The sequence below is a fragment of the Leopardus geoffroyi genome, chromosome E2 (assembly GCF_018350155.1).
Source record: "Leopardus geoffroyi isolate Oge1 chromosome E2, O.geoffroyi_Oge1_pat1.0, whole genome shotgun sequence".
In the NCBI taxonomy this organism is placed as follows: Eukaryota; Metazoa; Chordata; class Mammalia; order Carnivora; family Felidae; genus Leopardus; species Leopardus geoffroyi.
This window is the reverse complement of record NC_059335.1, coordinates 19,125,848-19,197,936: the sequence shown is the minus strand read 5'-3', so window position 1 is coordinate 19,197,936 and position 72,089 is coordinate 19,125,848. Positions and strand designations below refer to the sequence as shown.

The following is a 72,089-nucleotide window of genomic DNA, read 5'->3' as shown; positions in this document are numbered from 1 at the left end:
AATCTGAAGGAGGCTCCAGGCTCTGAGCTGTCAGCACAGAGCCCAATGCGGGGCACGAATCCACAAACCGTGAGATCATGACCTGAGCCAAAGTCAGACACATAACTGCCTGAATCACCCAGGCTCCCCTAAATTTCACCATTTTGAAGCAACTATTTTGTGAACAAATCATTCCTGTATTCTATTCATTTTATATTTTGAACTTTTTAATAAATATTTAACCAAATGCTTATTGAAATTAATAAAAATAATGTCTACCAAACTTTTATGTAAATTTGCAAGAGAAATTACAATAATATTAATTATAGCTAATATATATTGAATTCTTAATGTATAACAGAAACAAACAAGTGCTTTACCAGAATTATCCCATTTAATCATCCCCACATCCATAAGGTAGACATACCCCTACTCTACAGAGGAGGAAAATGACACATATACAGGTTTAATATTTTTTCCACAATCACACAGCTAGAAAATGGGAAGTGGCATTAACACCCAGGGATTCTGACTTCAGAAGCCATGTTCTTAACTCTCTGCTATACTGATTGCTAGGGAAGAGTGCTTTTGTACAAACCGGTCACCCAGGTTTGGACACAATATGAACTGAGCTATCCAGAATTTATAAAGAGTTCCTACAAATAAATAAGAAACACAATCTAATAAAAAAAAAAAGGGGGGGGCGGAATATGATCTTGCCAACGTATATCACGTATCCCGACCTGTCCCCTAAATTTCATGGGTCTGTATCCCCTTGCCTACTCATTACCTCCCCTTGAATGTCTTTGGCATAGCTGCCAAGAACTTACATAAGTTGGCTATATTAATATCCTAGGGCTGCTATAACAAAGTGCTACAAACTGGGTAGCTTAAGCCAACAGAAGTTTATTCTCTTATAGTTCTGGGGACTAGAAGTTCAAATTCAAGATGTCAGCAGGCCATACTTGCCCTGATGTCTGTAGAGAGAGCCCTCCTTTGCCTCATCTAGCTTCTGGTGGTGGCTGCTAATCTTCAGTGGTCCTTGGCTGGTGGCAGCATGACTCCAGACCCTGCTCCCATCCTCATATGGCCATCCTCCCTCTGTTTCTGTCTCTGTGTCCAAATTTCCCTCTCATATGGACACCAGTCATTGGATCAGGGCCCACCCTAATGCAGTATGCCCTCATCTTAACTTGATTATACCTTCAAAGACCTTATTTTTCAAATACGGTCACATTCACAGGTAGCAGGTAGCAACATATCTTTTGGGGAGAAACAATTCAACCCACTGCAGTGGCATTTAAGGTTCTTGAGAGTTTCTAACTCCCACCCATAGGCTCTGTGTATGTTCAAACATATAAATTTAAACACATCTGCATACACACAATGCATATGTTATACATCATTTATAAGGCATACATCTATGAATATCTATGAATATATAAACAAAATCCATACAAAAAGGCTTAGGTCATGATCTTGCGGTTTATGAGTTTGAGCCCTATGTTGGGCTCTGTGCTGACAGCTCAGAGGCTAGAGCCTGCTTCGGATTCTGTGTCTCCGTCTGTCTCTCTCTGCCCCTCCCCCACTCACGATCTCTCTCTCTCTCTCTCTCTCTCTCTCTCTCTCTCTCTCTCTCTCAAAAATAAACATTAGGGGCGCCTGGGTGGCTCAGTCGGTTAAGCGTCCGACTTCAGCTCAGGTCACAATCTCACAGTCCGTGAGTTCGAGCCCCGCGTCAGGCTCTGGGCTGATGGCTCAGAGTCTGGAGCCTGCTTCCAGTTCTGTGTCTCCCTCTCTCTCTGCCCCTCCCCCGTTCATGCTCTGTCTCTCTCTGTCTCAAAAATAAATAAACGTTAAAAAAAATTTTTTTAAATAAAAAAATAAAAAAATAAACATTAAAAATTTTTAAAATTAAAAGTAAAAAAATCAAATGGAACATCTGTAGATGAAAAATACAGTATCTGACAGGGGAAGTTTACTGGGTAGGTTCAGGAACAGACCAGATACTGCAGGAGAGATGATCAGTAAACCTAAAGACAAAGCTGCAGAAACTATCCAAACTGAAGCACAGAGAAATCAAGAAAGACAAAAAAGAAAAAGAAAAATTAACACAGGCTCTGAAATTATAACATGTTTTGACATATTTGTGGTTTAAAAGGAGAATATGGCAGAAAAAATACAGAAGTAATAGTGGAAAGTTTTCTAGATCTTCTGAAACCCGAAACCCACAGATACAGGCTCAACAGACCCTTTGTAGGAAAAACAGAACAAAAACAATGCAAAGAATCCTTATAACCAAGTTGCTGAAAACCAACAAGAGAAAATCCTAAGAGCCTTCAGAGAAAAAGAATCAAGATGATAGAGAAAGAGAGAAAAGAATTATCACCTACTTGTCTTCAGAAACACTGCTAAGCACAGAGACAATAAATCACATCTTTAAAGTGCTGTAAAAAAATTCAACCTAGAAAATATCATTAGAAATACCCCAAAAAATCTTGGAGTGCCTGGGTGGCTCAAGTCGGTTAAGTGTCTGACTCTTGGTTTCAGCTCAGGTCATGATCTCACGGTTTGTGGGTTTGAGCCCCACTCTGGACTCTGTGCTGGCAGTGCAGAGCCTGCTAGGGATTTTCTCTCTCTCTCTCTCTCTCTCTCTCTCTCACTCTGTGCCCCTCCCCCACTCATGCGCCCATGTACATTCATGCACTCTCTCAAAAAAACAAAACAAAACAAATCTTTCAAAATAAAAGACAAAACAAGAATTTTTTTCAAACAAAAGCTAAGGCAATTGGTAGCCAGGGAAATACGAAAAAGCGTTCTTCAAGCTGAAAGAAAATGATTGCAGAGGAAAACTTCAAGTTATAAGACAAAAGGGAGATAATCAGAAATGGTAAGTATTTGAATGAACATAAAAGACTTTTCTTTTCAATTTCTTTAAAAGCCATTTGACCTTTAACAGCAAAAATAACAACAATATATTGTGCAGTATATAAAATATATAAAAATAAAATGTATAAGAATAAAAATAGCCCCAAAACGGGTAGAGGGTGAGAAATAGAAGTATTCTTTAAAAATCCTGCCTTCCATGTGAAGTGGTATAGTATACTACAGTCCAGTACAGTACAATCATCAAGAAGACAAAACAATCTTCAACAAGTGTATGCCTCTAATAACAGAACTTCAAATAACAAAGAACAAAAACTGACAGACTGAAACAAGCAAACCCCTGATTACAGTTAGAAGCTTAAACCTTCCTCTCTCAGTTAGAAGCAAATCCCCAATTACAGTTAGAAGCTTAAACTGATGGAATAGACAAAATTAATAAGGATACAGAAATCTGAATACTCTCAACCAATTTTTTTTTAAATTTTTTTTTCAACGTTCATCCACCTTTGGGACAGAGAGAGACAGAGCATGAACGGGGGAGGGGCAGAGAGAGAGGGAGACACAGAATCGGAAACAGGCTCCAGGCTCTGAGCCATCAGCCCCAGAGTCCGACGCGGGGCTCGAACTCACGGACCGCGAGATCGTGACCTGGCTGAAGTCGGACGCTTAACCGACTGCGCCACCCAGGCGCCCCTCAACCAATTTTAAGTAACTGATATGTATAGAACACTACACCAAACAACTACTGAATATTCATTCTTTTCAAATGCACGTGGAAAATTAACAAGATAGATTATATGCTAGCCATAAAACAAGTCTCAATAAATGTAAAAAGACTGGAAATGTACAGAATATATTCTCTGACCACAACTTAATCAAATCATAAATTAAAAAAAAAGATATATGGAAAATTCCAAAAGATTTAGAAATTAAACACATTTTTAAGTAACCAATGAGTCAAACAAGAAATCACAAGGGAAGTTAGAAAATATTTCAAGCTGAATTATAATGAAACATAACAGACCAAAATTTGTGAGATGGAGCTAAAGCAGTGCTTAAAGGAAATTTTATCCTGTAAAATGCTTATATCAGAAAAGAAGAAAGGCTTAAAATAAATTATCTAAGCTTCTACCATAAGAAGCTAGAAATGGAAATGGAGGAACAAATTAAATCCAAAATAAATAAAAGGAAGGAAATAACAAACATAAGAGCAGAAATCAATGAAATAGCAAACAGGAAAAAAATCAATGAAACAAAAACCTATTTTTTTGAAAAGATTAATAAAAGTGATAAGCCTCCAGCTAAGCTGATCAAGAAATAAAGAGAGAAAATACAAATTACCAACATCAGGAATAAAAGGGGAGATATGGCTACAGATCCTAAAGTTATTAAAAAGATAATACAGTAATATAATGAATAAGATTATACCAAAACATTTGACAACTGTGAAAAAACAATTTCTTTAAAACACACAAAGCACCAAAAGTATCAAAGAAAGAAACAGAAAATCTGAATAGACCTTTATCTATTAAAGAAACTGAATCTGTATCTTTTTTGTGTTTATTTATTTATTTTTGAGAAAGAGAGCAAGTGGGAGAGTGGCCAGGAGAAACAGAGAAAGAAAATCCTAAGCAGGCTTTGTGCTGTCAGTGCAAAGACTGACACAGGACTCAAACTCAGAAAGTGTGAGACCCTGACCTGAGCCGAAATCAAAAGTTGGACACTTAACTGACTGAGCCACCTAGGAGCCCCTCGAATCTGTGTTTTAAAACTGTTCCTCAAAAAACCCTGAAAATCCAGATTTTTTAAAGGAAGAAATCTTACACCAACTCTTTCAGACAACAGTTAGAAGAGGCAATTTCCAAATTCATTTTATGAGGTCAGCGTTACTGTTAGACCAAAATCAGGCAAAAACATTATTGAGCAATATCTCTCATAAATGTAGATGCAGAGATCTTTAACAATTTTTGGCAAGTCAAATCCAATAATATATATATATATATATATATATATATATATATATATATATATATATATATATATAGGATAATAATCATGACCAATGGATTTTTTCAAGGAGGCAGGTTACCTTATCTCCCAAAAATTAGTCAGTGTAACTCACCACATTCACTTTTATTCATAGAATAAAAGGGGGAAACAAACATATGATCATCTCATTAGATGGAGAAAAAGCATCTGACAGAATTCAATACCCATTCATGAAAAACAACTTTAGCAAACTAGAAATGCAAAGAAATTTCCTCAGTCTAATAGAGATCATTTATAAAAACTTTACATAATGATGAAAGACTTAACATCTCCTCCCCCCAAATCAGGAATAGGTAAGGATGTCCACTTACCAATTCTATTCAACACTGTCCCAGAGGTCCTAGCCAGTGCAATAAGGCAAGGAAATTAAATGAAACACATACAAATTACAAAGGAAGTAAAGTTGCCTTTGCTTATCATCAACATAATTATGCATGTAAAATCCTAAGGAATCTACAAAAAAACTAGTAGAATACATAATTTCAGAAAGGTCTCAGAATACCAGTTTAATATTTAGTAACCAATTGTATTTCTACATATTAGCAACAAACAATCGGAAATGTTTTTCATTTAAAATACCACTTATTTCAGCATCAAAAATTTTTGCATAAAATAATTAGGGGTAAAAAATGCTAATTCAATGTGTTGAGGACTCATGACATACTAGACTAAAACAGATAAAATCCTCCTACCCCACTATAAACACCTCTTAACACTGGAGTTCCCACTAGGTCAGTCCTTGGATTTTTTTTTTCCTCCAACTATTCCAGTTCTCAACTTAGCACTTTGAATTCGATCTATATACAAGTATTCTCCAAATACATAGCTCTCGTTTCACCTCTTCTCCCCTCTCTTGTATATTCAGTGGCCTGCTCATTATGTCTACTTTGACGTATAATAAGCACCTGATATTTAACATATTCAAGACTGAATTCCTTATTCTCCGCCACCCCCACCCCCCACCTGCTCTTCCTCCAGTCTTCCTTTGGTTAACAATCAATTTTTCCTGGGACTCTAGTCAGAAACTTAGAAGTTCTCTGACTCCTCTCTTTCTTCACATCCCACTCCCATTCCTTCAAACCAAAATCGGAATCTGACTACTTCTCTCCTTCTTGCTACCACCTTGGCAAGCTACTGTCATCTCTTACCTGACTTATTATAATAGCCCATACCTCTTCTTCTTGCTTTTAGTTTTGCTTGCCTACAGTATATCATCTACAAAGCAGCTGGACTTAATCTTTTTAAAATGTTGGGATGACCATGTCACTCTTCTCCTCACAACTTATGTATCCCCAGCGTGCAGTACCTAAACGCAGAGAAAGCGCCCAATAAATTTATGTTAAGTAAATGAACAAAAAAAAGAATAAAATACAATTTAAATGCTTTAACACAAAATGAAACTCAAAACAAAGAAATGGGAACAAAACATGGAAATGTCCAGGTGCCAAAAATAGAGGAATCTCAAAGCCAGGCTTGGAAGAAGGAAATGAACTGACAGCAACTGGCAGATGCCAGGATAGGCTTTAGGGCACATGAGGATAAAGGTACACCTAAGGCAGAGGGCTGCCATTTGCCCCCTTGCATGAAACCTAAGGCCTCCAACGGCTCCCTATTCCATGATAAGTAGACTAAAAAGAGACCCTACCCCATCCTCGGCCAAGAGAAATATCATGGAAGCACGCCATTTACCCTGAACTAAGAGTGATGAGGAGAAAAAATAATTTCCAATAAATGTAATTCCTATGTCTGTGACATAGATTGATGTGGGGTCCAAATTTACATTTCCAGAGTGGTGTGGAAACTCTAAGATGACTAGTTAGCATACAAACTGCTTGAGGATCACTGAAACTCCAAAGGTCTGCCAAAGAAAACACAATATCACTCTGTAGAAACACTCTCAAGCCCAGAGCATATAAATCAATTATTTTCAAAAAGCTATCCCAATTGAAGATAAACTTAGAGTAAAAAACTATATAGTATACAAGAAAAGAAAGTCACTCACAAGGGACAACAGATAGAAGTAGATATAAAATATGTTTTAAAATACTTAGGTAATTTTTTCTTTTTAAAGAGAAATCCTGTTATTTATTTTTTTTTTAAAGAGGTAGGCTTTTGGGTGCCTGGGTGGCTCAGTCAGTTAAGTATCCAACTTGAGCTCAGCTCAGGTCATGATCTCACAGTTAGTGAGTTTGAGCCCCGCATCATTGGGCTCTGTGCTGCCAGCTCAGAGCCTGCTTGAGATTCTGTCTCTCCCTCTCTCTGCTGCTCCCTCTCTCTCTCAATCTCTAAATACATAATACATACATACATACATACATACATACATACATACATACATACATAAAATAAAAGAGGTAGGTTTTTAAAAATGAAACTTCTAGAAACAATAAATATAGTCATTAAAATGTAAAAGTTGATGAATTGATTAAATAGATTAGATGATGCTGAAAAAAGAATAAACAAACTGGAAAACTACAAAAAATTCACCCAGAATATGGTGGAAGGTGATAAAGGCACAGGGTGTGTGGGAAAGTAAATAGGATACATAAAAAAAATAAGATGCAATATATATCTAACTGGAAGGTCACATGAACAACCAATGAATCAAAGAAATCAAACGAAAAATAAAATACCTTGAGACAAATGAAAATGGCAATACAACATTCCAAAACTTATGGAATGCAGCAAAAGCAGTTCTAAGAGGGAAGTTCGTAGCACTAAATGCCTACAGCAATAAACAAGAAGAATCTCAGACAACCTAACTTTATACCTCAAGGAGCTAAAAGAAGAAAAAAACAAAGCCCAGAGCTTGCAAAGAAAAACAAAAGGAAATAAAGATTAGAACAGAAATAAATAAATGGAGACTAAAAAGACAATAGAAAAGACCAATGAAAATAAGACCTGGTTCTTTGAAAAGATAAACAAAATTGACAAACCTTTAACTAGATTCACCAAGAAAAAAAGACAGGGAACACAAATAAATAAAATCTGAAAAATAAAGAGGAGATATTACAACTGATATCACAGAAATACAAAAGATCATAAGAGGCTCCCATGAACAATTATACACCAACAAATTTGACAACCTAAAAGAAATGGATAAATTTCTGGAAACATAGAAGCTACCAAGACTGAATCATGAAGAAACAGAAAATCTGAACAGACCAATTACTAGTAAGGAGATTGAATCAGTAATCAAAAACCTCTCAACAAACAAAAGCCCAGGACTTTGCTGTTGAATTAAACCCAACGTTCAATGAAGAATTAACATCATTTGGGATGAGCACTGGGTGTTGTATGGAAACCAATTTGACAATAAATTTCATATATTAAAAAAAAAGAATTAATATCAATCCTTCTCAAAGCCTTCCAAAAAACAGAAAAGGAGGGAACACTTCTAAACTCATTTTACAAGGCCAGAATTACCCTGATAATAAAATCAGGCAAGGATGCCACAAGAAAAGATGATTACAGACCAATATCCTTGATGAATATAGATTTAAAAATTCTCAACAAAATATTAGCAAACCAATTCAACACTACTTTAAAAGGATTATACAGCACAACCAAGTGGGATTTACTTCAGGGATACAAAGCTGATTGAACATTTGCAGATTAATCAATGCAATAGACTACACTAACAAAATTAAGGACAAAAATCATACTATTATTTCAATAGATGCAGAAAAAGCATTTGACAAAGTTCAACATCCATTTATAAGCACTCAAAAAAGTGGGTACAGAGGATATGAACCTCAAAATAATAAAGGCCATAAATGACAAGACGAGAGCTAACATCACACTCAGTGGTAGAAAGCTGAAAGCTTGTCCTCTAGGATCAGGAAAAAAAAATAAAGATGTCCACTCTCATCACTTCTATTCAACATAGTATTGGAAGTCCTAGCCAGAGCAATTAGGCAAGAAAAAGAAATCAAAGGCATCCAAATTGGAAAGGAAGAGGTAAAACTGTCACTATTTGCAAATGACATGATATTAATATAATAGGGAGGCTACAAACTGAAAATTCATATAGATGGAAGAAGGCAATATTTTAAGATATAATGGTTGAAATTATGAAGTTATGAGTCCTTACTGCTGAGCAGAATAAGTAAAAACATATCCATCAAAAAATTCTAGTAAAACTGGAGAACATACCAAATATAAGAATATAATCTTAAAGTTACCATAGGGGTGCCTGGGTGGTTCAATCTGTTAAGAGTCTGACTTTGGCTCAGGTCATGATCTCACAGTTTGTGAGTTCAAGCCCCATGTCAGGCTCTGTGCTAACAGCTTGGAGCCTGGAGCCTGCTTCAAATTCTGTGTCTCCTTCTCTCTCTGCCCCTCCCCTGCTCACCACCCCCCCCCCCGACTCTCTCTCTCAACAATAAATAAACATTAAAAATTTTTTTTAATTACCATAAAGAAAAGTCAGATTCCCTGCAAATAAATTATAATCTGACTGGCAGCACATTTCTCATCAAAACTAGAGACATCCAAATCAGTGAATGGTAGTATAAAAGTATTTACAGAAAGAATTATCTCTGCTAAATTATCAGTCAAGAGTAAAAGTGAAATAGAGATACCTGGGTAGCTCAGTTGGTTAAGCATCTGACTCTTGATTTCAGCTCAGATAATGATCTCATGGTTTGTGAGTTTCAAGCCCTGTTTCGGGCTCCATGCTGACAGTGCAGAGTCTGCTTGGGGTTCTCTCTCTCTCCCTCTCTCTCTGCCCCTCCCCCCTCCGTCTCCCTTCCCCTCTTTCTCTCTCAAAATAAATAAACTTTAAAAAAAAAAGGAGTAGAAGTGAAATAAGGACATTTTCAAACAAATATTGAAAGTGTGTCACACATAGACTTTTGCTAGAAGAATTACTAATGGGTGTATTCAGGAAAGAAAAGCACTCCAAAAGCAGATGCAAGAAGAATAATTAGCAAAGAAAGTCAAAAACATACCTAAATAAGTACTGACTATAAAAACATATTTTTAAAAAATTGTATCCAACTTGGGGCAAGAAGAATTAATTAAAAGAAGGTGGAATTTAAAATTACTCAATGACATGGGGTGCTTGGGTGGCTCAGTCGGTTAAGAGGCTTCAGCTCAGGTCTATCTCATGGTTCATGGGTTCAAGCCCCATGTCAGGCTCTGTGCTGACAGAGCTCAAAGCCTGGAGCCTGCTTTGTATTCTCTGTCTTCCTCTCTCTCTGCCCCTCCCCTGCTCACACTCTGTCTCTCTCAAAAAATAAACATTAAAAAAATAATAATGAAAATAAAATTACTCAATGACAGTATGAATGATTTGAGGGGATCAGCTTAAAAGTTACCTAAAATCCTTATATTACTCTGTAGGAAAGTAGAGCTATTACTAAACATGTTAAAAAGATAAAATTAACCTCAAAAAGAAGAGAAGTAGAGGGGTGCCTGGGTGGCTCAGTCACTTAAGCGTCCAACTCTTGATTTCAGTTCAGGCCATGATCTCGCAGTTCATGAGATTGCACTCTGTGTCGGGCTCCATGCTGAGAGCAGGGAGCCTGCTTGGGATTCTCTCTCTCTCCTCTTTCTCTGCTCCCCCATGCTCTCTCTTTCTCTCTTTCTCTCAAAATAAATAAATAAACTTAAAAAATAGAGAATAGAAGTAGAATGTAAAATTCTAAATTATTGACAGGGTAGGGAGAAAAAAACTAGATGAAGAAAGAAGGACGGAAGGAAGGGAGCAGGGAGGGGAGAAACATGATTACAGAGAGAAGGCATGACATGCTAGAAATAGATCTAAATGTATCAGTGAATTAGTTTGGGATTCCCCCAGGAGCATAACTTGAAACAAAGATTCACATGCAAGCAGTTTATTTGACACATGATTCCAGGAAACACTGGTCGGGGAACAGGAAAGTGAGATAGAGAAGGGAAGGCAGTCAAAAAAGGATATGTTGTGCAGCACATTCCCTTTGTGGATAACTGCAGCTTAGTCCTGTTTGGAGCATCTGAGAACTGCCAGGTATTAATTTCCAGACACTTCTCCCTAGACTACTTGTAGCTGAAAGGTCTCCAGCAGTTTAGAGAAAATGACAGGCAAAGAGATGCTGCCATGGATAACTACAATGAGGCCAGGCATCCCAGAGCTTCTGCTGCAATCAGCATTCATAATAAATGTAAACCAATTAAAACTAACTATAAAAGACAGAGTGTTCAGGTTGGAATGTTTTAAGGAAGAAAATTCCATTTATATGCCATTTAAAAAGAGACGCCTATCTACACAGCTGAGGGGGCCCAGAAGCAATGACATCCCAGATCAGCCCCCAGATCTTGGTTTCTAATACCATTCTCCAACAGGAACCAGGATTACTTAGAAAAACGACTGCTTCTAGGGCTGGGGCAGAAAAAAAAAAAAAGTCAGGGTGGGGGGAAGCCTGCATCATTGAGAGCATGTCAAAGGGACTGAGAAAGTTCCCAATGGCCAAAGCTGGAACAATGTGAGCAAGAAAATAAAGTAGATTGGATTATAACCCAAGGTATGACACAAATATCCAGGAGTTCTTACTGACATAAAAAAGTGATTAAATAAATAAATGTGGCAGAAGAGACAAATCTCCCATGCAGAAGAAATTCAAATAATTCTCCACCCCTTAGATGTGGACTGCACATAGTGACTTCCTTGCAAAGAGGACAACTTGGAAAGGATGGGGCTGGAGTAATTCTACAGTGGAGAATCCTAACGAACACTACCTCATCCAGGTGACCAAGGTCAACCTCAATAATAATAAATCATGCCGATATCTGCCCCTGATATGATGTGATGAAAACAGCACTTCACCTCTATGCTCTTCCTCCCTAAACCCACAATCCCTGTCTAATCATGAAAAAACAAACAAACAAACAAACAAAGAGGAAATCCCCAATTGAGGGCTATTCTACAAAATACCTGACCATGACTCCTCAAAACTGTCCACATCATCAAAAACAAGGAAAGCCTGAGAAACTGTCACAACCAAAAGGAATCCAAGAAGACACGACACTAAGTGTAATATAGTATCCTGAATAGAATTCTGGGACAGAACAAGGACATCAAGTAAAAAACTAAGGGCAGGTGAATAAAGTATGGACTTTAGTTAAGAACAATGTCTTGATATTGGTTCACTAATTGTAACAAATATACCTAGCTAATATAAAGATGTTAATAATAGAGGAAACCATGCAGAGTACATGGGAACTCTCTGTACTCTCTTTGTAATATTTCTGTAAAATCTAAAGCTGTCCTAAAAAAAAAGAAAGCTTTTTTTAAAAAGAGAGAGAGAAAGAGATCTAAGAATATAAAGAGAGAATGGAAATAAAGGGGCAAGACAAGGAATGCTAACCACTCACTCACCCACATGGAGCTAGTAAAGCATAAGATAAATGGAACTGGAAGCAAAAAGCATTATTGAAGATAAAGATAGTTATTACTTAACCACAATTCAGAAAAAAAATCATAATCTTAGAAACACCTATTAAGATAACCTCAAGGGGCGCCTGGGTGGCGCAGTTGGTTGAGCGTCCGACTTCAGCCAGGTCACGATCTCGCGGTCCGTGAGTTCGAGCCCCACGTCAGGCTCTGGGCTGATGGCTCAGAGCCTGGAGCCTGTTTCCGATTCTGTGTCTCCCTCTCTCTCTGCCCCTCCCCCGTTCATGCTCTGTCTCTCTCTGTCCCAAAAATAAATAAACGTTGAAAAAAAAAAAAAGATAACCTCAAAATATATAATCTATATGCTTTTTTCCCCAAAAAGCTCTAATTCTGAAATAGTCTGCCAAAGAAAGCCCACCATGTGCTTATTTTTCCATTATTTAGCTGCTTCCTGTCCTAAAGTATACTGTGGCATACTGGAAAATACTCCAAGTTTTACTTTATGTAGCTTTCAGTGAAATCGTGAAATTGTAGTCATTCCTTTGGGCAAAAGAAAAAAGTCTTAAAAGCAACTCACAACGAGAATTATTAGGGATATTCCATGTTTAGACCTGAAGTTTTGAGTTTATAATTTAGCCAGAAGTAAAAATTCCCAACTCAGTGGTTCACTTGCTTACAAACTCCTCCCTCTCCAGACTCAAAGACACTGCCTGAACTAGATTTCCTTATTATCGAGAAGCGCACAGAATACAGTGCTTGGGCCTCTCAAAAACATCCAGGTGACTTCAAGATCAGCAAGGATCATCCCCCAGAGAGTGTCCTGACTTCAGCATCTGGAGAGGCCATCTCCAGAAGGAAGGTCAGAGATTAAGAAACACAGGAAAGGGGTGCCTGGGTGGCTCAGTCAGTTTGGCATCATCCGACTCTTGGTTTTGGCTCATGTCATGATCTCATGGTTCTTGGGATCAAGCCTCCCATCAGGCTCCACACTGACAGCACAGGGCCCGCTTGGGATTCTCTCTCCCCCTCTCTGCTCCTCCCATGCACGCACACAGACATGCATGCTCTCTCTCTCAAAATGAATAAACTTAAAAAAAAAACCACAGAAAAGATTTTTTTTTTTTTTTAAGACCACAGAAAGGGAAGAGGAACCCAGGTGGGTCAATAAGTAAAGCAAATCTATGTACAGAGTTTATCAGGAATATGTGACCTTACATTTACATGGATTTATAAAAAGAGAACAAGTTTGGTAAATTAGAAAAAATGAAATGGTACCAAAAGTAGGGAAAACTGCTAAAAACCCTGCCTCCCAGAGGGCAACAAATGCAAAAAACCTGAAGCTTGCCAACGTCAGCATTTCAAGATTTCCCCTGTGCTACCAGTCGCAAATGACAATGAAATTCCTACTTAGGTCTGCCGAAGTTTGCTAAATGCTAAAGCCTGCAGATAGTCTTGTTCTGTTATGTCTGAAGTCAAAAGAACACTGTTTTTTCTTTCACATGCTAAGCAAATATTGGCTGGATTAATCCACATTTTACAACACTCTTACATAACAATCACAAACAACATATATTCAGAAAAACGAGCACTTCCAGCCATTCTTTTTGACATCAAAGGGGTTTTCTAACTCAGAATCAATCAGAAGGACTCAGTTATTTAAGCATGTACATGTGTGTGCACATGCGTACGTCTATTTCTAAAAACACCAAATCATTGAGAGCCAGATTCATGCAATTAATTTTTTAAATACTGGTAAATAGCAGCGCCTGGGTGGCTCAGTCGGTTGAGCGTCTGACTTCAGCTCAGGTCACGATCTCGCGGTCCGTGAGTTCGAGCCCCGCGTCGGGCTCTGGGCTGATGGCTTGGAGCCTGGAGCCTGCTTCCGATTCTGTGTGTCTCTCTTTCTGCCCCTCCCCCGTTCATGCTCTGTCTCTCTCTGTCTCAAAAATAAATAAATGTTAAAAAAAAATTAAATGCTGGTAAATAGTCCGATTTTTTAATTTGTAAAAAGGGTAATTTTGAAAGTTTGAAATCCTTCAGGGTAAAAAAAAAAAAAAACTAACATTTAAGTGCTTGCTAAAAATCAAGCACTGTTCTATACACAGTGTCTTTTCTTTTTAATGTTTATTTATTGTTGAGAGACAGACAGAGCATGAGTTGGGGAGGGGCAGAGAGAGAAGGAGACACAGAATCTGAAGCAGGCTCCAGGCTCCGAGCTGTCAGCATAGAGCCCCACATGCGGCTTGAACTCACGAACTGTGACATCATGACCTGAGCTGAAGTCGGACGCTTAACCAACTGAGCCACCCAGGCACCCCTACAAAGTGTCTTATTTGACCCTTATAACATCACATAAGCTACATAAGCATCAGGAAGCCTGTTTTATATACCACAAGTCAGAGTGGTTAAAGGATTTGCTCAAAGCCACAATGGCTGGCAGATAAAGAACCAGGACTTGAATTCACATCTCCCTAACTCCAAAGCCTGTACATACCGTCCAATATATAACACATACCCAGCAAATGTTTGAAGAACACACATTTAAAAAGTCTTCATTTAAAAATTGTGTGAGCCAAGGGGTTCCTGGCTGGTTCAGTCAGTAGAGCATGTGACTTGTGATCTCAGGGTCATGAGTTTGAGCCCCACATTGGGTACAGAGGTTACATGGAAATAAAATCTTAAAAAAAGAAAAGAAAAGAAAAGAAAAGAAAAGAAAAGAAAAGAAAAGGAAAGGAAAGGAAAGGAAAGGAAAGGAAAGGAAAGGAAAGGAAAGGAAATTTTGTGAGCCAAGCCTACCAAATAACTCCTAAAAACCAAACTAGTTATGTGTGAAGAGAAAAATATTCACTAATACTAACTATACCCACATACACATTTAGCTTCAGATATTTTCATCATACTTAGACTCAGTTTTTCTAGCACATAATCCTGATTCATACTTCCAGAATAAACTTGAAAATTATGTATCAGTGACTGAGTCAACACCCATAAAACAGCTCTGGGAAAGGGAAAATGGCCATGAATAAACCAAGGGATAATTTGAAGCAAAGAGTTCTCCTAAATCCCTCTCATCCTTGTTCCCTGAGAATACAAAAGGAGCAACCTTGTTTTAAAAAGGAAAAACTGATCTGCTAAACAATAAGGGCCCCCTCCAGAAGATTCGTACTTGGAGCCACAGAAGGGCTGAATAAAGACAATTTTCCAAGGACCCCTGGGCATCTCAGTCAGTTAAGCATCTGACTTGATTTTGGCTCAGGTCATGATCTCACAGTTCATGAGATCAAGCCCTGCATTGGGCTCTGCACTGACAGTGAGGAGCCTGCTTGGGATTCTCTCTCTCCTTCTCCTTCTGCTCCTCCCCAGCTTGCACATGCCCGCTCGCTCGCTCTCTCTCTCTCTCTCTCTCAAAATAAATAAACATTTTTTAAAAAGACAATTTTCCGCACCCAGGTACACAAAGGTGGGGTCACACCCAGATAATCCCAGAGGTACGGTCACCCCAATCAGTCACCATGTCCATTTCCCTCATCCCACTCTCACCTCTTTCAATAGATTCTAGAGGCAAAATTTCTTTTCCCATTGAACAAAATGAAAAGCTAGAATGGTCTGATATTTATCTTCATTTAACACCAGAAAAAACATATTTTTAGAATAATACAAAAAGTCAACAATGACACCAAATGAGGCATTTGAACATGTCCCTAATGAACGTCATCGGTGTGCCAAAGCTCTGAAGTTGCTCTTTCGCAGCCCTGTCCCTCCAACTGGCTTCAGTGTGCCCATCCAAAGTGGTGCCATGGTGACTCTAAGAATTTCGGGTACTTAGATTACAAATAAGATAAGATAAGGGGAGCCTGGGTGGCTCAGTCGGTTGAGCGTCTGACTTTGGCTCAGGTCATGATCTCACGGTTCATGAGTTCAAGCCCCACATCAGGCTTGCTGCTATCAGCCTGTCAGTGCAGAGCCTGCTTCAGATCCTCTGTCCCTCTGTCTCTGCCCTTCCCCCACTTATACTCTGTTCTCTCAAAAAATAAATAAAAATATTTTTTTTTAAAAAAACAAATAATATAATACAAAGTATAATCCCTCTTAAATAAGGAAAGTGTTTTTTTAGGAACTCCAGATTATTAACAAAAAACAAAAACAAAAACAAAAAAAAAGACAGAACTAACTGCTGTCACAAAGCTTCTAGAAACCGTCCCCAGGACCATAAAACTGGTGACATCAAAAATAGTCAACGAAGTGGTGCCTGGGTGATTCAGTTGGTTAAACATTCGACTCTTGACTTTGGCTTAGGTCATGAGCTCATGGCTCATGAGGCTGAACACCGCATAGGGCTCTGTGCTGACAGTGCAGAGCCTGCTTGGGATTCTCCCTCTCCCTCTCTCTCTCTGCCCCTCTTCCACTTGCTCTCTCTTTCTCTCTCTCTCAAAATAAATAAATATTTTTTAAAATATTTTTGAAAATAGTCAATGAAAAAATAAGCATAAAGCAAATGTTAACGTAATAATATCCAAAGACTCTAACATAACTAGAGGCAACTCTCACACTTCGTCATAATTGAAGGCAGATGAGTCTCTGAAACTTATAAACTTGATAGACTCAAGGCCCAGGTACGAACTCATCACACTGCAGCTGGAAACCTCTACACAGTGATATTCTCCGGAGCCAGCTAACAGGTGGACATACACAGTCTCCTCTGTCACATTCACCCACCAGAAAAAGGCACAAAGGACTGCTGTTACTTTAACTGGATGAGTAAAACGAAATAATCCTCTTTGACAGAGAGAAAAGCATCAAACAGACATGAAAAGCAGATTTCAAAACTTGTGAATATTACAGAAGAAAAGTAACTCCTAAAGCAGGCAAAATATTAACTGGAATACAGAAAAAGGAAAGCCAAAAAGTAAATAAGGGATCAAGTGGTGAGAACTTTTTGCTATTTGAATCACCAATTAGAAAATATTAGAATTTTTATTTTAAAATTTAAAAAATTTTAAATGTTAAAAATGTCAATTTTAGGGGCACCTGGGTGGCTCAGACGGTTGAGCGTCTGACTTTGGCTCAGGTCATGATCTCATGGTTCGTGAGTTCGAGCCCCACTTCAGGCTCTGTGCTGACAGCTCAGAGCTGGAGCCTGCTTCAGATTCTGTGTCTCTCTCTCTCTCTCTGCTTCTCCCCTGCTCATTCTCTCTCTGTCTCTCAAAAATAAATAAACATTTGGGGTGCCTGGGTGGCTCGGTCGGTTGAGCGTCCGACTTTGGCTCAGGTCATGATCTCGCAGTCTGTGAGTTCGAGCCCCACGTCGAGCTCTATGTTGACAGGTCAGAGCCTGGAGCCTGTTTCAGATTCTATGTCTCTCTCTCTCTCTCTCTCTCTGCCCCTCCCCCACTCATGCTCTGTCTCTCTCTCTCTCTCTCTGTCAAAAATGAATAAACATTTTAAAAAAAATTTTTAATAAATATTTTTTAAATGTCAATTTTAAAATAAGATAGGTTTTCATTCAATATATTTTAAAGCACAAAAGACAATGCAAATAACTAGAACCAATAAGAAGTTCAACACTCCTACAGATATGCTGTTCAAGCCAGGTTCGTCCCCCATATTCCTTTCGCTCGTGTCAGGGTCAAGCTTCAATCAGAGAAGGGTCCAAACGAGGAAATTACCTAAGGAGTAATTCATCACCAAACACTGGAGAGCTCCCACCACATACAAGATGCTGGGCAGGGTCCTCATGGTTCTACCCCCTTTGCAGAGCCCGCTCCACAACTTGACACACCAGACTCTACACCTGGCCTTTGTATACCTTTCTAGATTCATCCCACCCTGCCCCCTGGCCACAGATACTCAGCATCTTGCTCCCTGGCATCACTTTCTTGCCAAAATAAAGGGGTGGGCGAAAGTGTTACAGGCGAACGGAAACCCTAAGAAAGCAGGGCAGTAACATGTCCTGATTTGCATTTTTAAAAAATGGCTCAGGTTTCCGTGTGCAGAAGGGATTGAGAGCGTGTGATATAAATGAGCCAAAGATGGCCTTTGCATATGGCCCCTTGGTCATTTTTCCACTGCAGGCTGACTGAGTTAGATCAGAAGCCCACTGGCACCAAGCTTAAACTTTTACACATACAGTCATTTACAAATAGTCCAAACAAACAGATTTTAGGCATTTAGGGCCTTCCTGCCTTGCACAGTCTACAACACTCACCCAGCATCTGAAGGCCATTGATAAGACAGAGCATTATGGTTACAAGACTTCAAGCAGCTACCATCCTTCAGAGACCCAGAGACTGCCCACTGTGCTACTGAGGGCCACCAGCTAAACATATAAATCTCCTTCTCCCCAGGGAATCCCCTTCTCCCCACCCAACACACACACACACACACACACACACACACACACACTGCAGCAGCTGAGAGGGATTTCCACAGCTGGGAAATAATGAAAGCATCGCCCGATAAAGCCAGTAGGTGCTACTGCCACCTTGTGGTCATGTTGTTTCCTTTGCTCGGTCCCCAAATCCCCCCAACTCCCTGAAGGAGGCCGTCCCCCAAATGACAGACGACAATAGCTTGACTAGAAAGAGGGGATGTGGGCTCAGAGAAAGGTGGGTGGGCTTGGAGCTCCAGAAGCAGATCCATTAAAAAAAATGGTAATATTTAGCACACAGATAAAGAAATTAAGAAAAGATGATAGTGTCCCTCAAAAAGCATAAGATCAGTAGGGCCTGCAGACGACAGGTACAAAGAGGGGCTTCTGTGGTAAACATGGAAGTCTGACCCAAAGGGGAGGGCTTGGCACATCGGAGAAGCTCTGCACCATTTAAAGCAATTTGCTTCCTGAGACTCCTTTCCAGTCAACCCCTGGGAAGAAATACATTGTATATCAGGGATGTGTGTGTGTGTGTGTGTGTGTGTGTGTATGCGTGCGCGTGTGCCCGTGTATATGTAGATACACATATACGGACACGTGTACAAAGATTCATTAAAATAGTATTTACCTTCACTGAGCCATGTGTTTGGATTTTCTATTTGTTCCTCTTTTTTAATGTAGATCATAAGCCTTTGAATTGATTTCATAATTCACCAATGGGCACAGCTGGCAATTTGAAAAACACTGCATTTAGTGAGGATTGTTTCTTTTTCTTCTTGATTATTGCTTTGGATTTAGGATGAAAATGAAAGGGGAGTGATTTTGCAAATTTTTTTAACGTTTATTATTTATCTTTGGGAGAGAGACAGAGCATGAGCAGGGGAGGGGCAGAGAAAGAGGGAGACACAGAATCTGAAGCAGGCTCTAGGCTCCGAGCTGTCAGCACAGAGCCCAACCTGGGGCTCAAACTCATGAACCTTGGGATCATGACCTGAGCCGAAGTCCAAGGCTCAACTGACTGAGCCACTCAGGTGTCCCGAAAGGGGAGTGCTTTCTCTGGAACTTTCCCCTCCAGAGGAAAAGAGACGCCTGGGTGGGTGTCCCCTCCTGGCAATCAAGAGGCTCACAGAACCCTAGAAACCTGCCTCCCTGCATAGGACTTTATAAACCCAGCCACTGCCTCCTCACCCCTTTGATTCCTCTCAGAATACCTGCACACTTTCTAGGGAGGCTAAGTAGAATTTAGAAATAAGAGAAATTGACGGGGCACCTGGCTGGCTCAGTCAGTAGAGCACGCAACTCTTGATCTCAGGGTTGTGAGTCTGAGTCCCACGTTGAGTGTAGGGATTACTTAAAAAATAAAATCTTTTTTAAAAAATGGAAATAAGGGAAATGGCTAAGAAAGCAAAAGTCTGAGATGCATGCAAATACTTTTTTTGTATGTATCAATAGCATACAAAAGGAAATACATGTAAGAACTTTGTAAAAGTTCCTCTGTTAGTAAAGATGAGAATCTCAATATTAAGTTACTTAACATTGCCCAAGAACAGAACAACGATCCAGATGCTCGAAACTGTCTCTTTACTTTTGTTTAAAAAAAAAAAAAACCACTACATAGAAAAAGAATATTCTGTAAATAAACACAACGGAACAACTGACCTACAGCTTGACTCCTCTGCAGCCCACAGAATCCAGTCATTTTTTTTAACACAATGTATTTTATGAATAAACTTCTACACTTTTAAAATTGAGTTTTCTCTTTTTGAAGTACAGCTTCAAGCAACTACAAGTTTCCATCCTGCTAACCCGAGGCAGCCGTTGCTTTTAACTTCTATCTTTTATTTAAAAACTTAATTGGAAGTTTTTGTAGCCAGAAGGAGCACTTCAAAGAAAAGGAAAAAAATGCCAAAAATTAATACTTCATGTCAGAGGTTAGGAGAGAAAGAAACAAAGATTACAGAAACGAGGGGTTAATGGTATATAGGAAAGCGGTGGAAGAAGGGAAGAAGGCAGGAAACAGACTGAAGAAGGAAGGAAAAGGAAAACCCATGACATTGGAAACGAGACGTGGGGTGATGCTGTCCAGGCTCTGGGCAGACACGACAACACGAGGCTCAGAGAAGCATTCATTAATTCCCGCACAGCCCAGAGGCCCTGTGCACGAATCCCGCCCCCACTCAAGCCATTTACCCCTGTCTTCAATTACACATCAAGGGACACAGCTCTTCCTTTACTTTAATTTCTAGACATTCCCTGTCACTGCAGATTCTCGATTCATTCTGACAAAAATGTTAAACCTTGAAGTGTGACTTTGTGCTCCGCCATTGAGGAAGAAGGCCCTGGACCGGAGGGTAGAGGCACCAGGGTCCTTGTCCCTCTGCCACCTGCTGATGTGGGACTTTGAGCAGCCCCTTCCTTTCTGTGGAGCTCTGTGGTGGCGTGGTAAAGTAAGAAGGTTGGAGGAGATTCCTGAGATTCCTTCCAGCTCTGATAAGCTATCGCTCTGTGATTTACAGTTACTGAACCTCCTGTATCACTCACGGAGGATGCTGATGAATAGGTAAATGAGATGAATACCCAAGATTTGCTCCCAGAGCTTCTTAGAGTTGAAATAAATAACAGATCTGACTGTTTCAAAGGGGGAAAACTTCCCATAGTTGGACAAGTCCTCAAGATCAGAATAGCTATAAAATCGGACCTCACTGGTCTCAGACAGGGAAGACTACTCTTACATAAAGAGTACTAAGAGGGGCACCTGGGTGGCTCAGTTGGTTACAAGTCTGGCTCTTGGTTTTGGCTCAGGTCATAATTTCATGGTTCGTGGGAATAAGCCACACATGAAGCTCCATGCTGACAGGGTGGAGCCTGCTTGGGATTCTCTCTCTCTCTCTCTCTCTCTCTCTCTCTCTCTCTCTCTCTCCCTTCCTCTGCCCATTTCCCCTGCTCATGCACTCCCTCTTTCTAAAATGAATTTAAAAAAAAAATTTTTTTTAAGTACTGCTCTGCTCTATAAGACTTTGCCCAGCAACCGATTCAAGACCATGACCTAATAGTCTCCATCTGTGATAGAGGGAACTTTTGGGCAGGTGACTGCAGTGATGGGGGAGAAGGCCTGATATGAACTCTGAGCTGGCCTGAGAGGCAAAGGCACTGATCAGCACTCCCAAGATGTGACTCTCGAGCCTTCCTCAGAGCCTAACAACAGCCCCTGGCTTCCAGAGGGGTCTCCGCAATGCAGCAGCAGATTCTGGACAGAAGCTGAGGCAGACAACCAAACGAGGATAACTTCACTGACAGCCCACATACAGAAGGACCAAAGTGGCCAGTTTGCCCTTCCACAGCGCTCTGTATGGGACACTGGCTGGCACGCGGACCCAGCTCTGCATCAGGGATGAGCATGCGTCCCAAGGGCAGCTAACTCATATGCAGGCCCGTCTCCTATGCTGGGACCTGGAGCAAAATGATAAGCAAGGCCAATCAGTGTCTCTTGCGGGGCAATGTGAGTGAGGACATGGAAACAAAGCACTTCGTGATGAGAGAAGAAGGTTAAAGGTCATGATGAAGGAGGCCAGAGAGGCTCTGATGGACTGTAGGTGCCAGAGAGCCAATAGACTTCACGCAGCAAGCCTGTATCTACAGCACACACACATTCACATGCACACACGCATGCATGCACACTTACACACGTGCACACTAACATGCTAGACAAAACGGGAAGAGGAAGTTTAAGCTGTAATGAAGTTCAACAGAAAAAAAAAAAGATAGAGGGCGCCTGGGTGGCGCAGTCAGTTAAGCGTCCGACTTCAGCCAGGTCACGATCTCACGGTCCATGAGTTCGAGCCCCGCGTCGGGCTCTGGGCTGATGGCTCAGAGCCTGGAGCCTGTTTCCGATTCTGTGTCTCCCTCTCTCTCTGCCCCTCCCCCGTTCATGCTCTGTCTCTCTCTGTCCCAAAAATAAATAAACGTTGAAAAAAAAAAGAAAAAAAAAAAAAAAGAAAAAAAAGATGGAAATGCCTACATCCCAGAGATTCAGAGGAAACAAGAGTGAGGAGCATAGACTAAAGCTGAATAGCCTTAAAGGCAAATAACCAGCCTACGTGATTAAAGGGGCCACCACACAATCATGAAAGGTACATAAGGTACACAATCCTGTGGCTCATGATATATAAGGCAAAAATTAAAGAATTACAAGAAAGAATTGGTGAATCCACAATCATAGTAGGTAATGTGAACATGGCTCTCTCAGCAAGTTTACAGTCCAGGGGACACAAATTAATAAAGATTTAGAAAGAACCATTTGAACGACAGCTTGATCCAATGAATGAATAACTAAAGAAAAAACACTGTTTTCATTCAGATGCAGCACTCATAAAAACTGACCATTCAGGGGTGCCTGGCTGGCTCAGTCAGGAGAGTCTCAGTCATGGGACACTTGATCTCGGGGTTATGAGTTCGAGCCCCAGGTTGGGTATAGAGATTACTGAAATAAATAAAACTTTTTTAAAAAACCTGACTATTCAAAGCTATAAGGCAAATCATAACAAACAAACACTCCAAAGCATACCTGCCTCAATCTCATTAAAATGTAATTAAATTAGGAATCAGTAGTAAAAATAATTAACTTCTAAAAAAATCTGTATATTTGGAAATTTTTAAATACAAAAAATACACACAAGTCAGAGGAAAAACATTGTCACGGAAATTAGAAAGTATGTAGAATGGAAAATTTTTTTAATTTAAATCTAGCATGTCAAAACCAGTTGCAACAGGGGCGCATAGGTGACTCAGTCGGGTAAGCATCTGACTTTGACTCAGGTCATGATCTCGCAGTTCACCAGTTCCAGCCCCACATGGGGCTCTGTGCTGACAGCTCGGAGCCTGGAGCCTGGAGCCTGCCCCTCTCTCTCTGCCCCTCCCCCACTCATGCTGTCTCTCTCTTTCTCTCTCAAAAATAAATAAAAATATGTTTTAAAAAAAGAAAGTTGCTCTAGCTCTAACAAGGTGAAGGTGGTTAACCACAAAATCATAGTCTTCTCAAGTACATCACAGAGCTGAGGTTGCAATGAAACCTCACGAAATAAAATCCCAAAACGGACAACCATGGCTGCCTTCATCTTTGGTACAGCAGAGGAGGGGGCCACAGATGGATTAGAAAAGCACTGAACTTTTAATAAATTTCTAGAGATTCAGCAAAGGTTAGCATGATATGGGGTGCTGGGGCGGCTCAGTCAGTTGAACGTCCAACTTCAGCTCAAGTCATGATCTCGTGGTTCATGAGTTCAAGCCCCACATCAGGCTTTCTGCTGTCAGTGCAGAGCCACTTTGGATCCTCTGTCCCCCTCTCTCTGCCTCTCCCCCACGGGCGATCTCTCTCTCAAAAATAAATATTTTTTTAAAAAAATTTTTAAAGGTTAGCATGATAGGTGAGAATCCCTAACAGCGCCCATACACAAAGAGTCTGTACCTATGACCAACTTACTCCACGGGCCTTTACCAAGTATGTGTAAGAAAAATTGGACACAGGACAGGAGGATCACCAGACACTGCCTACTCTGAGGCATATGTGTGAGGCCTTGGGGCCTGTGGAACAATTAAAAAATGTCTAGCATAGGTGTAATTATACTACAGGAGGCAAGGATAAGGAGAAAAAGCCAAAATAAATCTTTGAAGAAATAATGGCTGAAACTTTCCCAAATCTGGTTAAAAAAAAAGAGGGGTGGCTGGGTGGCTCACTCAGTTAAGCATCAGACTTCGGCTCAGGTCATGATCTCATAGTTCAGGAGTTCAAGCCCCCCTCAGGCTCTATGTTGACAGCTCAGACTCTGGAGCCTGCTTTGGATCCTGTGTCTCCCTCTCTCTCTGCCCCTCCCCCACTTGCACTCTGTCTCTCTCTCTCTCAAAAATAAATACACATTAAAAAATATATAAATTCACATATTTAAGAAGTTCAGCAAATCACAAGTAGAATAAATATAAAAACCAAAACAAACAAACAAAAACCCTACACATATCCTAGTCAAACTGGTAAAACCAATAATAAAAGGAAAATCTTGAAAGCAGCCAGAGAAAAAGTGGAACAATAATTCAAATTACTGCTTCCTTCTCATCAGAAACTACAGTCAGAATACAGGGAGACAGTGCCTTAAAAGGGCTAAAAGAAGAAAAAAAGGCTGCTAAGCCACAATTCAATATCCAGAGAGAATATCTCTAAAGTATGAAGTTGAAATAAAGGCATTTTCAGATAAAATAGGCCAGTTACAGAACAAAATGAGAAAGCTGTAACTATAAAGCTTCTAGGAGCAATAAGAGACTATCTTGGCAAACTTGGGGTATGCAGAGATTTCTTAAAAGGACACTGAAAACATAAAATAAAATTCTTGATAAACTGGGTATCATCAAAATGAGTAACGTCTGCTCTCCAAAAGGCACATTAAGGGAAAGAAAAAGCAAGCCACAGACTAGAAGCAAAAACTCATAACACATGTATCCAACAAAGGATTTCTATCCAGAAGATACATGAAAGGACTCCTCCATATTGAAATTAAGAAGACAAACGACCCAAGTGAAAAAATGGGCAAAAAAATATATAGCGTGGGTTTGCAAACCAGCCCCCATACACAGAGGGCAGGGAGAGACGGAAGGGAAAAGAAGCCACTCCAGATTGAGGTGTGGCAGGTTTAATAGGCAAGCGAATTGACTTACGAGGCTTGTCTTGGGAGGCTGCAAGACCAGTAGATCCCGCACCCGCCTGCCAGAATCTTAAAGGTTTACATAGAGGCGTTAACAGGGTTCAATAACGTAAACCACCGAGCTGACCTCAACACCTTGCTCTCTCAAGGCTACGTCCTTGAAACGGCGCCAGTTGTGGAATGGTGGGCGATGTACATTCCAGGGACAGAGGAGGGGATGAGGAGCCTCCAATTGCCCTGTTCAGCTAAAGGGTCAACTAGAGGTCGTGTCCTCTCCATGACCTCCTCCAAAATATAAGATGTTTTACAAAAGAAGATACACAAATGGCCAGTGAGCACATGAGAAGGTGCTTAACAGTATTACTCATTAAGGAAGGGCAACTCAAAACCACAGTGAGATACCACCACCCCTTCCATTAGAATGGCTAAAATTTTTAGGGGTGCCTGGGTGGCTCGATCAGTTAAGCATCTGATGTCAGCTCAGGTCATGATCTCATGGTTTGTGGGTCCAAACCCAGCGTCAGGCTCTATGCTGCCAACTCAGAGCCTGGAGCCTGCTTTGGATTCTGTGTCTCCTTCTCTCTCTGCCTCTCCCCCACTCACTGTCTCTCTCTCTCTCTCTCTCAAAAATAAATAAAGAGGGGCGCCTGGGTGGCGCAGTCGGTTAAGCGTCCGACTTCAGCCAGGTCACGATCTCGCGGTCCGTGAGTTCGAGCCCCGCGTCAGGCTCTGGGCTGATGGCTCAGAGCCTGGAGCCTGCTTCCGATTCTGTGTCTCCCTCTCTCTCTGCCCCTCCCCCGTTCATGCTCTGTCTCTCTCTGTCTCAAAAATAAATAAAAACATTAAAAAAATTTTTTTTAAATAATAATAAAAAAAATAAATAAAGATTAAAAAAATTAAAAATAAATACACATTAAAAAATATATAAATTCACATATTTAAGAAGTTCAGCAAATCACAAGTAGAAAACCAAAACAAACAAACAAAAACCCTACACATATCCTAGTCAAACTGGTAAAACCAATAATAAAAGGAAAAATCTTGAAAGCAGCCACAGAAAAAGTGGAACAATAATTCAAATTACTGTTTCCTTCTCATCAGAAACTACAGAGTCAGAAGACAGGGAGACAGTGTCTTTAAAGGGCTAAAAGAAGGGGAAAAAAGGCTGCCAAGCCACAATTCAACATCCAGAGAGAATAACTCTAAAGTATGAAGTTGAAATAAATTAGAGATTTTACAACTTGGAGGGGTGACTGGATGGCTCAGTCAGTTAAGCATCCAACTTTGGCTCAGGTCAAGATCTCACGGTTCTTGAGATCGAGCCCCACAATGGTCTCTATGCTGACAGCTGGGAGCCTGGAGCCTGCCTCGGATTCTGTGTCTCCCTCTCTCCCTGCTCCTCCCCCACTAGCACTCTGTCTCTCTCTCTCTCTCTCTCTTTCTCTCTCAAAAGTAAATAAACATTAAAAAAATTTTTTAATTGGAAGGGATTACTATCTACAATTTAATGCAATATATCTGGACATTACATAAAATAGATAATTTCACAGGGAAACTTAACTTACCCAGAAAGAAAAAGAAAATTCATATAGTTCTAAACTGATTAAGAAAATCTAATCAGTCATTAAAACTAAACTCACAAGGGAAAAAGAAAAAAAATGTCCAAAACAGGTTTGAAGGTAAATGTATCCAATCAAGGAACTGATTATTCTTATTTTATAAAGCTTGCTTTTTGTTGAAAAAATAAAATAAAATAAAATAAAATAAAATAAAATAAAATAAAATAAAAAATAAACAGCAATAAAAAGAGTAAGAGGAAACATCACTTAACCCATTTTATGAAACTAACATAATTTTGATACCAACCCAAGAGAAAGCAGTAAGAAAAATCATGGGCCAATCTCACAAAATACTAGCAAGCCAAATCCAAAATATATTTCTTAAAATAAAAATTAACTAGAGTCATGTAACTCACCACGTAACAAACTGAAGGATGAAAAGCACGATTCTCCCAAAGATTGTGCAAGCTCACAGGCACACGTACATTGCACACACACAAGCGTCTGGTAAAATTCAAAATCCTTTTACAACAAAAACTCTTTAGCAAGCTGGGAATAGAAAATAAATCTACCAATATCTTATGCAAATGTAATACTACAACTGAAATATTAGAACTCCCTTAATAATCAGCAACGAAGATACATGCATCCTCATTTCTGTTCAACATTGTACTAGAGATATTAGCAGAGTAAAACGTGTCAGATAAATAAGAGGAATAAAGAATGGAAGAGAATAGTCAAAATTATCATTAATCATGTGATAAAATTGTCTAGATAGTAAACCCAAGAAAATCTACTAATAAATTATAATAAGAATTCAGCAAAGTTGCGCTATATATGTAATAAGTATACAAAAAGTAATTTCATCCCTATGCGCCTATGATAATCAGACATTTTCTCTTAAAAAGATCACTTTATAATTATAATAAAAAATATAAATAAATACATCTAGCAAAATATATGCATGCCTTCTAATGGAGAAAGGTATAAGATGTCATTGAAAGACATTAAAGAAAACTGGAAAATATACACCATGTTCATGGAAGGGAATACTTAACACCATAACCAAAATAAGACTTCAATCTAACATATAAATGCAATGCAACCGTAAATCAAAATCCCAAAAGGGATTTTAATGGAACTTGATAAGCTGATCCTAAAATTTAAATAGAACAGCAAAGGCCAAGAATACCCAAGAAATTATTGAAGAAGAACAAGAACATCCAGATATCAAAGACTTATAGTCAAACTATAATAATTAAGACATTGCATTATTGACTCAGTAGACCAGTGGAACACACAAAAAGAACATACATAAACGCATATGAAGAATGCAAGACTTGGGGTACCTGGGTGGCTCAGTCAGTTGAGCGTCCGACTTCGGCTCAGGTCATGATCTCATGGTCCGTGAGTTTGAGCCCCGTGTCGGGCTCTGTGCTGACAGCTCAGAGCCTGGATCCTGTTTCAGATTCTGAGTCTCCCTCTCTCTCTGACCCTCCCCCATTCATGCTCTGTCTCTCTCTGTCTCAAAACTGAATAAACATTAAAGAAATTTTTTTTTAAATGCAAGACTTAAACATATGTGTGGATTTCACAAATGATAGAGGGGGCGTTAAAAAACATCAGTGGAGAACAGAAGCTCTTTTATTTTTCAACTTCAAATCATATTTTACTATTGGAAAATACATTTTTGGGATTGTTGTCAAATAACATTTTTTTTTTAACTCAAAACATGTTCTAGCACATTCAGTAGCAAAGATCTACCAGTGTTTCACACATGAAGAAAACCTACATCCCTCATCCTCAGGGAAATACAAACCAAAACCACAATGAGATACCACCTCACACCTGTCAGAATGGCTAACATTAACAACTCAGGCAACAACAGATGTTGGCGAGGATGCGGAGAAAGGGGAAGCCTCTTACACTGTTGGTGGGGAAGCAAATTGGTGCAGCCACTCTGGAAAGCAGTATGGAGGTTCCTCAAAAGGTTAAAAATAGGGGCATCTGGGTGGCTCAGTCAGTTAAGCATCCAACTCTTGATTTCAGCTCAGGTCATGATCTCACAGTTCATGAGATCAAGCCCCACGTGGGGCCCCATGCTGACAGTGAGGAGCCTGCTTGGGATTTTCTCTCTCTGCCCCTCTCCTACTCATGCTCTCCCTCTCATGCTCTCTCTCTCAAAATAAATAAATAAACTTTTTTTAAGTTAAAAATAGAATTACCCTATGACCCAGCAATTGCACTACTAGGTATTTAGCCAAATGATACAAAAATACTGATCTGATGGGGCACACGCACACCAATGTTTATAGCAGCACTATCAACAATACTTAGGAAAGAGCCCAGATGTGTACTGACTGATGAATGGATAAAGAAGATGCGGTGTATATATATATACAATGGAATATTACTCAGCCTTCAAAAAGAGTGATATCTTGCCATTTGTGACAACTTCAGTGGAGCTAGAGTATATTATGCTAAGTGAAATAAGTCAGTCAGAGAAAGACAAATACCATATGATTTCACTCGTGTGGAATTTAAGAAACAAAACAGATGAACATAGGGGAAAGAAGAAAAAAAAGAGAGGAGGCAAACCATAATAGACTATTAACTACAGGGAACAAACTGAGGGTTGCTAGAGGGGGGAAGTGGGTGGGGGATGGGCTAAATGGGTGATGGGTATTAAGGAGGGCACTTGTGATGAGCACTGGGTGTTATATGTAAGTGATGAATCACTAAATTCTACTCCTGAAACCAATATTACACTATGTTAACTAACTAGAACTTAAATAAAAATTTGAAACACACGAAAAACATCACCTACATTGTGGTTCTAGTTGTACTGATTAAAATCTATATGCCTGTAAAGGCAGTTGGTTGTGCTTAATGGAGCTCTTGAGAATCAAGTACAGAGTAACATATAAAAGATGGGTTTGAAAACTTTGAAGAATTTTAAGACAGACTTAATTTTTCATGAGTTTTCCAAAGTCAGTCACGATATTCATTTAACTTATGGTCTTCGGCATGCACCTGCTTCCATTCATTGATGCAAAAAATTCAGTAAGAGTCGTTGCCCTACTTGTCCATCCCATGAAACTCAATCAGCTACCTCCACTGCTTTGCCAGCTATTCATCTGAGAACTTGATAATGGCTTTGGCTCAAAGATTGTAGAGAAAAAGAGGTTTAAGAAGTTCTGACACTTCATGGGACACCTGGGTGGCTCAGTGAGTTGAACATCTGACTTCTGCCTAGGTCATGATCTTGCCGTTCCTGGGTTCGAGCCCCGCATCGAGCTCTGGGCTGCCGCTCAGAGCCTGGAGCCTGTTCTAGATTCAGTGTCTCCCTCTCTCTCTCCTTCCCCCATTCATGCTCTGTCTCTCTGTGTCTCTCAAAAATAAATAAACATTAAAATTTTTTGGAAAAAAAATAAAAGAAGTTCTGACACATCTCTTCAGTCTGCAGCTCTTGCTACCTCAGCTGAAGGATACTTCTCCAGAAACTCCGAAAGCTCAGGTGTTGCCACGTTGCCTGAGGTCTGATTGAGAAATATAGTAGCAATGAGGAGCTTCCGTCGATCATGGAAAAGTATTTCTTGGACAAGATTAAAAGGTGACCGAGGAGGTGTCCACTTCCTAAAGGTTTTACATCTTGGGGGGCTAAGAGCTTCTTTGTAGTATTTGTTGGAAAAATATATGTTTGTTTTCCTTTTTCCTTTTCTTTTAACTTTATTTTATTTTTTTTTTATTTTTTTTTATTTTTTTTTATTTTTAAATTTTTTTTTTTTCAACGTTTATTTATTTTTGGGACAGAGAGAGACAGAGCATGAACGGGGGAGGGGCAGAGAGAGAGGGAGACACAGAATCGGAAACAGGCTCCAGGCTCTGAGACATCAGCCCAGAGCCTGACGCGGGGCTCGAACTCACGGACCGCGAGATCGTGACCTGGCTGAAGTCGGACGCTTAACCGACTGCGCCACCCAGGCGCCCCGAACTTTATTTTATTTTTGATAGAGAGAGAGAGAGAGAGAGAGAGAGCATGAGCGTGCACAAGTAGGGGAGGGGCAGCGAGGGAGAGAGAATCCCAAGCAGGCTCCAGGCTTGAGCCCAATGCAGGGCTTGAGCTCACAAACCGCAAGACCTTGACCTGAGCTGAAACCAAGAGTCGGGTGCTTAACCGACTGAGCCGCCCAGGCGCCCCTCCTTTTTTCTATTTGTGTATGTGGAATGGTATCTTCTTGACATATTTTCACATAAATAGTCTTTCTCGGTTTCATGAGCAGTTGTCCATTTCAGAGCCACATTTTTAAATGTCAGTATGCAAATGTTCCTTCCTTTCCCTGACTTCTACTTTTGTTTTTATTTCCTCGGCTTCTAAAAAGATTTCTTCCCACTTCTCGTTGTGTTCTGCTTCTTCAGCTGAACATAATTTGTTTATGATGCCAGAAGTTATTTGTTCAAAACAAAAATTTGATCCGGAACTCAATGATTTTTCTTCTACAAGTCTCTTTTCTTCATTGGTTACACTGAGGTTCTTGTTCACTCCAGATTCAGAAACGGAAGAAGTTTTATCAAGCGACAATGGTTCACTTTTAGCAGCTGCCTTATTATACTCAGATTCTCTTTTCCTATTACTGTGAGCAGAATCTGGAAAACCCTTCCAACATCCTGTTTTAGTTTCTTTAATTTGAATTCCTTTCAAAATAGTCATCTTTCCTTTGGACTTTCTAACCTTTCTGGAGTCAACATCATTGACACCCTCATCTTCTTTAAAGTTAGATAGTCCTGGGGCACCTGGGTGGCTCAGTCAGTTAAGCGTCTGACTTCAGTTCAGGTCATGATCTCACAATTCATGAGTTTGAGCCCTACATTGGGCTCTGTGCTGACAGCTCAGAGCCTGGAGCCTGCTTCGGACTCTGTGTCTCCCTCTCTCTGTCTCTGTCCCTCCCTCACTCACACTCTATCTATTCTCTCTCAAGAATAAATGAAACATTTAAAAATAAATAAGTAATAAAGTCAGATAGTCCTGGGGCACCTGGGTGGCACAGTCAGTTAAGTGTCTGACTTCAGCTCAGGTCATGATCTCACGGTTTGTGAGTTCGAGCCCTGCGTCGGGCTCTGTGCTGACAGCTCAGAGCCTGGAGCCTGCTTTGGATTCTGTGTGTGTCTCTCTCTCTGCCCCTTCCCTGCTCATTCTCTGTCTCTCTCTGTCTCTCAAAAATGAATAAACGTTAAAAAACTTTTTTTAATAAAAAAATTTTTAAAATAAAGTTAGATAGTCCTGTGCTAGTTTGCCCTTCCAAACTACCACTTGGCAGGGGAAAGACATCTTTTTTTCCACCAGCCCCATGTCCTGATGTTCTGGTTTGAAGTAATACTTTCATTTTGCATTTGGGATGTCAGAAGTGCTATGCTGTAGTCTTTATATCTGGACTTGATGCTCCTTGTAGAAAGTACAGTAAAATCAAACTCTTCCAGCATAAGAGAAGTCTCTCCATTTATGTGAAGATAATTAGCAAGTGAAATTCCAGATCTCAACGTCAGTCCTTGTGGGCTGATAAAATATCCATCTAATCTTCCTGCTGTTTTCCCTGATCACCTTTGCTTCACAACTCTTTCCCATCCTCCTGGGACAGACTTACAGCATTCCATCACTGCATACAGTACCAGCAATCTGAGCAGGAGCAAGGGATTTTTACAGCAGGGGATTCCACCCCACTGCTGCTTTTTATCCCCCCTTGTTTCTCACTTCTCCCACTCTTTCTGATGCCAGAGCAACATGTTCCTCCCAGAGGTCATAGGGCCAGTCTTGGGCTAAGCGCCTACTGGAGGTGCTTAGCCCCACAGTCCCCCAGGCTCCAACCCTCCATCCCAGCCATGCCCTTCAAGTGGGCTCCAGTGGCAACAACAGGTCGAGAGAGGATGTGATGCCCTAGGAGTGGAGAACAAGATGTGAAACCTTCAGTTCAGAGCGCTAGGCTGAAACCAAAAGCCGAAGACAGTGCAAGTCTATTAGACTCTACAGCTGCTTTCTGGCCGCCCCCTTGGCTGCAGCCACCATCTCCATGGCTCAGCCAATCAAGTCCCACAGAAGCTCTTTAATAAAGGGTGTTGGGATCACTCATCACCTTCGTGGAAAATAATGACAGGTTTATCCCTACCTCGTATCACACACAAAAAAATGATTTTGCAGGTGAATTAAAGTTCTGAATGTGAAAAGCAAGACTTTAAATTTTCAGAAGGAAATATAGGAAAATAGATTCATGATCTCAAGATAATTTTCTTTAACAAGAGGGGAGAAACCACAAACTGTAAAGAAAATACTGTTGCATGTGATTACATTACAGAAGCACCATCAACAAAGTGAAAAGACAAGGCTACAAAGGAGGGCTTTCTGCAATACATACAACTAATAGAGGATAGTTAATAGCCTAGCTATATAAATAACTCCTACAAACCAGGGGACCTGGCTGGCTCAGTGGGTAAAGCACACGACTCTTGGTCTCCAGCTTTTGAGTGTGCCCACCGTGGGTGTAGACATGACTTAAAAATAAAATATTTTTAAAAACTAAAAAAAAAAAAACAATTGCAATGGGCTAAGAATAATAGTGTGCACACTCAGTAATTACCTAATAATGTTGGAAGCATGGAGGGATGACAACAGAGCACGCTTATAGCAGCAGAGATAAAAAGGAGGGGTCAATTCTCATTCTCCAATGAAAAAGATAGTGGCTGGAACTGAAAACTCAAGAAGTAGCAATACAAGTATGCTATTTAGAAATATCAGCTAGAAGACTTGTGTTTTCCCGGGGGAAGGGGAAGTGGCAAAATGAACAAAGGGAGAGGGGACAGATGATGCTGGTTTCTACAGTGAACCTTGCAGGATTATCAACTTTGAATAAAAATCATAAACAAATGAAACCCAGTAAATAAAGGAACCCAGTAAAAAAAGATACCTCATGGGGCAGGAAAAAAAAAAACTTTTAAATTGTAATTAATGTTTTTGGAGAGAAAAGATGTTTCATCCAGGAAATAAGATTAGGAATTCTGGAAAATGGACACTCAAAAAAAAAAAAAAATTCAACAATTCAAAGATTCCGTAGAAGAGATTTTTTAAAAAGTCAGGAAAATTTTCCAGAAGAGAGAGAGAGAGAGAGAGAGAGAGAGAGAAATAACACATCTGAAACTGATCTCTTGATCTTAGTCTCAGAACTGCTTATCACATCATCTTCCTCATATCTATACATGGCAGGTTTTCTTCCAGTTGCTTGACTTATTTCTTTGTCCAACACCCTACCTCCAATCCATCAGAAAAAAAACTGTTGGTGTCACTTCAAAATGTACCAAGTTCCTTCATCGTCTTGTTGGTTTAGTACAACAGTGTCCAGGCCAGCCTCTTTGCTTTAGGCTTTGCACTCCTGCTAGCCATTTGCAATACAGCACTCAGAATTATTATTTTAAAATAGAAGTCAAATCAGGTCACTCCTGTGTTCAGAACCCACCAGGGATTTCCAATCTTAGAGTCAAGTCTTTACAGTGGCCTACAGAATCTGGTTCCCTCCTATCTTTCTGACTCTCATATGTTACTCTTTTCTTACATCAGAACAGACACTGGGCTTAATGAATGAACAAGGTCATACTGTGCACCACCATAGGGGCTGAAAGATCACTAACCAAATTGTTAAAGGGCTTGTTTCATCGCTGCTCATCCCTAGGAGTCCCAGCATGGTGTGCAAAGTTAAAATTCAATGTTTTTGTTTCCCTTCAATCATAATTTCTAGGCAACATCTTGTTGGAACCCTAGGGTCCCACAAACCCTGAGTTGAGAAACTGGATTCAGTCCTTCTGTTTCGCCCTCTCTGGATTAATCCAAGTCTCAATTATTTTTCTCCTATATTATCCTTATAAACATTCTTACAGTGATCTTTTCATTAGTAATCACTGTATGTATGCTTACTTAAAAATAGTTGTTGGATGGGGCGCCTGGGTGGCTCAGTCGGTTAAGCGTCCCACTCTTGATTTCAGCTCAGGTCATTATCTCGTGGTTCGTGGGTTTGAGCCCCACATCAGGCTCTGAGCTGATGGCACGGAGGCTGCTTGGTGTTCCCTCTCTCTCCCTCTCTCTCTCTCTGTTCCTCTCCCACTTGTGCTTGCTTGCTCTCTCTCTCTCTGAAAATAAATAAACTTTAAAAAAAATAGTTGTTGTAGACTTCTTTAAATTAGTGCCTTTATCACTTTCTAAATAATACAAGAAACTCAGCTCCATTTTTAATATGCTCTTGCCTTTTTTTCCTATATATTGTTGTCATACGTTCTACTTCTGTGTATATTACATGGGGCACCTGGGTGGCTCAGTCAGTTCGGTGTCTGACTTTGGCTCAGGTCATGATCTCACAGTTTGTGGGTTCAAGCCCTGCATCTGACTCTGTGCTGATGGTTCAGAGCCTGGAGCCTGCTTCAGATTCTGTGTCTCCCTCTCTCTCTGCCCCTCCCCTGCTCACACTCTGTCTCTCTCTCTCTCTCTCTCTCTCTCTCTCTCTCTCTCTCTCTCAAAAGTAAATACACATTTAAAAAAATTTTTTTAATACTTTTGTATATATTACAAATTTTATAAAATACTATCATTATTGCTTTCTAAATAAGAAATGCTCCTTTGTATTGATCACGTATTTTTTGTTTCTGGTGATCTTCCTTTCTGCATTGCATGCTTCTGTCCAAGGCCATTTTCCTTTAGCCTAAGGAACTCCCTTAATTTCACTTCAAAAATGTCTTTGAAGGATATTTTTGCTGCATTGTGAATATAGGTTGTTGGTTTTTTCCAGCACTTTAAAGATGTTATCCATTGTCTTGGTGTTTCTCAGTTTCTGTTGAAAAACCAGAAGTCTTCCCAGGGACTTCTGCTTAACGGCTCATTGGCCTGACCTGTGTCAAATGGTCACCCATGGCTTGAAAGCTGGGAATTCTAACATTTCCATATTTCCAGCCTCTACTGCAGAGCAAGGTCAGGGAGAAGGGAGTTGGACTCAGTGGTGTGTGAAATGGAAATATATGAGTGTTGTATTGGTAGTATCAGAAGAGATGTATTCAAAGGCACTGTCTGGGGATAATCTATAATATAAAGTGGCTGTTTAGATGTGGAGGGAGAAGGAAAGGATAACCCTAAGGTGTGTAGACTAACTGAAAGAGTAATGATAAAATTCACCGAAATATGAATATCCAGAATACATTGTTTGGAGAGAAAGATGAGTTTAGTTAAAACCTAATGAGTTTGAGAGATTGACAGGCATAAAATTCCTACTGATTTTCCATGTTGATATTGTACCCAGCCATCTCGCTAGTTCTGATGACTATATTTTTCAGTTGTCATGGATTTTTTTTTTAGGAAAAACAATCATAGTATCTACAAACAATGGTAGTTTTTGTTTTCATGCCAATATTTTTATACTAAAAAAAATGTTACAGCATTCCCTCTTCTACTTCACAGTATTGACAAGCAGTCATTCTGATGCTTAATCTTTTTGTGTGTTATTTTTTCCTTTCTATAACCTATTATGATTTTCTCTTTATCCCCAGAAGTCTAACCTTTCATGACTTGGTGTGAGTCTTTTTTTTTAATTATCCATCGAGATGAGTACTGAGATGGGTCATTTTAATTTAGAGATTTCGGTTTCCTGAATTAACTAATTATATCCTTCCTCAGCTCTTTCTGATTTCACTTTCTGGAACTCCTCTCATTTGAATGTTAAACCTCATGAACTGATTTTCACCCTGATTCTCTATGTTTCCTTCTCCCTCTCCCTCTCCCTCTCCCTCTCCCTCTCTCTCTCTCTCCTCTCTCCACCCTTGTTAAGGGTTCCCTTGTTAATGGCAATGTAGGAAGACCTTGAACTCACCTCCTCCACAGACACACCAAATCTATACCTATTTATAGAGAAATTCCTCCTGAAAAAGAGCTGAGAGCAGATGGAAAGTGATGTCCAAATGGAGACTGCAGGAGGCAGTTGGATAGGTTTAGGGAAGGTTTAGGGAGAGATCTAGGCTAAAGAAACAAAATTGGAGATCAAAGTATGGATGCTATTTAAAGTCTATAACAAGGGGTGCCTGGGTGGCTCAGTCAAACATCTGACTTTGGCTCAGGTCATGATCTCGCAGTTAGTGGGTTCGAGCCCTGCGTTGGGCTCTGTGCTGACAGCTCAGAGCCTGGAGCCTGTTTCAGATTCTGTGTCTCTCTCTCTTTCTCTGCCCCTCCACCCCCCTCAAAAATAAATAAACATTAAAATTTTTTTAAAGTCTATAACAGAAAGCAGATCATCCAGTAAAGAGATTTCTAGTAAAGAGATTTCTCTGCATATAAAAGGGTGATGGGTGAGCCAAGATATGGCAGCCGGGGGCTACAAGGGCCTCCCGACTGGTCATCTCAAACCAAGAGCCTTAATGACCCCAGTGTGACTAAATGAGTGGTTATTTTCTTCTGGGGGCTCTGGTGTGAGAAAGCTTCAGAAGTGGTGGTGTAAGGAATGGGAATACAGAGAAGAGGCTCAAAGACTGAGTCCTAGAGTACTCAAAATTTAGACGTTGGGGAGATGAGGAAAAGCCAGCAAAGGAAATTGCAGAAGAGTGAACAGTGATGAAGGAAGTGAGCCAAGACTGTGTGTTCTCTGAAGCCAAGGGTTTACAAACAGTTTGAAGAAGGAAGGAGTGACTGCTTCAGATGCTGCAGGCTGGTCAAGAAAGGTCTGAGAAATGACCACCGGATTTAACAACACAGGGTCTTTGGTGACCTTCAGTGGAAGGGAACGAGGGCCCGAAAGCCTGTGTGCATTCAAGAAAGAATATGACAACTCTTTCACGGAGTTTTGCTATAAAGGGAAAAGAGAAATAAGTCATCACTAGGGAAGGATATAGGGTAAGGAAGCTTTTTTTTTTTTAATCTTACAATAGGTGATATTATAGCAAACGTATATGTTGATGGGAATGATCCGGTAGATGGGGAAAATGTGAAGATACAGAACAGGGAAAAACTGCTGGAGCCAGATGCTTGAGAAGGCAAAGGATGGTGGTAGTCAAAGTCACAGGAGGGAAGGCAAAGCTCACACAGAGGGACATGGCTGCTGTGTAGACATGGTGATGGGAGGTCCACAGGTTCTCACTGATTGTTGGAAGTGAAAATGGGAGAGAAGGGATATGAGGTTTCAGGAAAAGAAGTTGTTAAAGGGTCATCCAGGTGAAATCCATTGCCTTCTTCCCTCAGCTTTGAATCCAGAGAAACTGAGCTATTTTAAGGACCTGCTTCTGCCAATACACTATCTAATGTAAAAAGGTCTTATGTATTTATACCTAATCGTTAGCATGAGCTAACAGAAGTGATGAACATTCCTTACAGAAAGCAATTACACTGTACTCCCCACTGTCTCTGCTCTCAACTGCATAGTTTAAGAGCTACTTATACAAAAATTATCCTTGTACACATCAAACCCATTACTTTAAGCTAGACTCTGTTAAGGAGATGAGCCTAATAATCTAAATGAATAATCTGTACGAATGAAACCATGTCCCAACTTCTCCATAAAAAATGTTAAGAGCAGAACTATGATTTGATTCCAAATGTTTCAAATATTACACCTTAAAATGCATCCTGTTCACATAAACAACTATATAGCACCATGGAAGTTCAGGAGCAGATACCTGAGCCAAAGTCAGACACTTAACCGACTGAGCCACCCAGGCACCGCTAGATCGTGTTTTTTTTTTAACATTTGTTTATTTATTTTGAGAGAGAGAGAGAAAGGGAGAGCAGGGGAGGTGCAGAGAGAGGGTGAGAGAGCAAATCCCAAGCAGGCTTTGTGCTGCCAGCACAGAACCTGATGTGGGGGCTCAAATCCACAAACCACAGGATCATGTCCTGAGCCAAAACCAAGAGTCAGATGCTTAATCGACTGAGCCACCCAGGTGCCCCATACACACGCTAAGATTGTAAGTAAATATACTGCAGACAGAAACTGCTTTAGACTGAGAACCAAGATCCCAGAACTTGGATCCCATCCCTCACTACACACACACACACACACACACACACACACCAGGGAACAAGGGCTTGATTAGCTACAGTGAGGATCTGCTCTGGACCAGGCTGTGATGTGAACTTTGACTTGGTTTCTAACCAGCTCACTTAGATCAGTCTCTTGACCATTTTGGGCCTAATACTATGAATTTCCACACTGCAGAGGTGCTGGGACACAACAGAGACTCAGTGAATGCAATTATTATTACTATTACTTAACTTCTCTAATCCTATTTCCTATATTTACAAATGCAATGGCTCCTAATACCAGCACCCCTTCCCATGAAGGGCTGCCGTTAGGATCCTGTGAAATCACATCCGTGAAGTATGGGCATATTACAAAATGTTCATCAAAGCAAGAGAGGCTGAAGGAGACCTGAAAGGGTGGGAGTGACAAGACCATTTATTGATACAAAGAAAATGTTTCTATTTTGGGAAAGCTGCATGCTGGAAAGAGAGCCTGGACAGAAAAAAAAAAAAGGACTAACTAAAAAGTGGGTAATTGAGAGAGGAAGGCGAGAGAAAACCTGTCTTTGCACATGGTGAAAATTAAGGCATTGATTCCCCTGTTATGTTTATTTCTCACAGATTATTCCAAAGAATAATCTCTTAAAGTGGCTTAAAGCCAAAACTGGTGTTTGTCAAAGTACGGCCCCAAGGGCCACCTCATTTTTACACCCTTGATGAGATTGTTTAAAATACAAATGCCTGGGATGGTCCACCAACGATTCCGATCTTTAAGGCCTGGATCTGAATCCAGAAATTTACCTTTTAATAAACCTCCCAAATAATTCTGATACCACCAAATTCTGAGGACTACCACAGCAGCCTGTGCCACAGGGTAGCCCACTAACCATGAGCTTGTGCCTACACAGAGAAGACTCCTACCTCCAGGCTGAGCTGGGCCTCCCACTCACCCCCAGAACACCACAGGCTGGTGCTGCAGTGGTCTGTGTCTCCCCTAAAAGCCATGGGTTGTGAAAACAGAAAGCTGGCTTTGCGGGAATAGAATTCTTATTAAATGATTATACCATGAGCAAGAATGCTGAAAATCCTGATGTAAAACGCTGTTAGGAATAGGATGAATGAGAGAATCTGCCACACACCGCATTTTGGGTCAGAGAGAGGGAGTTTACAATGCATATCAAATGTGTCCAAATCGGGGCACCTGGGTGGCTCAGTCAGTTAGGCTTCTGACTTCAGCTCAGGTCACGGTCTCATGGTTCGTGAGTTCCAGTCCCACATTGGGCTCTGTGCTGACAGCTCAGAACCTGGAGCCTGCTTCACATTCTGTGTGTCTCTCTCTCTCTCTCTGCCCCTCCCTCACTCACTTTCTGTCTCTTTCTCTCAAAAAGAAATCACTATTTAAAAAGCTTTTTTAAATAGTGTACAAATCTTTTGAGCCAGCAGGTTCAACTTTCAAGAAAACCACCCTTAGGGGGGCACCTGGGTGGCTCAGTGGGTTAAGCGTCCACCTTCAGCTCAGGTCACGATCTCACAGTCTGTGGGTTCGAGCCCCACGTCGGGCTCTGTGCCGACAGCTCGGAGCCTAGAGCCTGCTTTGGATTCTGTGCCTCCCTCTCTCTCTGCCCCTCCCCTGCTCGCACTCTCTCTCTCTCTCTCTCTCTCAAAAAATAAATAAACATTAAAAAAAAAACACCCTTAGGAAATAGAGAGATGTGTGCAAAGATATTCATTGCACCCTACATATAATAGAAAATAACTTAAACCACTCACCTAAAAATTGTAAACTGGCTAGAAAAATAATGGAACCAGGGCGCCTGGGTAATGGAACCAGGGCACCTGGGTGGCTCAGTTGGTTAAGCATCTGACTACAGCCCACATAATGATCTCATGGTTTGTGAGTTCAAGCCCCGCGTCAGGATCTGTGCTCGCAGCTAAGAGCCTGGAGCCTGGGCCTGCTTTGGATTCTGTCTCCCTCTCTCTGTCCCTCCCCCACTGACGTTCTGTCTCTCTGCCTCAAAAGTGAATAAACTTAAAAAAAATTTTTTTCAATTAAAAATAAAGAGAGAAAAGAAAAATAATGGAAACATAAAATAAAATGCTATCTACTAGTATTAAGAACTCATGTTCCAAAAAATATTTCATGACAAGGAAAAATGTTTATGATGCTTGTTAAGTAAATAGCTGGTTACAAAATAGCACTAGTATTATATGTAACAAATATACCTTATTTGTTTTATATATGTATTTACATTTATATATATGTTATATATACAAACACATATTTACCAAACATGGGAGGGAGTTAGAAGAATATTGTTTATTGTTTATATATATATATATATATATATATATATATATATATATACAAACACATATTAGAATATGTTAGAAGAATATTGTTTATTGTTTATATATGTATATTGTTTATATATATATATATACAAACACATATTAGAATATGTTAGAAGAATATTGTTTATTGTTTATATATATATATATATACAAACACATATTTACCAAACATGGGAGGGAGTTAGAAGAATATTGTTTATTGTTTATGAAGTCGGTTGAGCGTCCGACTTCAGCCAGGTCACGATCTCGCGGTCCGTGAGTTCGAGCCCCGCGTCGGGCTCTGGGCTGATGGCTCAGAGCCTGAAGCCTGTTTCCGATTCTGTGTCTCCCTCTCTCTCTGCTCCTCCCCCATTCACGCTCTGTCTCTCTCTGTCCCAAAAATAAATAAACGTTGAAAAAAAAAAAAAGAAGAATATTGTTTAAACTATTAAGAGTCCTTCCATCCCCCCTTGTTATAGATGATAAAATCTAACAAATGCTAAAACTAGTGGACAAAAGTGATTTTTTAATTTTTTTAACCTTTATTTATTGTTGAGAGAGACAAAAGTGTGCAAAATGTCATTGCAATCACGTAGGAATGCCTAACAAATTCAAATCAAGTTATGTTCTACAAAATAACTAGACAGTACTCTTCAAAAGTGTCAAGGTCAAGAAAGACTGGGGAACTGTCACAGATTGGATGAGATTAAGGAGACGTGATGATTAAATGCACCGTTTAACTCTAGATGGGGTCCTGGAACAGAAAAAGGACATTAGTGGAAAAACCGGTGAAATTCAGGTCAAGTCGGTAGTTTCATCAGTAGTATCGTATCAATGTCAATGTTCGGGGGGTTTTTTTTTAAATTTTTTTTTAACGTTTATTTATTTTTGAAACAGAGAGAGACAGAGCATGAATGGGGGAGGGTCAGAGAGAGGGAGACACAGAATCCAAAACAGGCTCCAGGCTCTGAGCTGTCAGCACAGAGCCCAACACAGGGCTCGAACTCACAGACCGCGAGATCATGACCTGAGCCGAAGTCAGCCTCTTAACCAACTGAGCCACTCAGGCGCCCCAATATTCTGGTTTTTGATCACTGTCCTATGGTGTGTAAAATGTTAACATTAGGGGAAGCTGGGTAAAAGATAGACAGGAATTCTTTGTTCTCTTCTATTGCTCCATAACAAAATGCCACAAAATTAGCAGCTTAAAACACTACTCATTTATTATCTCACAGATCCACAGAGTCAGAAGCCTGCAGCAGCATCGCTAGATTCTCTGCTCAGGGTCTCACCAGGCTAAAATTCAGATACCCATGGAGGTCATGATTCTCACCTGAGACCCAGGGTCCTCTTGCAAGCTCACTCAGGTTGTTGGCAGGATTGAATTCCTTGCAGTTACAGGAGCACGTTCCATTTCCTTGTTGTGTGTCAGCCAGGGGCCACCCTTATCTTCTAGAGGCCTCCCTCTGGTCTATGCAGGGAGCCCCCTCCAACTCACAGCTAGCAAAAGTGCGTTCATGCTCTGAATCTCTCTGACTTCAGCCAGAGAACGTTCTCCGCTTTTAAGAGCTCTGGTTAAATTGGACCCACCTGGACATTCCAGGCTACTCTCCCTATATTAAGGTTTGTGACCTTAAATACATCTGCAAAGTCTCCATGGCCATCACCATAATATATTCAGAGGATTCTGAGAGTAGGGCATGGATATTGGGGGGGGGGGGGGGGGGGGTCCACTTTCCTACAAGTATATTTGCAACTTGTCTCCAAGGCTAAAATTAGTTCAAAATTAAAACTTAAAAAGAATGATAATCTCTTGATGGTGATATTTGAAGAAATTTATTTTTTACATTTTTTAAAGCTTATTTTGAGAGAGAGCGTGCACAAGCTCGTGTGAGTGGGGGAGGAGCAGAGAGAGGGGAGACAGAGAATCCCAAGCAGGCTCCACGCTCAGTACAGAGCCTGACCCAGGGCTTGATCTCACGAACCACAAGAGCCAAAATCAAGAGTCAGTTGCTCAAGTGACTGAGCCACCAAGGTGCCCCTGTATTTTACTCTTTTCTAAGTCTTCTGCATTGAGTATATATTTCTGTAGTCATAAAGGGGGATTTCTCTGTTGTCTTGAGTGTAGGTATATATATATATATATATACACATATATATACACACACATATATATGTATATATATAACACACACATATACGTATATACATGTGTATATATACGCATATATATATACATATATATGTGTGTATATATATATATGCATATATATATATATACATGCTTCAAAAATGCTGTGACAAGTCAGACTACATAAGAAAATCCTGCGGACTTCACAACCGGACTGGCCCAAGAACAGCAAACAAGAATGCCACCAGCCTGTAACCTCCAAAACTGCCTCTTTCTCAGGCAAACACTGCTTGGAATTCAAAGAGAATTCTGAAACTGTCAAGTTAGTCACTTTGTTACAAGGTCTTACCTGTCACAGAGATTCCCCTCCATATACTTTCTGAAGATACCTTGTCATTTGGGAAGTTGAAGTCACTTGAATTGTTTTAGTAATAAGTCAAAACGTTTGAATAGGTTGTTATAAATAAGCCTAGAAATGTCATTTTCATGGAGCCTTGGATCAATTTAGATGTTGTTACTCATTGAATAATGACAGCATCATGCTGTCTTTCTAAAACTCCAACATAGAATAATGAGACCAATTACTGGGTAAACTCAGCCCTGAGGAGGCCAAAAGGGTGGATTTTCTCAGCAGCTGTCCAACTTGGAGAATTCGGAGAAATGGCAGATGTTGTACAGAGGCTGCTGACGATGCAGGGCTGAGCCAGGAACCTCAAAGTATGAGGAGTGTCCTGGAAAAAGGATGGGTGTTCATTTTTTCAAACAAAAAGTTGGGGAGGCATGGATTTAAAATATTTTCCAGGGATTTTTGGCTGGCTCAGTTGGTAGAGCATGTGACTCCTGATCTCGAGGTCATGAGTTCAAGCCCCACATTGGGCATAGAGATTACTTTTAAAAAATTAAAATTCAAAATAAAGTGTTTTCCAAATACAAAGCCTTTCAATAATTCTGCAAGGCATTAACTCTTATTCATTTAATAAATATGTATCAGGCATTGTTTTAGCACTGGAGATACAGTGGCATAGAGCTCACAGCCTGGTGAGAGAAACAAGACATTAAACTAATAACCCCTCAAATAAGTACAAAACCATGACAAATGTTCCAAAGGAAAAGTTCAGGGTCCTTCCTTAGTCGGAAGGATCAGAAAAAAAGGATGCTCTGGAGATGTGAAGTTTCTTTTTTTTTTTTTTTTTTTTCAATTAAACTTCTCATTTTAAGGTAATTGTAGGTTTACATGAAGTTGCAGAAAATAATAGATTTTTTTAAAGATTTTATTTTTAAGTAAACTCTACACCCAACATGGGGCTCAAACTCATGATCCCAAGATCAAGAGTCACACGCTCTACTGACTGAGCCAGGTGCCCTGAGAGTTGTTGGTTTTTGTTTTGTTTTTTTTAACATTAGTTTTGAGGGTTCTTTATATATTGTAAATACCAGTGCTTTGCTGGATATCTTTCCCTAGTCTGCAGCTTGTCTTTTCATGTGCCTTCACATGGGCTTTAGCAGAGCAAATGTTTTTAATTTTGATGAAGTACAATTTGTCAATTTTTCCTTCTATGGATTGTGCTTCTGGTAACAAGTCTAAGAAACTTTCTGCCTTGTTCTAGACCCTAAGGATTTTCTCCCGTGGCTTTTTCCTAAAAGCTTTATAGTTTTGCATTTTCCATTTTGAGTTACAGGTCAAGACTCATTTCTTTTGCCTATGAATGTCCAATTGTTCCTACACTGTTTGTGGAAACACTGTGCCTCCTCTATTGAACTGATTTTGCACTTTTGTCAAAAACAAATTGAGTATGTTTGTTTGGGTCTATTTCTGGATTATGTATTCTGTCCCACTGACCTATGTGTCCATCCCTCCTCCAATTCCACATTGTGTTATTTACTGTAGCTGTATAGTAGGCCTTAAGATTGGGTTAGAGTGGTTCCTTCATTATTCTTCTTTTTAAAAAAAAATTTTTTAATGTGTATTTATTTTTGAGAGAGACAGAGACAGAGTGTGAGCAGGGGAGGGGCAGAGAGAAAGGGAGACAGAATCCGGAACAGGCTCCTGGCTCTGAGCTGTCAGCACAGAGCCCGATGCGGGGCTCTCATTATTCTTCTTTTTAAAAATCATTTTAGGGGTGCCTGGGTGGCTCAGTCAGTTGAGCATCCGACTTCGGCTCAGGTCATGATCTCATGGTTTGTGAGTTCGAGACCCACATCAGGCTTGCTGCTCTCATCACAGAGCCTGTTTTGGATCCTTTGTCCCCCACTCTCTCTCTGCCTCCCCTACTCACTCTCTCTTGCTCTCTCTCTCTCAAAAATGAATAAACATTAAAAAAATGTTTAAAAAATCATTTTAGCTATTCTTGAGCCTGTGACTTTCCATGAAAATTTTAGAATAAGCTCATCTACATCTAGAAAGAAAACTGTGCTGGGATTTTAATAGGAATTGAATTAACCCTACAGGTCATTCTGGGGAGTAATAACATCTCTACTACGTTTACAGGTCAAGCCCTCACCTGAGCAAACCTCCCCCCCAAACCCCACACCAGCTTCATCCACCACTCCTTCAAGGCACAGAAACAACTGGACATCACAGGAAATGTCCAGCTCTCACTCTGCGGCTCCTGTGGCAAACAAATTGCCCAGATGCTATAGAAAGACTGTCAAGCAGTCACCTCACTGAGTGACCTCAGGAGCAGAGGGGCCGGCCTGCGCATGTGCAGAGTCACCCAAGCAGGAGCAGGTTGAACGGGAACAGCATGCAATACGCAAACACACTCCCAGGAACTTAGCCTACAAAACTCACCCTGAAGAAAATGAACTCAAGGAACAGAGGAACACTTCCCCACGCTGCTTCTCACAATCCAAGTCGGAGAGAACAAGAATTCAATAATGCTCAAGGACAAGATGAAAAACAACAGAATGGTATGAAAAGAAAGATTGCAGGCTTACTAAAACTGAGGACCAAAACATTACAGAACAAGTCAATACAATAGAAATGGCAACAAACTAGAACACAGCCAATTATCACATTTATGACAGATGGGAGAAAGGGGGTTTATAGGAATGGCAGTGAACAAAGACTCAAAAGTAAAAGAAATTAAAGCAATTAGAGAGAAACAGATGGCTATGGAGGTTAGGGGATAGGATGATTGGTGACCCTGCTGTGAAAACCCAGCAAGTGGAAAAGAAGTTTTCAAAGAAAAAACACAAGAGGGGCACTTGGGTGACTCAGTTGGCTGAATGTCCGACTTCAGCTCGGGTCGTGATCTCACGGTCCGTGAGTCTGAGCCCTGCGTGGGGCTCTGTGCTGACAGCTCAGAGCCTGGATCCTGCTTCACATTCTGTGTCTCCCTCTCTCTCTGCCCCTCCCCCAGTTGCACTCTGTCTCTTTCTGTCAAAAAAAAAAAAAAAATTAAAAAAATTTTTTAATTAAAAAAAGAAGCTTACGGGGCGCCTGGGTGGCGCAGTCGGTTAAGCGTCCGACTTCAGCCAGGTCACGATCTCGCGGTCCGTGGGTTCGAGCCCCGCGTCGGGCTCTGGGCTGATGGCTCAGAGCCTGGAGCCTGTTTCCGATTCTGTGTCTCCCTCTCTCTCTGCCCCTCCCCCGTTCATGCTCTGTCTCTCTCTGTCCCAAAAATAAATAAACGTTAAAAAAAAGAAGCTTAATGTTAATAAACAATGTTTATTTAATGCTTATTTAATGGTGGTTATTTCTGGCTGATGGGCAATGGAAAGGGTTATATATATTTTTTAATTTTATCATTGCCATTCTCTGTATTATTTGAACTCTGTAGAATAAACAAATATTGTTATCAAATTAAAAGGTTCTGGGACCCAATTTCCACTGTAGTGGGAGTGGGATTCCTTTACGGCACCAATTTCTGGAACACCAGCAGGATGTCCCACAATTCAACTCAATTCTGATACTTTTTTTATGTTGTTTTTTTTTTTTTATATTTGAGAGAGCGTGAGCGAGCGCGAACAGGGGAGGGGCAGAGAGATGGAGACGGAATCTGAAGCAGGCTCCAGGCTCTGAGCTGTCAGCACAAAGCCTGATGAGGGGCTCGAACTCACAAACCATGAGATCATGACCTGAGCTGAAGTCGGACGCCCAAGTGACTGAGCCAGCTGGGCACCCCAATTCTGATACTTTCTACCCGGGGATGGCACCAGATTCCACAGGTTAAGTTCTTGGAGAACTGAGCTCACCCCCAATTTCAGACACTAGTTGCAAACCCAGTTTATCACCCAGGCTTCTGACCAACAGGTTATAGATTAGAGGCTCCAATGACCCCTGCCTTGGGTGGATTAATATGTTGGGGCAATCCACAAAACTCAGAGAAGCAGTTTAGTTACTAGATTACCAGTTTATTATAAAAGGGTAGAACTCAGGAACAGCCGGATAGAGGAGATGCACAGGGCAAGGTGCGGGGACAGGGCACAGAGCTTCCATGCCCTCTCAAAGCATGTCACTCTCCCCTAAATTTCCATGCGTTCATCAACAGTAAAGCTCCCTGAACCCCCATCCTTCTGGGATTTTTGTTAGTTTATTTATTTATTTTGAAAGAGACAAAGATAGCGCAACTAGGGGAGAGGCACAGAGAGAGGAGACAGAGAATTCCAAGCAGGCTCCACACTGTCAGCTCAGAGCCCGACGTGGGGCTCGAACTCACAAAACCGCGAGATCATGACCTGAGCTGAAACCAAGAGTCAGACGCCTAACTGACTTAGGCCCCAGGCGCCCCCATCCTTCTGGGTTTTTATGGAGGCTTCATTACATAGGCATGACTGATGAAATCATTGGTCACCAGCAACTGATCCAACCTTCAGCTCCTCTCCCTTCCCTAGAGGGCTGGGGTGAGACTGAAAGTCCCAAGCCTTTAATTACACAGTTGCTTCTTCTGGCAACCAGCCCTCATCCTTAGGTGCTTTCCAAAAGTCACTTTATTAACATAGTATAAGAAAAACCTATAAGCTATTACCACTTAGGAAATCCCAAGTGTTTAGGGAGCTGTGATCCAGGAACCAGGGACAAAAAACAAATATATCAGTAATATATATTTGACTATCTGAATGACAAAATACATATTTCTTTTTCAAAATAGGTATTTCTTATAAATCACAGTATCACATAAACTGGTAGTGATTTTACTTTAAAAGTGATATTTAAAGCAAACAGGCAAACACGTTAGCAGGACCTAGTCCTCTAAGTGGTAGGAGTGTAAATGATTGTTGCTTTCTTCTTTGACCTTGCTGTGCATTCCTCAATTTCCAAAAAATAACAAGTAAATAAACAAGAGTAGAGGCAAGAATGTTGCCAGCAAAAGAAATGGCATGAATGCCGAACCTAGAGGAAGGAGATTGGTGTCACCCAGAAACTAAAGGAAAACAGTATGGAACAGAAAGTCCTACAATGTGAGGCAGAGGGGTAGAAAACCACCACCAGTGGGGCGCCTGGGTGGCTCAGTCAGTTAAGCGTCTGACTTCGGCTCAGGTCATGATCTCATGGCTCGTGAGTTCGAGCCCCGCGTCACTCTGTGCTGACAGCTCAGAGCCTGGAACCTGCTTCGGATTCTGTGTCTCCCTCTCTCTCTCTATCCCTCCCCCGCTCATGCTCTGTCTCTCTCTCTTTGTCTCAAACATAAACATTAAAAAACAAATTTAAAAAAAAGAAAACCACCACCAGAGCTTGCTGGCCACTCTGGAACCCTGGAATGTCATTCATAAGCTTGCCTCTGATCAAAACTTAATCCACTCCAATAACTGCACTTTCCATCCTGAGCCACAACTAAAAATGGTCTTTAAATACTTGAAAATTGGGTGTTTGGAGTTGTCTGTAATACCACCATGGCCAAAACAGTGCACTTTGTGGACAACTCTATATTCAGTCCACCACACACCTTCCTGTCCTAAAACAGACTTTCCCGTGTTCTAGAATAGTTGAGTCAAAAGCTAAACCAAAGATATGAAATATGTCACACAATTGGGGCACCTGGGTGGCCCAGTCAGTTAAGCATCTGACTCTTGGTTCTGGCTCAGGTCACGGTCTCACAGTTTGTGCGTTCGAGCCCTGCATCAGGCTGTGCGCTGACAGCATGGAGCCTGCTTGGCATTCTCTCTCTCTCCCCCTCTCTCTGCCCCTCCCCTGCTCCCACTCTCTCTCTCAAAATAAACAAATAAAATTAAAAAGAAAAACATGCCACATAATTAAAATAATGGTAAATCAACCCTACGAGGTTGTAACAAGCTACAAATGAAAAATGAGCTTTACCCTATATGTTAACCACTATTTAGTATTTCAGAAAGTTTCTCCAGAAACATTGTTCCAACTGTGAGCAAAGACAACAGTCAAACATCTAAAACTAGATGGCAGCACCTGCCTGCTACAAATGGAAGTCACACTGCTGTCATCTTTCAAACATCAAAAATAATCAGGAATCAAAAGTGAAAATTCTAGGAGTTGATACAATTTAGTTTATAAATTTCAAACACTGTTAATATTCATTCATACTTTTCTTCTTACTATTGAGTTTGCCTAAACTAAGTATGAGTTCATGACCTTTTAACAGTAATACTTGTTTAGATATGAGAGAAGCAGAAGATCCAAGCGGTCCAGAGCTCATATGGCCCACGTCTCTGCTTCAAGTTCCCACCAAAGGGTTGGTACACAATCATCATCACTACATGAAATCCAAGAAGTCATTTGAGAAATAGAATAACATCATATTTTAGTTTTTTCATATATACATATGAAAAAAATACATATATATATTTATACTGTTACACCAAAACACACACACACTGTGTGTGTATGTGTGTGTGTGTGTGTGTGTATGTGTGTATATATATATATATATATGTATATATATATATGTATATATATATATATACATATATATATATATATAAAACATTCCATAGGCAACATCTCACTTAATTTGCACAACACTGTAAGGCAATTATCGATATCTTCATTTTACAAGTGAGGTACTAAAGTTCAGAGATACTGAGGGTCTTATGTGAAGTCATAAGTGCAGAGCCGGATAGAGTCCGGGTCTTCTTGGCTCTAAATTCAGGGGGGCTCTTCACCTCACATTTATTTGACAAAAGTAGTTGACCACCCTATCCCTAAAGTAAACTCATGGCCACTATCCCTACTCCACCCCACCCGGTTACTATCCCATCATCCTATCATTTCCCTCCAAAATTATTTTATATACTGTCTCCTTCTTCCTCCCTCGATACCTAACAAAATAGACATACATTCATTTTGAACATATCTTCCATAACACATGTTCTACAAGGGTAGGAACTTTGTCCATCTTGTCACCAACACTTGCTTCAGTGTCTGGAACATAGCAGGCATGCCATAAAAATGAAATGAAATGAAGGATTTCTTGGGCACAAGACTTATTCTAAAGTCTTAAAACTTATAGCATGTGTAGGACTTACAGTCCTAGGGGGCATGAGAAAGCAATACACCTTTGAGACTCCTGGTTGGATCAAGAAATTTACCCAATGTTACAGTTTTCCTAGAAGACTGGTCTTCCAGAAGACATAGCATCCTCAGTTCTGTGCATCACCACATCATGTCTGGCCCTCTGCTTATGAAAATCTTGTTTTGTAAGATATCCTGATGTTTTATGGTATATAGTTTTCTTATCTTCATTTATACTTATATTAAAACACACACACACACACGCTTATTAAGGGCCTAGTACTTGCAAATCATTTGCTTCATACAAAATCATTTTGCTTACATAAAAAGCAACTTAATTGTTTAAAAACGATTTTTAGCTTTATTTATTTATTTTGAGGGGGAGGGGCAGAGAGGAGGAGAGGGAGAATCCCAAGCAGGCTCCAAGCTCAGTGCAGAGCCCAACTCGGCCCCATGTCATTACCCTGAGATCGTGACCTGAGCCAAAATCAAGAGTTGGTCGCTTAACTGACTGAGCCACCCAGATGCCCTTTTCTTTTTTTTTTTTTTTTTTTTTTGGCTGTGATGGCAATGGTCATGTCTTTGCAGCCGAGACAAAGGCCAATTATTTGCATCTTGGTCTCTACTCTTTACCTTGTAGGGCTTCATCCTCTGTGATAGACTCTGTTGTCAGGTGAGGGCAGTGAGTTGTCTCTACTCTTCAAAGCACTGTAAATACGCGGGTGAGTCTGTGTATTCTGCAAAACAGCATCTTGAAAAAGAAGCTGAGAAACACTCACTCCCTTTCTGTGCTTGGCATAAAATATACCCATCAGCAGAAAACTACAAGATTGTGCCTCTAATGGTTCAGTCTCAGACTTACCTTTATTTTCTTAAACACTTTAAAGGATATACAGTTAAGGATATATCTTCCTGCTCAAATATTATCAATCTCCTAATACCTTCAAATAAAAGGTAAGAAACTAATGAAAGGAAAGAAAATAATATTTTTGGGGTGTCTTAGGTACCAGGCCCTCTTCTAAGAAATGTTCATAGGGGCACCTGGGTGGCTCAGTCAGTTGAGCATAGGACTTCGGCTCAGATCATGATTTCACAGTTCCTGAGTTAGAGCCCCACATTGAGCTCGCTGCCATCAGCACAGAGCCCTCTTTGGATCCTCTGCCCCCCCCTCTGCCCCTCCCCTACTTGTACTCTCAAAAATAAATCAAAACATTAAAAAGAGTGGGGCGCCTGGGTGGCGCAGTCGGTTAAGCGTCCGACTTCAGCCAGGTCACAATGTCGCGGTCCATGAGTTCGAGCCCCGCGTCGGGCTCTGGGCTGATGGCTCAGAGCCTGGAGCCTGTTTCCGATTCTGTGTCTCCCTCTCTCTGACCCTCCCCTGTTCATGCTCTGTCTCTCTCTGTCCCAAAAAATAAATAAACGTTGAAAAAAAATTTTTTTAAATAATAAAAAAAAACATTAAAAAAAGTTTTCATACATTATTCATTTACTCTTCAAAACAACCCTTGTATGTGAGTACTATCCCCATTTTACAGATGAGGAAACTAAGGTTGAAGAAGGTTAAGTCACTTGGCCAAGGTGATATAGAGTGTAAGCAGTGGACCCAGGATTCAAACCCAGCCCCTTCTTCATTGTACTTCCCAGCCCACCTGACCTTCACATGGCTTTCAGGCTCTGAACAATGTAGCCCCAAACTGCCTCCCCAACCTAATACACATTTTCACAGCCCTTATTTTGTTATACATAAATCAAAGTTGTTTCTCCAATCTAATTTTATTATTTCAAAAAGAAAAAAAAAAAAGAACATCATAGGAAAGCAACCAGCAGTTGCTGAAGCTGAATTTACACGTGTTTTACAACCTAGCCATTCTACTCCTGGGTAAATACCAACAGAAACATGCATGTATTCTTTAATTTTTTTATTTGAGTATAGTTGGTATACAATGTTGCATTAGTTGCAGGTGCACAACATAGTGATTCACCTTCTCTATACATTATGCTTTGCTCACCCCAAGTGGAACGATGGTCACAGAAGGGACAAAGATTTATACGAGGAAATTATAAATATCAATAAGAATGGATAAACTGCAACAACACACACATATGAATCTCACAAACATAATGTTGAGCAAAAGAAGCTGGGCACGAAAAAGTACGTATTCTGTGGTTTCATTTATATGAAGTTCAAAAGCAGGCAAAACTTTATCTAGCACATGAGAAGTTAGGATAGCAGTTATCTGCTCCCCCAGGTGCAGGGGAGCAGATGTGACCAGAGGGGAGCTGATGTCCTAGCACAAATCAAGGCTGCAGCACCAAACTGTCAGAGTCATTGTATTCTTCATAGCCCTGCCCTCACAATGGGGCCTGGGAGGCAGGGCCAGTTTTACTCATCAAGAATGTTCTTGATGAAACAGTAAATATTATTAATGTTCCTAAATCTTGCTCTTGAATATACATCTTCTTAACATTTTAATATAAGAGGCGCCTGTCTTGATGAAGCAGTAAATATTATTAATGCTCCTAAATCTTGCCCTTGAATATAAATCTTCTTAACATTTTAATATAAGGGGTGCCTGGGTGGCTCAGTCAGTTAAGTGTCTGACTCTTTTTTTTTTTTTTAATGTTTATTCATTTTTTGAGACAGAGAGAGAGAGAGAGAGAGCGAGCGAGCAGGTGAGGGAGGGGTAGAGACAGAGGGAGACAATCCAAAGCAGGCTCTAGGCTCTGAGCTGTCAGTACAGAGTCCTATGTGGGGCTCGAACTCATGAACCACAAGATCATGACCTGAGCCAAAGTCAGAGTCCTAACCAACTGAGTCACCCGGGCGCCCCAAGCAACTGACTCTTGATTTAGGCTCAGGTCTTGATCTCATGGTTCGTGAGCCCCATGCTGGCCTCCCAGCTGACAGCAAGGAGCCTGCTTGGGATTCTCTCTCTGTCCTTCCCCTGCGTGTGCACACATGCGCACACATGCTCTCTCCCTCTCTCTCTCTCTCAAAAATAAACATTTTTTTAAAACTAAAAATAAGATCTTTTAAAAAAACCATTTTAATATAATACATACTATGAGATGACGTATGAGGTATGCGGGAAGCACTTCTGTGACATACTGAAGTACAATGGTTATCTTTAGGAAAAGCACGTGTGTGATCATTTGAGTTCTAAGCAGACCTAGCCGCTCTTTTGATAGAATGTCATTAAAAGAGAAACTGGCAAGCCAGTTATTCAGTTTGGCCCCACCTCCTGAAGGGAAGAGTATCAAAGAAGTGTAGACATATCTCAAAACCACCAAGGCCTCCTTAGGAGTAAACAAACAGGCTCTCATCTGCTCTGTGGGAAGGCAGAGGAGCTGGGGACCAGTCCCAAGATTTAATGGTCACAGGAGCCAAACTCCACAGAAAGATACATTCCCAACCAAGGAGGTCTGCTGCACCTAGGTCAGGGCCCAGTGAGAAGAAATGGAATGAATTATCTGGATTGATGTCCTTGAAAAACTTGAATACCCAGATTCCTCTGAGCCCTTTGAGCCTACAGAAGGAGCTCACCCCCTCCCATTAAGAGCTAAACTCTCATCTCCCCCTTGTGGAGATCACACAGAGGCTGCTCCCCCACAAGACAACACTCACCCACCCACTCCCATCTCTGCAGGGATGTGGACCCTCAGGACCTGTCCTTCCTAACCACCAGGAGTTTAATCTCCAAATGGTGACTGAATCTTAAAATTAGGATTGACCCACAATATAACCCATAGGGCCTGATAAGGAAGGAAAGGGACTGTACCCCAAAGGGAGCTAGCATGTGCCAGCAAAAGCCAGGAGAGCACCTATAAGATTGGATTCTAGAGTGTTTGTTTAATCAAGAGGACTAGAATACATAAATTGAAGAAGGGAGAGTTTATCTACTTACAATCACCTTCCTAGGACACAGGATTTAATACTCTACTAAGAATATTAATTGCCGGGGTGCCTAAATACTACTAAGTGGGTTCCTGGGTGGCTCAGTTGGTTGAGTGTCTGACTCTTGATTTCGGCTCAGGCCATGATCTCAGGGTTATGGGACTGAGCCCCACGTCAGGCTCTGCACGGAGTGTGGAGCCTGCTTGGGATTCTCTCCCTGTCTCTCTCTACACCACCCCCCTCTCTAAAATTAATTTTTTTTTTTTTAGTGTTTATTCATTTTTGAGACAGAGAGAGACAGAGCATGAGCAGGGAAGGGGCAGAGAGAGAGGGAGACACAGAATCCGAAGCAGGCTCCAGGCTCTGAGCTGTCAGCACAGAGCCCGATGCGGGGCCTGAACCCACAAACCATGAGATCATGACCTGAGTGAAATGGTCGGACGCTTAACCAACCGAGCCACCCAGGCGCCCCAGATTAAAAATATTTTTTAAAAGAATATTAATTGGAAAGCTGCAGTTTGGAGTTAATATTCTCAGTACATATATGTATCTGACAAAAGATTTGTATCTAGGATACATAAAGAGCTTCTACAAGTTAGTAATAAAGGGCTTGAATAGACAATTAACAAAAAACATATGAAAGGCCAGTGAGCACATGAAAATGGTCTCAACATCATAAATCATCAGCAGAATGCAAATTAACCACAATGAGATACCTCCATACACCCATCAGAATAGTTAATATGAAGAAGGCTGACGTGCTCCCCTCAGCAGCACATGTGCTAAAACTGGAACAATACAGAAAAGAGCAGCATGGCCCCTGTTGCAGGGATGATATGCAAAAAGACCCACACCACCAAGCGTTGGTGAATATGAGAAACAACCAGAACTCTGACATTCTGCTGGTAGAGTGTAAAACGGCACACAAACACTCCTAGGCACTTTCTTAACTTAAAACTCAGCAATCCCGCTCCTAGGTATTTTATCCAAGGAAAAATAAAAACGTACGTCGACGGAAAGCCTTGTACGAGAATGTTCATAGGAGTTTTATTTATATCAGTGACAAAATTCAAAATGGCCCCGGTGTCCATAGGCAAAGAGATAAACCGTAGCATAGTCACGTAAGAGAAAACTACCCAGCAACAAAGTGGAATGAATTACTGATACACATAAAAACAGAGTGATCTCAGCAACATTACACTCAGTGAGAAAAGCGAGACACAGAGTAGTACCTAGAAGGTATGGGCAAAACTCATATCTTTGATGAGAGAAATCAGAGGAACGGTTGCTTCTGGACAGGGGACTCACTGGGAAGAGGCAACAGGAAACTCTTTGGGGGTGATGGAAATGTCTTATATCTTGACAGAGCTATGACTTACACAGATACCTGCATTTGTCCAATCGGTTGAACTGTACGCTTGAGATCTATGCATTTCACTATATGTAAATTATACCCTGATTAACATAAATAATCAAGCCTCATTCTTCTTTCCCTTTTCCTCCTATTTTTTATCTTAGTTAGCACATCACCCTTTATTTAATAGTCTTCAAGTCCAACCCATTCTAGACTTCCCTCTTCCTCTTCATCTGCTCTATTCCCAAACCCTTTAGAGTTTCACGCTCTCAAATCTGCCCCTTCATATTCACTACTAATGACCCAGGCTTAAGTTCACACCCCTGGACTCGTGAAATAGATTTATAACTGGACTTACCATTTCTTAATTATTTCTCTACAATGCCAAAAGAGTGACCTTCCTAAAATTCATAACCCTTCCTAAAATTCACTCCCTCATTAAACGCTCTTTGATAGATTTATGCTACCTGTAAAAGAATATCTAAACTCCTAGCGGAACAATAGGCCAAGTGCTACCTGGTCTAGTCTAGGAACACACCCAGGGAATGTAATGTCTGAAGTCATCTAGTCCCTGGGGCGTCTGGGTGGCTGTCGGTTAACCATCAGACTTCGGCTCGGGTCATCATCTCATGGTTCGTGGGTTCAAGCCTCATGTTGGGCTCTGTGCTGACATCTCAGAGCCTACAGCCTGCTTCGGATTCTGTGTCTCCCTCACTCTCTTTGTCCCTCCCCCACTTGTGCATGCTCTCTCTCTCTCTCTCTCTGTCTCAAAAGTAAATAAAATTTTTAAAAAATGAAGTCATCTAGTCCCCAAACAGAGGCCTGACCATTCTGGTTTCCTATCTGTGAACTATGCATTCATGTTTCCAGTTCAAGTGGGATATCTTGGACTTCATAATCATCTCAGTTCAGTAACACATGCTCATCCTCCCTCCCTGCCTCAGGGAGAGGAGTCCCCATCTCCAGCCACCAAGACTCAACGTGTGGAGGTACCAGATAGTCCCTTCCTCTCCCACACCCAGGTGCAAAAGTCCTGTCCATTCAGCCTCAACAGCACCCACTGCTGCTAACTAGCTGCCCTGTTATAATGTCAGGACCACGTCTCCTCTCCACAGATTAGAGCTGTTGCCTCTTAGCTGGTTTTCTCTACTTCAAATGCAACTTGGAGGATTTACATCCAACACATTGGCATCATGCATGATTTGGATTTTCAGCATCCCGCAGATTCCCACTTTCCCTGGGTATCACCATAACTGTTGCTTTAACTGAGGTTCTGTACAAACTTCAAAAAGATTAGCTATAAAATGAGGGCTCTTAGTGGTCAAATCAACTGTCCATTTTTATGATTCACTTGATCTCAAAGCTGACGTTAGCGGCTGGTTTAAGATCAAACCAAAGGCTTACTTTCACCTCATTGAATATGTTTGAGCAAAATTGAACTGCTTTTGTTGGGGATGCTATTTACAAAAGAAAGGTCCAGAGCATAGCAGGTTATGAGATGCCTTGTAACAAAGATATTTTTTTCTATAGTCAATGTGTTGGACTAAAGATGGCCAGAAAGTGGTACTGCTACCATTAGAGGTGTCACTGTCCCTTAAATTTGGCCAAGTTCTCTAACTGCTCTGACCAGCAGAATACCAGAGTGATGCTATGCCAGTCATAGGCCGGGACCTTAAGAAACAAGCAGCTTCCGTTTCTTGAGTCTTGAAACAGCCTCTCTTGGAGCCTTCAGCCACCATGTAAGAATTCCAACTACTCTAAGGCCCCCTTGCTGGAGACACATGTAGGGAGGTGCTGAGACCGCATGAGAGGACAGATATGCCCAGCCAGCCCCCAGATGAGGTCTCACATATAAATAAGTATAAATAAATCTTCCTTACTGTGTTCTGTCTGAATTCCTGTCCTACAAAACTATGAGAAAATGACTGTTGTTTTAACTCACTGAGCTGTGGGGTAATTTGTTACCCAGAAATTGATAACTAGTACAATAAAGACCTGATAAAATTAGCAGCTTTAAATAGAATTCTCCATTCTACAGAAATATGTTGCTAATGAAAATGATCCAATTATTCTTTTCATGTCTTGACGAAATTATAAAGTAAAGCTATTAGATATGAAACAAAGATAAGACTAGAAAGTTTGTATGTGGTTTTAAATGAGAGACGAAGACAACTAGAGATTAATATTGGAACACTGCCATATTTTGCTCTTCAGAATGCATATCCAGGAGAACATGTCAAATTCCACTTCTGGATGATTCCTAAGTTTACACTTTAACACATCCTTTTTCAAAACAAAGCATTTTGTTCATCTATTTATTCAATGAATATTTACTGGATACCTACCATGTGTCAGGTTCCATTCTGAATGCTAAAGATACAGTGATGAACAAAACGGACAGTTCCTCTCCTCTGAGAGCCTAGAGTGAATGATAAAATATAAAAAGAGAAAAACAGTAAGCCAGTTAGGCTCAAGAATAAGAAAATCATTTCAGTGATCAAGGTACAGATATACACAGTGGTGGCAAGAGGGCAGCCCCAGGCCTACTGGATTAGGGACAGGTCCCAGCACTGGCAACCAGGAATTCAGTTCCTTTGGGACAAAGGAGTCTTGCTTTCTGCAAGAAAGCTCTTTTTCTTAAAAAGAAGCTGAAAAAAATGCTCAACATCACTCATCATCAGGGAAATACAAATCAAAACCACAATGAGATACCACCTCACACCTGTCAGAATGGCTCACATTACCAACTCAGGCAACAACAGGTGTTGGTGAGGATGCAAAGAAAGAGGATCTCTTTTGCACTGATGGTGGGAATGCAAACTGGTGAAGCCACTCTGAAAAACAGTATGGAGGCTCCTCAAAAAACTAAAAATAGAACTACCCTACGACCCAGCAATTGCACTACTAGGTATTTATCCAGGGATATAGGTGTGCTGTTTCGAAGGGACACATGCACCCCCATGTTTATGGCAGCACTATCGACAATAGCCAAAGTATGGAAAGAGTCCAAATGTCCATCGATGGATGAATGGATAAAGAAGATGTGGTATATATATACAATGGAGTATTACTCGGCAATCAAAAAGAAGGAAATCTTGCCATTTGCAACTACGTGGATGGAACTGGAGGGTATTATGCTAAGTGAAATTAGTCAGTCAGAGAAAGACAAAAATCATATGAGCTCACTCATATGAGGACTCTAAGAGACAAAACAGATGAACATAAGGGAAGGAAAACAAAAATAATATAAAAATAGGGAGGGGGACAAAACAAAAGAGACTCATAAATATGGAGAACAAACTGAGGGTTGCTGGAGGGGTTGTGTGGGGGGGGGGGGGTGAGCTAAATGGGTAAGGGGCATTAAGGAATCTACTCCTGAAATCATTGCTTCACTTATACTAACTAATTTGGATGTAAATTAAAAATAAATAATTAAAAATAAAAATAAAAAATAAAGTTAAATTATGAAAAAAAAATTTTGCAGACTGAAACAAAAAAAAAAAAAAAGAAAAGGAAGCTGAAAAAGACAGCTGCCAATTGGGGCTGGGTGCCCTGTCTTCACAGAAGGCTGTGGGTCTGGGGAGGTGAAGAACAGAGGATTCAACCCAAGCTGGATCCAAGATTCCCCAATATGATCACAGAACAAGGGCAGCCAAGTATCATAAGAAGATCTGATTCTGGGCTGGAGGCAGACAGAGGACATGTGATGGCAACTACAAAACCATAAAATCTCACCTGTAAAAATGTACATCTATTTATGCAGAACATGTACCACTGAGATGCCACATAACCACAACCTCTAAAGTCCACTTAAAATGTTTTGCCTACACAGAAGAAAAGCTGCACTGCCATTTTGTAAGGGAAATCTGTGCTTTGGTTTGTCATCTATTGAGTTTTTATTCTTGTTCCTGTGTGTTTAACAATTGCTATGGTAGGAAAACAAAAATTAGCAGCCTGCCAAGCACTCGTGAGTCATGGCTGCTTTTGAGTCTATTCAGCTGACTAGCAGCTACTGTGCAGCCCAGGAGAGGACTGAGGGGCCAGCAGAAGCGAAGATGGCCCTCCTCATTAAGGGGAGACACTGTATCTCTAAAGAATGGAAATTATCATAAAACCGCAGGTGTTCTCCCATATAGATTCGATTACTTTGAGACTAAAATGAAACAAGGAGTGTTTTGAGTCATAAATATGTTTTTCATAACTTGATTATGAGTAAAATAACAATTTCCTAACTGATGTCATTCAAGTTCAGGTATGAATGGGACACATCAGATTATCCTGAGTAACTTTTTTTTTAATGTTATTTTTAATTTTTCTAAGTTTATTTATTTATTTAATTAATAAGAGACAGAGCAAGTGGGGGAGGGGCAGAGAGAGAGCGAGAGAGAGACAGAATCCCAAGCAGGCTCTCACGGACAGTGCGGAGCCGGACTAGGCACTTGAACCCATGAACCCTGAGATCATGACTTGAGCTGAAACCAAGAGTCAGAGGCTTAACAGACTGAGCCACCCAGGCACCCCTCCCTGGGTAACTTTTGCCTCATTTATTAGTGAGGCAAATTAGTATCCAGGATCTAGCCATTTTATTCTTAAAAAAAAAAAAAAAAAAAAAAAAAAGGGGGCGCCTGGGTGGCGCAGTCGGTTGAGCGTCCGACTTCAGCCAGGTCACGATCTCGCGGTCCGTGAGTTCGAGCCCCGCGTCAGGCTCTGGGCTGATGGCTCAGAGCCTGGAGCCTGTTTCCGATTCTGTGTCTCCCTCTCTCTCTGCCCCTCCCCCGTTCATGCTCTGTCTCTCTCTGTCCCAAAAATAAATAAACATTGAAAAAAAAATTAAAAAAAAAAATTAGAAAAGAAAAAGGCAATTGAAGTAAATACCTACCCACAGTTTGACAAGAAAGTGGCCAGGGGGCAATATCATATAGTCAAGAGCACAAGCTCTGAAGCCAGAATAATGAGATTCTGATCTTGACTCTGCCAAGTAATAGGTGTGAAATCTTTGGGAGGCAAAATTGCCTATCTGTGCCTCGGTTGCCTCAAGCACTCACATACTATATTGGCACGCATATATTACATTTTAAGGAGGTCTTCACAAATGAAACTGAGTAGAACAATATTTTTATAAAAATATATTTTATTTTGTTTTGCATCACGAAAAACTTCGAAAACACACCTTTATTTTGGCCATCTAATGGAGCCGTCCCTAAGAACTCTCATTACTAGACGGGGCTGAGGACTTTCTTTTTATTTTTAAAGAAGGCTCGGGAAGGAAGCCGTATTTAAACCGAAAACTCCCCTCCCAGGAAGAAAACCACTCAGGTGCTGCATCTGTTTTGCAACAGTGCACCTGAAGCCCACGCGAGGATGCAGGGAGAGTCCCGTGGGTAGTCGTCCCACTCCCGACAGGACTCTTGTCCTAAGAGAGCAGAGGAACGGGGGAAGATCAACCCACTCGGTACCCACTCCCCTCCGGCAGACAAGCCGGTGCAAATAACGCCGGGCGCCAACGCTGCACTTCACTCACCTGCCACCAAAAAGCTGCCCAACCGTCCGCAGCAGCACCTCGCCCCGGGCGTCCCGAGCCAGGAGGCGGGGAGAGGGGTGTGGCCACGGCCGGGGCGGGGTTGAGGGCCAAATCACACCCACAGGCCCTTGGGGCCAGACCCTTCCTCCGCCCACCTCTCTGCGCCTGCGCCTGATAACGCGGGGCAGGCTGGGAGGTAGCGATGGCCTGGTGGTTGGTGCGCTGGCAAGTTGCTTGTTGCGCTGCTCTGGCCTTAGCCACGTCCTCATCACCTGTGCCGGCCATCTGAGTGTCCGGCCTTCTCAGTCCTCAAACCCCAATCAAGAGTGAACATAGCCCTCACCCCCAAAAATTTCCTTCGGCCCGTTGGTAATCCCTCTTCCCAGGCAGTCTACTGTAACTATTCCTTACATAACCATAGATCTGCTTTTGGTCACTATAGATTAGTTTGCACTTTATGGAGTTGTTTATAAATGTAATCATATACTATGTGCTTTGGAGGGGGTTAGAAATCCAGCTTAATCATTTCTGGATTCATTCATGTTGCTGAGTGTATCAATAGTTCATTCCTTTTTTATTACTGAGTAGTAGTCCATTATATGGATATCGCACCATGTGTTTATCCATTCACACGTTGTTGGACTTTTAGGTTGTTTCCAGTTTCTGGCTGTATCGAAGCTATCGACATAGTTGTGCAAGCCTTTGTATGGGCATACGTTTTTGTTTCGATTAATACCTACGAGTGAATGGCTCTCATTATGATAGATATATATTTAACTTTTTAAGAAAACTGACAAATTGTTTTTCAAAGTGGTTGTTCCACTTTACATTCCCACCAACAGTGAGTGACAGTTCTAGATTCTCCATATTCTCACCAAAACTTATTGGACATTCTAAATGTCTAAAAGACATTCTAGAGATCTAAAATATCTCATGTAGGTTTAATTTGCTTTTGTCTAATGACTAATGAAGTTGAACATCCTTTCATAAGCATATGTCATCCATGTATTTTTTTAGTAAAGTGTCAATTCAAATCTTTTGCCCATTTTTAAAAATTGGGTTTCTCATTCTCTTACTAATAAGTGTTTCAAGTTTTTTACATACTTTGGATATGTATTTTCAGATATGTGATTTGTGAATATTTTCTTCCAATCTGTGGCTGGAATCTTTTCATTGACTTAAAAGCATGTTTCAAAAGCAGACATTCTTAATTTTGACAAAGTTTAACTTAGCTATTTTTATTTGTTTTTAATGTCATATCTAAGAAATCTTTGCCTAACCCAAGGTCCTACAGATTTTGTCTACTTTTTCTCTATAAGTTTCATAGTTCTAAAATTTAAACTTATGATGATGATCTATGCTACATTAATTTTTATATATATTGCAAGCGATGAGTTAAAGTTAATTTTTTGCTATAGCTATCCATTTTTTTCAGCCATTTGTTGAAAAGATTATATTTTCTCCATTGAACTGCCTTTGCCACTTAGTGGGAAATCAGTTGATTATATAAATGTGGTCTTATTTATGGAATCTATTCTATTCATTGATTTATCTATCATGACATTGATACCACATAGTCCTGATTACCATAGCTTTATAATAAGCTTGAAATCAGATAATTTAAATCCTCAAACTTTGTTCTTTTTTCTCAAAGTGGTCTTTGCTATATGCTTTGCATTTCCAAATGAATTTTAGAATCAGTTTGTCAATTTCAACAAAAACAAAAACAAAGCCTGCTGAGATTTTGATTGGAATTGTAAGGGATCTATAGATCAATCTACATCAAACCTTAAAAATATTGAGTCTTCCAATCTATGAATACGGTATACATCTCCATGTACACAGGTATTCTGTAATTTCTCTCAGAAATGTTTGTAGTTTTCAGTGTATAGGCCTTGCGTATCTTTTGACAGATTTATCTCTAAGTTTTCATAGTTCTAGTGTTATTATAAATGGTATTATTTTTATATTTTTAATAGTTTATTGCTAATATATAGAAATACAAATGATTTTTGTATACTTATCTTGTATCCTGAAAACTTAGTACACTCACTTATTAGTTTAGGTAGTTTTTTATACATACCAAAAGATTTTCTATATAGACAGTCATTTCATCAATGAATAATGACCATTTTGTTCTTCCTTTCTAACTTGGATGACTTTTACTTCTTTTTCTTACCTCACTGCACTAGCTAGAACCTCCAGTAGCATTTAATGGGGAATGGGTAGTCTTTTCAATATAAATATGGCTAGGTCAGTTGAATATTTATATAAGGAAACATGAGGGGTACCTGGGTGGCTCAGTCAGTTAAGCATCCACCTTCGGCCCAGGTCATGATCTCGAAGTTTGTGGGTTAGAGCCCACATCAGGCCATCTACTGTCAGCACAGAGCCCTCTTCAGATCCTCTGTCCCTCTCTTGTTCGTGTGCATGTGCTCTCTCTCTCTCAAAAAATCAAGACATATAAAAAAATTTTAATAAAAAAAAACATGAACCTTGGCCTCCACCACACACCATACACAAAAATCAATTTGAGAAGCATATGAAAGGTAAGAGATGAAAGATATGGGTAACAGCAGGCAAATATTTCCTTCATGGGACACAAATAGCTGTAACCATAGAAGACTGATACATTAATTCAATTTAATTTATAAATTAAATAAGCTTAACTTCTACATCAGTTAATAAAATTTCTACTCATCAAAAGACACCATTAAGAGAGTGAAAAGGTAAGTGACAGGCCAGCAGGAGATGTTTGTAAAACGTATATCTGACAAAGGGCTCCTATAAATTAATAAGAAAATCTCTGGATTAATTTTAGGGAAGGGGAAAGGCAGAAGACTTGCACTGACCTTCACAAAGAAGAAGATCCAAATGGATGAAGATCCAAGCAGATGAAAAGGCATTCAACATCATTAGGTCAACAAGAAAATGCAAATTAACACCACAATTGATTTACCACTATAAATCAAAACTCTCAACCTCCCACCATACTGCAACCCGTCTGGAAAACTGGCAGCATTATTAAAGCTAAATATACATATATGCCCTATGACCTAGTAGCTCCATTTCTGGATATATGCCCAATACAAATGAATGCTTATGTCCAGAGAAAGACATGTAGAGGAATGTTCATGGAAGCTTTATTTCTAATGGCTAAAACTAGAAACAAGCCCAATTCCATCAACAATAGAATGCACAACCATATTTTGTTATACTCATAAATTGAAATACTACCATATGTTGTGGAATACAATAATGAAAAAGAACAAACCACTGCTGCATGCAAGCATGTGGATGAATATCACAAATATAATGCCAATCAAAACAACCTAGCCACGAAATATTACATCTGTATGATTCTATTTATATGAAGTTCATAAAGAGGCCAGACTAACCCATGGTTATTTTTGTTGGGGGTGGGGACTGATAACCACTGGGACAAGTACAAGCAAACTTATTGGGGTACCGGAAATGATCTGTATCTTTGTGTGGTGGCTAAACAGAGATATACACATGTGAAAATACACTGTGCTCTACACATAAGATTTATTTGTTTTATGTACATAAGTTTTATTAACATAAAAGACAACTAAATAAAGTATTGGTTTCTGAACATAATGCAATTCTACTGATATGTATGTATTTCTGAGCCAAAGTTGCACTCTTAACGCCATAACTTCCTGGGAGGTTTGATGTCTGAAAAATAAGTCTGTTTTTCTTTCAAAAATTTCCTGCACATGTATGCTTCCAGGTGAACTTTGGGATCAATTTTTCAAATTCCTCAGAAAAAACCTGTTAGGATTTTCATTGGAATTATGCCATATCTGTACTTTATTTGGAGAGCACTTAAATCTCTACAATATTGACTCTTTCCATCCAATTAACATGGTTTATTTATTCAGGAATTCAGTCAAGTTTTAAGGTATTTTTCAGGTAATGCTCGAATATTTTTGGTATATTATTATTATGTACATGATATGTATTAAGTAATTATTATTTCTGCTGCTATTATATAAGAAATATTTATCCTATTACATTCTGTAATCATTGATGGTACATGAAAAGGCTTTTAAAAATTATGTATCTGGGGCACCTGGGTGGCTAGTTGGTGGAGGATCTGACTCTTGATTTCAGCTCAGGTCATGGTCCCGGGGTCATGGGATTGGGCCCTACGTCAGGCTCCATACTCGGGGAGCCTGCTTGGGATTCTCTCTCCCTCCCTCTGCCCCTCCATTCCCTTTTTCTCTCTCTTTCTCAAATAAAAAATATCCAGATAGATAGATAGATAATAGATGGATGGATGGATGGATGGATGGATGGATAGATAGATGATAGATGGATGAATAGGTGGATGGATGGATGATGGATAGATAGATCTGGCCACTTTGATGAGCTTCTTCATTTTCATTGAACAAAGTATTATAGTTTTTCTTCATTGGACTTTTTTAACTTCCAGGTATAAAGTATCAAACATTTTCTCCATTATATGAGAGTCTGATTTTTGGTTAATTTTCTACATTTTCTTGGAAACAGGTAAAGATGGTATGTGTCAACTATGTTACTTGGCAACATTGCTTGGTTTGTAACTTTTATCTGGACTTGGAGTCACTGTAGCCTTGGGGTCCTTTTCTAACCTGCAAGTCCCTTGTGGGGACCCTGAAGGCCATGCCTTAAAGTTGTTTCCAGAGATATTGTTTGCTAGGGGGCATGAAATCAGGGCAACTTGTACACCTGCCCAATGTAGATCTTGTCTTCTTGCTCCTGAGCCATCTGCTGAGTGAACTGCTTCAAAGATTCCCATGGCTGGAAATATCTGACACTGCCTTGGTGGCATGTGAGGTTCCTGTCCTATATTTTCTGAATAGTGTCCTATATTTTCTGAATAGTCTCCTATATTTTCTGAATAGTGTCGTGTGTGACCTCCAGTAGCCTTAGGAGTCTGAAAGTTAGGCGGAATCTAAGAAGACCTACCCATGGGCATCACAGGGTAATGGCAACAGTAGGCTAAGACCCTCAAATGCTCAATTTACTTCAACCAATGGACTACAAGATAAAGGAATTGGAAAGGAAATGCTAACAAAGCACTGAATGTCTGGGTGAAAAAGTACTTTTACCCCTTCTCTGATGTAGAAAACTCTGAGACATATGACAGAGGACAAATCCCTGTGGGGCAGTTGCAGGTTGGAGTAAAACCAAATTCATACAGAGAGGAGAAACTGTTCATTATCCACGAAAGGGACCTGGCCAGAAACCCGGAAACCTGGCCAGAAAGGGCGACTACGGGGATGGATTCATGTCTGGCTGGGTGGGTGTTGAGGGGGACCACGAAGACAAGAGAATGAACTTGAAGACCCCATACTTGTGATAAACTAGGTGGTACCTCCAAGTTGACTCCAACTCCATTCAAACTTTTATCTGCATGGAGGAATGTTCGAGAGCACACAAGGGAGCAAAGGGCGAAAGCAGACACATGGCTGAGTGGTGTCCAGAAGGAGCAAGCAGGACTACAGTAACAACAGAACTGGGGTCACCAATGAAAGAGAGTTCTCTGTGTGTCAAAAGTGGTAGCCCCAGGTCAACCCCAAAGTCTGACAAAAACTATGGACTGAGCCCTTGAGTGAATTTAGTGCGACACTAGAGCCCGACCAGTGTCCTCTGCTGCCACCTAGTGAAAATAGATGGGAATGAAAAGATTTTCTACAGTTCAGACATTTTTTTAAAGCCACAATTGGTTCTTTTAAGGGCCCACGCTGTACTTTCAGACTAGATAAAATTCTTGATTTAACAGCATATGGTGTGGGGAGATGATTTTTCTAAAAAGTTTAAATAAATTTCACTGTAGTATGTTGTTTGTTACAAACTAGCATGTAATATTGTCTGATGTAAAATTCCTAGAATTCCCAGAATAAAAAGGGTACTGTAGGTCCTGTAAAGACAGATGGCCAAAGACCAGTCCAGTTGCATAAGATATGGAGGGGACATCCTTACCCCCCTGGGTAATATAAATTCTGGTGATCAAAAGATGTGCCTACTTGTCCTTTTCTTCGTTAAAAGTGTTCAACAAACTCATGGTACGGGTAAATGACTGGCAAAGGTTTAACAAAACACTTCTGCATGAGAATCTAATCCTAGGTTTCTTTCCCTGAGAGTATGCGTCAACTATGTTGCTAGACAACGTTGCTTACAGTAAAAATGATCATTGGTAAATTGCATCTGGACTGACAGACTTATAAATACCTGATGAGGAAACCACTGTCTTGGGTTTCCTGAGTGTGGAACCCTTGTAACTGCGCACGTCCCTTGCAGAGGCCCTGGAAGCTATGCCTCCAGAATTACTGTGAGATTGCCTCCCGGGAGGCATGCACATTGAAATCAGAGCTGCTCTGGTAAAGGCCAGATGTGTACCTCACCTCCTTGCACCTACTGAGTGAACTATGACAGGCACACTCACTGGAAAGAATTCCAGATCTTCCCTGCTGACTGGTTCAGTTCTTGCCCTGTATCCTTCTTAATAAGTTGAGCGTGGCCCATGGTCACCTTGTGAGCCTGAGTCAGCCTAACATCACCCCTGATGGGCCTTGCATAGGTAATTACATCAGCCACCCAAATGACTTTTTTTTCGTTTCCTTTCCTTAACCGTATTCATTTCCTTTTCATTTGTAATTTGTTATAATTTGTTGAATTATAATGAATATAATAGTGAGGGAAAGGGGTTCAGTGGCTGAAGAACTCCTAGAAAGACTTCACAGGGATTCACTGCTAACATTTTGCCATGTTTGCTTTATTTTCATTTTCCCTCTACATTTATTATTACTATTATTTTACTATTATTATTATTATTATTATTATTATTATTATTATTATTTGGGAGCAAGTTGCAGCCATCATATCCCTTTACTCTTAAATACTTTACTGTGAATATTCTAAAAACAAGACATCTACTTGCATAACCACAGTATAACTCTCAAGGTGGGAAATCACATTAATACAAAGCTATTACCTAATTGACAGACCTATGAAAATTTCACCAATTTTTCCAATATTGTACTTTAGAGCATATGTTTTCCTGGTCCCAGATCCCATCTTTTAGTCATCACATTGCTTGTGTTTGTCTTGTACTTCTATTCCTCTTTAGCTGGGCATAGCTCCTTAGCCCCTTTTTTGTTTGTTTGTTTGTTTGTTTGTTTGTTTGTTTGTCTTTCATGGCACAGGAAGTTTGAAGAGTATAGGCCTTGCTCCCTCATGCTCAGAGGCAGGTTTGGGGCCCCACACTTTCGGGAAATCCACTCTGGCCCTCCTCTACCTGCATCTCCCAAGTCTAGAGTCAAGGAGGCAAGCCCATGGGAACCTGCCCACTTCCTTCCAGACCAAAGGTCAGCAAACTTTTTCTTTCAAGGAACAGAAGATAGGGGCACCTGGATGGCTCAGTCGGTTAGGCGTCCGACTTCAACTCAGGTCGTGATCTCACAGTTTGTGGGCTCAAGCCCCGCGTCAGGCTCTGAGCTGACAGCTCGGAGCCTGGAGCCTGCTTCAGATTCTGTGTGTCTCTCTCTCTCTTTCTGTCCCTTCCCTGCTTGTACGCTCTCTCTTTCTCAAAAACAAATAAATAAGCATTAGAAAAAAACTAATAAAGGAACAGAGAATAAATGTTTTAGGCTTTGTAGCCCTGAAGATGTCTGCTCTAACTCCTCAGCTGTGCCATTGTGTAACAAGAAAGCAGCCACAGATGATATGTAAATGAAGAAGTGTGGCTGGGATTCCAATAACATTTTATTTACAAAATCAGACAGAGGGCCTCAATTTGGCCCAGGAGCATAGCTTACCAACCACTTTTCTAATCCATGCCGTGGCTACCCAAAGATCCACAATGCCATGCCCCAACAGCCTCATGCCCCCTACACAGGACTGGCCTGTGTGGGCCTCTCTTCCACTTCCCACGTTCCAGTGTGGGACTCCAAGGAGTCTAAAAAGTCTACATTTGAACCTGGCCTTCAGCTTGGTCTGAAGGTATACTTTGTCCAGAGAAAAAAGCACTTAACATATTTTATTCAACCATTTGTTGCTTGAATTATAACTTTTAAACATTCAGACATATGGTATGTGGTCTCCATTTATATTTTGCCCTTGTCCCAGAATGCAAGGGGCAACTTGTGCAAAAGCACAAACACTTCTCAGAACAGCCTCAGCCAGCTGAACGGGTCCCCACAGGCGCTCATCTGCAAAGGGAATCTTCGAGCTGGCTCCCATCTCCACATTGCTCCGGGAGAGTCTGGAGAGACCTGTGGCAATGCCGCGCAGCCTCCCTCGCCTTCAGCTCCTCAGGTTGGCTGCAGGCCCCACGCTCAGTTCTCATGTTCTCAGTGACAGAACAAGGATGACACCAACTGGCCAGTTCCTCATTCCTCCTATCAGATACTTCTGGAACGTCTTTTCTTTCTAGTTTATCTAACTACTTTCTTTGAACCTCTTGATGTTTGAACAACACATTCCTTTGTGGCAGATGTAAGACCTCTGAAGGTTGCTTTTTGTCTCCCTTTATCATTCATTTAACATACTATCCCTACCGTGATGACTACCACCTCTGTCGTCACCCACCGCTGCCACCACCATCACCATCACCACGACCATCACCGCCACCACCGTCACCCTCATCATGACCCCCGATGCCACCGCCATGACTGCCACCGTCACCATGACTACCGCCACCTCTGCCATCACCACACTGCCACCACTTCCTCTGTGCTCACCGCAGAGCCTATAAGTCACATTTCCGTCACTCAGAACGCTCCAAACCCAGAAGACGTTGTAGGGGGTCGCCATCTTACCAACACTAGTGCATACTCGTGTCCAAGAGACTTTGGAACTCCAACTAGCTACCTACGCAAACACCAGTATGGTGCCCAGATCTTGTAAGCAGTGCAGTGTATTGGGAAAGACGATCGATTCTCTAAAATGTTACCCCATGAAGTACTTCTAACTTTTTTAGAGGTAAGTGATGAGTATTGGTCTAAATATCATTTTCAATAAAGTAATACTTTTGGCAAGGCATCCAACGACATCTAAATCTAAGAATATACTGCTATGTAATTTACATAATTACTAGACTCTAGTAACATATAATTTGCTGTTATATAGTTTACTCTTCTTTTCATTATTTTGCTCTATTTTTTTACTTTTGTCCTAAAATCGTGTTCTATAAACTCTAAAAGTTGTTCCACTGTAATTTGTTTTCTCTTTATGATGCTTTGAATCGCCAGGAGAAGGCCATTTTTATTAAAGTGCTTTGCAATACTATATTGATGAGTTACTCTATCATTTTTATTTGCCAATAGTTATGCCTATACTTATCATAATTTACTTATTTATACCCTCAATAACTCAAGTCACTGTCAAAACACATAATTAGGCAAGATATGAGACAGAACAAACACGGGAATTTTGCACACAAACATATAGGGCTGAATCAGTTATTGAGTGGATTCCCTTCTCTTCTAGCTGCAATAGAAAGAGCTGAGGTTTGGACTGAAAAGCCTCAAGTGCTGGTTTTGGCTCAGCCATTGACCCCCTGAGGTCAAAACCACCACCTTCTCTGGCCCTTAGTTTTCTTCCCACTGTAAAGAGAGGAGCATGATAATGCTGGTTCTCTGCTCTGCAATGCAAGTCATAGGAAGATCAAATGATAAATGCTTTATTAGCAGTACCTTAATGGGCTGGTCGGTATCATTTCACGGCGTGCCAAGGCTGTTCATGGGATCATGATCCCTAATGCTGTGGTGGCATTATGCTCCTTTGACAGATGTCATCCGAACAGATAATGTGCTGGAGCAGCCCTCTGTCTCTTTATTGGAACTCTATCTTGGGAATGAGGGCCTTCTTAAATTTTGCGTGTTAGGTACCTGCCTTGCTTCACCCTTGCCGTGGCCCTGGTACCCTGGGAGAGATACTTACAAAGCCCACAGATACAGGAATAAGCATTGTCATTGTGTCCTGGCCTATTGTGCTCTGGTTACTGAAGCTCCATCACAGAGGGGCTGGCCTTCTGCATTCCTTTACATCAAGCTAACCGTGGGCCTAGAAGTCATTGGATTTTAACTTCATGTCCCATCTTGTGGCTGCCCATGGACTAAGTCTCCCCTCTCTGCAAACTTTACATCTATACATACACTTCAGGAAAACAAAACAAAACAAAACAAAACAAAAGCAGCTACGAAGCTGTGTTACAGATTCTCTTTTCAATCTTGGACCTGGGGTTGTTGTACCTCACCGGATTTGGGGAATTTTGAACACTGGTATTTGGAATATTTTTTTCTACCCCATTCTTTTTTTTCCTCTCCTTTTGGGACTCCAAATGCACATCTAATAGACCATTTTGATATTTTCCCAAAAGTCACAGAGACTCTTACTCATCTTCCTCAATCATTTTCTCCCTATTCAAATCTTCATTTGAATAATTTCTACTGACTTGTCTTCAACTTGACTCTCTTGTATCCAGT

At 40.6% G+C, this 72,089-nt stretch overlaps 1 long non-coding RNA gene, 1 other non-coding gene and 1 pseudogene across 2 annotated transcripts; 2 read left to right on the top strand and 1 right to left on the bottom strand.

The window, feature by feature from the left end:
- Positions 1–29,799: 29,799 nt before the first annotated feature.
- LOC123578525 lies at positions 29,800–32,559 on the bottom strand (annotated as a pseudogene).
- A 22,917-nt stretch (positions 32,560–55,476) lies between these two features.
- On the top strand, positions 55,477–55,584 carry LOC123579530. Its single transcript, XR_006702831.1, has one exon. It is a non-coding gene; the product is annotated as a U6 spliceosomal RNA (small nuclear RNA).
- A 6,227-nt stretch (positions 55,585–61,811) lies between these two features.
- On the top strand, positions 61,812–64,906 carry LOC123578380. The gene is made up of 2 exons (XR_006702347.1): positions 61,812–61,962; positions 64,415–64,906. It is a non-coding gene; the product is annotated as an uncharacterized LOC123578380 (long non-coding RNA).
- Positions 64,907–72,089: the final 7,183 nt, after the last annotated feature.